This window comes from Hevea brasiliensis, chromosome 8 (genome assembly GCF_030052815.1).
Source record: "Hevea brasiliensis isolate MT/VB/25A 57/8 chromosome 8, ASM3005281v1, whole genome shotgun sequence".
NCBI lineage: Eukaryota > Viridiplantae > Streptophyta > Magnoliopsida > Malpighiales > Euphorbiaceae > Hevea > Hevea brasiliensis.
Window position 1 is genome coordinate 20,296,876 of NC_079500.1, and position 72,089 is coordinate 20,368,964.

The following is a 72,089-nucleotide window of genomic DNA, read 5'->3' on the forward strand; positions in this document are numbered from 1 at the left end:
AATTATGTGTATACATACTATGAATTTTTGGCAGCCAAGGAAAGGAAGAAAAGTGGAGTTGAAGCTTAGAAAATTCTGCCATTAAAGAGGTTAGTGCTTAATTATGCATGTATATCTCTTGTTCCATGTTAAGGACTTAAAAATGAGTATGAAATTGTGGAGTAAATGAATGAAACTTATGGGTATGTATGCTATGGATTTTGGCTGCCCTAAGGAAGGAACAAAGGTGGAGTGTTTTGATGGTTTTAATAGACTTAGAATGAATTAAAGATTATGCTTAAGGTGTATATACACATATATAGTGAATGGAAGTGCTTAATTAGGTGTATGTGTGAATCATAAGGAAAACTAGGGTTTGGAAAAGTGAAAAATTGAATTGGCTTAGGAAATTGTTAGAGCACATTTTAATGGTCAATTAGTGACCATTTTAGGTATGTTGACCATAATTAGAACTTAAAAATAGAATGGCAAAGTGAAAGTGCAATCTGCCTAGGGGCGACATAGGGGTGAAAATTCAGTCCCTTTGCACTGCCATAACTTGGGCTGTGTTAGTCCAATTGGTGTTTGGCCAATTGGACATGAAACTAGGCTTATAATGGCACATTTTTGCTGAAGAAACCATGCCCAAAAGACCAAAGCAAGAGGACCAAAACTTGGCCCCAATCCGGACACCACTGCACGACCCTCTGTAGAATTGACCAAATGAACAGTAACTGTTCATTTGGCCATAACTCGCTGTGGATTTGGTCAATTGACCTGAAAGTTTTACAGCAACAAGTTAAGACATAGACAAACAACTTTCATGAAGGAACCTACCCCAAATTATGGCCAGAACCTAACCCAAATGGCAATGGCAGCCACTGTTCAAACCTGCAACTCTGCAGATGTTGATTTGAGCAGCCATGTTTGGATGACTATAATTCTCTCTAGAAAACTCGGATTTAGGCGATTCTTGAACCGATGGAAACCTAAGACATAGTAGAACATTTCATATGAAGAAAGTTAGACCAAATTATGAACTTAACTTGGTCAAATTACTGACCAAAGTTGGACGAAATCTGCGGACCAAAAATGCAGCATGAGCGATTGCGTGAACAGTAAACTTATTTTGGCCATAACTTGAGCTACAAAACTCCAAATGGAGTGATTCAAAAAAAGAAATTCAACTAGACAAAATAAGGAACAACTTTCATGTTTTACATTTCTTCAAATTCCCACAGTAACAGGGTCAATGGAATAGTGAAGTTGACTTACCAAACTGAAAATTCTGCTTGTGTTGGTTTACACTTTGAAATGGTATTAACACTTAATGCCAACAAGTTTTAAACACAAAATGTGGTATGTGGGGAGTGCCAAAGTCAATGTACATATTTTCTATCCAAAAGTCAACATTTTTGTTGACCAATGAGTGAATAGTGACACCAAAACCAAAAATTGGCAATTTTGCCAAAATGACCTAAGCTTTGAGAAAGTGACCAAAACCAACAATTTTTAAATGCAAAATGTGGTACATTGGGAGTGTTAAAACCAATGCACCTATGTTCTATGCAAAAGTCAACTTTTTAGTTGACTAATGAAATGAATAGTGACATGAAAACTTGAAATTCAAAAATTGTGAAACTTAAAAATGCAAAATGCCCTAGTAGGCCTAATGTGATTGGTTTGGATAGTTTGGCATGCCAATAGGGTATTGTGATAGCAGTACTGCGAAAGGAAAGGCTTTATACGTATTCATGGCTTTATGCGTATTCATGGCTTTTATGCCCGTATTCATGGCTTTTATGCCAATTATGTGATATCATGGCTTTTTAGCCATCACGATTACATCGTGGTTGGCGTTCTGCGTCCCATGGTATATGGCGGCCCGAGGCACCGCGGTGTCGGTGCCAACGACCGTTATCGATCGATCGTCGATATAGGTTACTTGGGCATGGAAAAGTATAAGCGTAATTGAACGATTGTTAAAGAAAATCGAAAACTAAATAACAGGAATGATTACCATAAAATACAAAGAAAATTAAAACTCATGAATAAGTTAATATCATAAAACGTAATTAGCCCTCGACTAAACATTAAGTTGGTAATTATTCAGTTCTTATGAACACAATGTCTAAGAAATTATGCTTTTTATATTCATATTATTACTTTCTATTTTATTATTTTCACCACTAAGCTTTATGCTTAGCGCATTCGCTTTTGCAGCGCGTAGGTGAAGATTGGAATGAGCACCGAGACCACAGTTCGGTAAGGCGGTTCACGATTCTGCATAGTTTACGTGTCACCTCACTTGTCGTGATGCATTGGTAGGACGCTAGATGTCATTTTGGGTATTTTGTAATTGATTTTATTTTCTCATATGTATTTGAACTTATGTAATATATTTTGATATTCATGTAAATAATGAAAAGTGTGGTTGTAAATGAAAAAGTGAATGTTTATCTATGATATATGCATGGTATCATATGAGATGGATGAATGATTGAGAAATGAATGGTTGACAAATGTTGAGAACTGAAATTGAGAAATATTGATGAGATTTTGATATTGGAGTTTGGAAATGATTGAATGTGAATATTGGAAGTGTTTTTCACGAGTTCAAGAGCAGTTTTCTCCATTTTTAGCGGTACTCATGGATTTTCTTTAAAATTCTCGGAACCTCAAATAAATTATAATTTCGATAAATGGCTTAAATAAATTATATTTCACAAGTTATATTCAAAAGGAAGAATAAAAATGAATTAAGATAACATAGAGTGCTCGGCACACTGAGTGGCATAACTTGCTCGGCTACACTGTAGTCGGGTAAGGGGTGTCACAGTCTTAGCAGTAGACACTGTTATCAAGTTTACCAATCCTTCACAGTCACTCACTTCAAGAGTTGCTAAATTTAGGAAAGATGATGACGATGGTACTATGTTGGTCAAGCATTACAGCTATTTACACTCGAGTCTCAAGATCTTTGAAAAAGCGGTTTCAGTCTGGAGTCTTCGTCCCATATCTGCTTCAAATTATCAACAACGAATAGCTCTAAATTTCTCACCGGTGTAAATCCTTCACATGAGAACAACTCTTCTAAATTACTAGATTCTACAACAATTGTTTCCACATAATGCACTGTTTTAAGGAAACCAATGAGAAAAAGTTGTGATCTGTTTTGCAAGTTGCTCAAAGTAAGAACTTTGAGTTTAGAAAAGTGCTGAAATGAAAATTGACCATTTTGTATCGCGATCAAATCCTTGTTCTCTAAAGTCAATTCCTCCAAGTTGGGACTCATCTGAGGAGAAGAAATAGATTGTTAAACCAATGAATTTTGGTTTACTGATACATACTTGAGTTGCTTTAAAAACCATAAATCTTAAATTACAACTCTAATTGAAACTTAATAATAAAAAAAAAAAGAAATAATTAAGTAGTCAATAATTAAAATAATGATGAAATGTCTAAATACATGTGAAATGATAAAAGTATCCTCCATTAACAAAAAAAATTAAGATAATTATATTTTCCTAGAAAAAATCCTTTTACAAGAAATTTAAAAAAAAATTCAAAATTTATTTACCAAGCAAATTTTTTCCAAGACAAAATATTTCAATTTTTTTTCCTAAATAAAAAAAAAAAGCATTTATCACAGAATAAAAATTTTCCAAGAAATTTTCTTTTAAAAATTTATGCATAGTTGAAAGAAGGCAAAAAATGTCTTTTTCTTCTACTTGAACAACAAAATACCTTTCTTGTTTTTTCTATATAGAAAAGTGTCATCTACAAAATGGAGTGGGTTCTCTATTATTAAATTATCAAGGAATAACTAATTCGGTTTTAAAAAACAATGAACATATAACTAATTGTCATTTATAGCTCTCGTTAGTTCCGAAACTTTTATGATAATTTTATATTATTTAATGTTTTTTCAGTAATATCAAAATATTAAAGATATTTTGATTATTTCGTAAGTTTATCTTCATTTCTATTATAAATGATTATTTAAAGATAATAATAAAAAATGATATAAATTAAGATAAAAACTATTTTATAAACACATAATTTAAATATATATTAAAATAAAATTAGTATATAATTTAAGTCAAATTAAATTAGGATTGATTAAAACTCTTTTTATAAACATATTATTTAAATAAAAATGAAAATAGAATGGTAATAAATTAACATATTGATAAAATATTATTAATTAGATTTCATTTTGATTTTTAAATTAAATATTAATGCGGAGCAATTTCCTATTAAATATTAATAAAATATTTCTCCTAATGTGAATGTAATTAAAAAGTAGGAGCAATTTCTGAAATTTATTTTATAGAAATGGAAAAGAGAATTTGAGGGAAAAAAATTCAACTAAGGTGTTACAAAGAAAGAGGAGGAAAGGATATTACCTTGTCCAGCAATAGAAGGGGCTGTTGAATTGGAATGTTGTGTACTTCTTCCCAACCAAATTTCATTACTTTGCGACAATTACGAACATTCAAACTTTTCAATTTTTGCCACTCAGAAATCTGTGTCCCTGGGTAGAAACTCCTCAGTTCTGATAGTTCAATAAGTGTAAGGGAGGTTAATTGAGGGAACTTAAAACAGTAATAAGGGGCTGGTTCCACATCTTCTGGCTTTGCAACAATCTCCTCAACCCCACATTCTATTATTGAAAGCTTTTCAAGTTGCAAAAGACCCTCGGCTACGGAGGCTGGAAAGAGATTTTTTAGAACATCACAATTTGCAACTTCAACTGATTTCAAATTTTGAAAAGTGAAAACTCCTTGTGGATCCTTCCTCCACACATGCTTCAACGATGGCAGACTGTCTATAGATAATTTTCTCAGCTCAAATGCTTCAATAACATTGAACCCTTCAAGTTGATATATCTCTTGCAAAGAATTACAATATCGTACATTCAACTCCTCTAATCTTTGGAATCTTTCTAAGACATTTGATGGAAAAACAGTCATCAATTTCGAGCAATAAGAAATTTTCAATGATTTTAGTTTACAGAAGGAATCAGCCGCAAATTGGCTGTGCCATACACTTTTCATGTCATTCATTTCCCGGAGATTCAAATTCTCCAAGTTAGAGAAAGCAACCTGAAATGCAAAATTAAAGACACTTAACGTAATCATAAGCAAATTAAAAGTGAGACAAAAATGTAATCAATCCAGTTGATTTATTCAATCTCTTCCTCTTCATTAAAAATAACATTTAAAATTAAATTTTCGTAAATAAATGACAAAAATATTTAGATAAAAGATTATACATGACAAAAATATTTAGATAAAAGGGAAGGATTTGTAAAATCCCTATACAATTATCATTATGACAAATTAATTAATTAGGATGAAATGAAAACTTGAAAATAAAATATGAAAATGTAAGAGTTTTTGGAGCAGAGAAGGTTGATTCCATAACAGACACACACCTGTCTTAAAAATGATTTAATAATATTACTTAAAAATTTTATTATATGACAAAGCTTATTTAAATATTTTCAATTTTAATGATTAAAATCTTATTTCATAAACAAATAATAATTATCTATCTTAAGTTTACAATTTTATATATTATGAAATTTTGCTCATCATATTTTGTATCTGTAAAAATTAAATTTTTAATTAAATTTTAGGTTATATTAAAAAGGATGAATTATTATTTGAAAATTATATTAATAAATATATATATTTAAATAATTATTCAATAAAATATTATTTATAATATTTAGAAATTTAATTTTAAAATATTTCTTATATATATATATATTTAAAATTTAAGAATTTTATTAATAATTTTTCAACAAGCGTCACGTTTATTTATATTTTTTTTATATGTAATTTAATTTAAAAAAATAATAAAAAATTATTTACTAATCAATTTATTTTATTTACTAATAGTTAAAATAAAATTATAATAAATTAAAAATTTTTCCATAAAGAAAATAAAATATAAAAATATATATTAAATTATTTTATTGAAATAAAATAGTAAATTATCTGTACAATAACCAGTTAACTTTAATAATGAAGACTCACACCTTACGAATGCAATTAGCAAAATTTTGGATTGGAAAAGCTTTAAGATGTCCATGTAAGCATCAATTTATGTAGAGAGAGAGAGAGAGTGGTAAAAATAATCACCATTTCATTGAAGAGAGATTGGATTTCAGTATTGTGGTTCGTCTCTGTGTAAACTTGTTTTGCCATCATGTCTGTATGTGGAACACTGGGGACCAAACACATCAATGCACCGCATCCCAATATGTCCAAGTCTCTAAGAGATTGAAATTCAATTTGATAGCCACTGCAGAATCTAATCAAGTATGGAAGACGCCAAAGCTTCAGCGCATCCAATTTAGGGAAGATTATCTTATTCACCCTCTCATCTTCTTCTTCTATAATTTCCTCTGTCAGTATTATCTCTTCCAAGGAACTACAATCCTCAATACGAAGTGTTTTGAGCTGCAAAAGACTTTTAACAATTGAAGTTGAAAATAAATACTTCAAATTGTCGCATCTCGTCACAGTCAAGCTTTTTAAGTTTGAATAAGTTGCGGAAAGTTGGTCGTGCCATATCTTTTCACAAGTAACTGAGACTAGTAGAAGAACCTCCAAGTTGGGGAAAGAAACCTGCAGAGATAAAACCTTTGTTTCAAGCACTGCTCTAATAATTTTCTATTAAAATAAATTAAATAATAAAAAAGCATGCAGATAATGTCAAAAGATTAGTGCATGACATACCATTCTGTTGAAAAGTGATGATTCCTCTGACACAAATTCCTCAAATGCTGGCTCATCAGCAGTCAATATTTGCTTGTGTCTCGATTCAATTCCTGGAGGCGCCTTCTTCATTTTGCTGCGAAAGCTTCTAAGATGTGGTAGACCATCCAGCGTCAAGGAGCGTAACTGATTGAACTCAACCACTTCTTCATTGCTGTCTTCATCATCTACAACAATAGCTTCCATGTTGGGACAAAAGCGCACTTCCATTACTCGTAGCTGCAAAAGACATCTGGCAGTAGATAATGAGAAGAGATTCGTCAATCTGTCGCAATTCCATACTTTTAAAATTCCTAATTTATTAAAAGATCCTGCAGCGAGTTGACCATGACAAATCTTCTCCAGATTCATTAAATTTTCCAAAATTAAGGACTCTAGAATGGGAAAGGCATCACATGCAGCCCACTTTGTCGAATTGATGATATGTTGAATGACGGTATTGTTCTGGACATGGAGATGCTTCAATTGCGGAAAGCCGTCCCCATCAATATCATACAACACATTCTCAGCCCCTCTCACTTCATCTAAATATAAATCTTCAGTCTCCCTCAACAACACTTTGACCCCATACTCTGAATGAATGCTTGTCTTGAGCTTAAGTTTCAGCATTCTGGAGGTTTCATAATTCCCATTCCAGTCCCATCCATCCCCTATGAGTATTCTATAGCTTTGCAACCCATTAGAAAATAGGCGTTTTGGTAATATCTTGGCATCCAGTATCTGTATTTCCAAAGTCATCAAGTGAGACAAGTATTCCAACTCAGCAAGGCTTGCATTGCCTTGATTTCTAATCCCATCGGCCTCCCACTGATCAAAGCTGTTACTCATATACAGTGCTTCTAGCAGGGACAGCTTTGATAAGGCACTTGCAGGAATCATTTTGAGTTTGGAACAATCGCTCACATCTAACAATTTTAGTCGAGTCAGTTCCTCTATTTGTCTGGGCAACTCAACAATGTAGGAGTTTGCAAAACTAAGGACTCGTAGTTGCTTCAAGTCTCCGATGATAGCTATGTCATCCAGTTGGCATCGATGCAAGCAAAGGGTATGAATGTTGGATAGGAAAGCAAGTGAAGAAGGAAGGGACACAAAATGCATCCCAGTAAAATCCACTACTTCGAGGTTTCTAATCCCCTTGAAAAATAGGTCTGGGATTCCCAAAGAAAGAACTTCAGTGAAAAGTAATAGTAGCTCTGCTTTTGGGCACTCCCACCCTTCAGGGAGATCTTCAATATCACAATAAGGCAGAGAAATTCTGGCGGAATCCTTGTTTGGCCATTTCATCAACTCACTGCCGCTTCTTGTACCTATAAACGCATGTTGCTCTCTAGATGCAATCAATAAAGCAGTGTCTCGAACAACATCATGCATTTTCACAAATCCATACTTATCACCATCTATCAATAAGCATTTTGCTTTGAGGGTATCAATCAAAGTATAAACTTTGTTTCTTGCTTCTTTGACAGTAGAAATGTGCTTGAATAAACTTAGACCCATGACGTATTTCAGCAAGGACCGGATTGGAATATTAGATAGTCCTAACAGACCACAAAGTAAGAAAAACGACTTGACTTCATTACCAGGCAAATCATTGTAGCTTGACTCCAGAACCGAGTGTACTTTTGCATATATTTCTTCATTGTCAAACACAGATAGCTGCTTCAGCTTATCATTCCATGCGTATGACTCTCTATTTCGCAAGTCTGTCGCCACTGTGAGTAATAGAAGAGGCAATCCTGCACATTTTTTAGCAACTTCCGTGGCTATGGGAGGCAATTCTGAATCTTTAGCATCTGCCAGAGTCATTTCAAACAGACTCCACGCCTCTTCGTCCTGTAGAACGTCAAGGTGGAAAACAACTTGTGTGCCCATCTGAGACAGTACATGTTTGTCCCTTGAGGTTAGCAGTATTTTGCATCCTTTGCAGTCATCCCCGATGGGAATTCCTACTGCTTTTAAATCAAGTTGTTTCCAAATATCATCTAGAATTATAAGTACCTTCTTCTCTTTCTTCAGCCTCTCATATAGTCGATTAGCTCTTCCAGGTATTCCCTCCACATCAAATGTCAGGCCCAGGACATCAGCTACCTCCGATTGAATTCTTCGGAGTTCTGGTGTTTGATTCACTGCAACCATAACCACCTCGTCGAATAGCTTCTCTTCTAGAGCTTGCCTGTGGACCTCTTTTGCTAGGGTGGTCTTCCCCACACCTCCCATTCCATGAACTCCAATCTTGTTAAGATTAGGATCTCTCAGAGCATCCATAACTTGCTTCAAGAACAAAACTCTTGAATTCAAGGCCTCACGATGATATACTGATGAGGCAACTATCTGCAGTATACGGGGACGAAAGGAAATCGGATCATGGTCGCCTTCATTCACAAGCTTATCAATTGCCAACGCTTTCTTCTCTGCTTTCTTGCTAAGAAGGTAGCGCGTCTTCAAATCAGGACATAATCCAACGAAACACCTCTTTTTCGCTTGTTCTTCGCCTTGGATAAATTCATCAGCTTCTTCAATAGCTTTGCCCGCTTCGATCAGCCACTTGTCGACACTTTCGTATATCTCTTCCCCTTTTCTTTTAGCCTCATCAACGGATTGCTGCAACTTGAGTCTTTTGTTCATCAACTGCTCAGCCTCATGATGAAGTGTCTCAAACTTGCTCTTGTAGGTGAAAGGATGACTCATATGTCGTTTGATTGGACCAACAATATATTCATTGATGGGTTCTTTAATTAGCTGTGTGACGATGGAAACAAAGATATTTAGAACCATTTTTTTTTTTTTCTATTTTTCCTTTTTCAACCTGAAATCTCAGATCAAAAGCAAACTAGAACAAGAAATGAGAGTCAACAATAACAACAACAAAGGACCGCTGAAATCAAATGGCACGGAAAAAAAAAAAAAAAAAACAGTCGCAAAAGAGTTTGAGAGTCGAATGAAAACAGGAAACAGAGAATTAACAGAGAAATGAAGAAAACTGAGAGAGGAATGAGCGCTGGCTATGGATGAGTAAAGAGAGTGAAGCGAAGGTAAGGTAGGAGTTGACGACTGATGACTTGATTGCAAAAGACAAAGGAAAGGGAAGGGATTATAATTTTTAATCCAATTAAATCGAATTTTAATTTATTGTATAAATTACTCATTTTCCTTTAATTTAAAAATTATTTTAATTTTTTTTTTAAAAAAACTATTTTAATTTTATTCCTTAATTTAATTTTAACCAGAATTGTGTAGAGTCGATTGTTTCCAATTTCATTAGACGATTTTACTTTTTGTCCTTATAGACCGCAACCCAACTTTACGCAATTCAATTTTTCAAGATGCGCTTGACAACCGCGATACTGTCAGATTTTTTTTTTTTTTTACATTTATTATTTTAATATAATTAATAAATAAAAAATATTTATATTAAAAATATATCAAATTCTATTTTATAATAATATAAAATATTATTTATATTTTATAAATAAAATTATAATTTATAAAATAATTATGAATATTTAATGTTATCTTTTATTTTTAACATTTCCCTTGAGTAAGATATTATAGTTATTTTATTTTATTAATATTTTATTTTAATATTAATATTATTATTTTAATATTGATAATATTATTTTTATTAATATTTTGATATTAAAAATATATAATTATTTTTATTTTTTTAAAAGAAATATAATAATATTAAAATTTTAAATAATCAAACTGTAATCAAATGCACTTAAAACCAAATCAAAAATTAAAATTAAAATTTAGTTTCTTTTTTAGTTCTAAAAAATAAAAGAATTATTAATTTCATTGAAATGAACTAAAACTAAAACTACATGCCCTTATTATTTCGGAGCTATTTTAAATATTTGATAATAGTGATTGTGGTTTGATTTTAGAAAAATAATAATTTGAAATTATTTTTGAAAAAAATTTTAATATTATTAAAATAATAATTTAAAATTTGTATTATTAATTAAAATTTTATAATGAAAATATTTTAAAATAAAATAAAAAAATTATAAATATTTTTGGAATAATTTTCAAAAAAAAAGGGTGGCATTTCATATTGGGACTGCAAAAGTTTCTTTTTTTTAATATTATAATTCGTTGTAATAAATATTTATAAGGAGCTTCAATATATATACTAATTCTTTTGCACTCCTTTCTCCTATTCTCTCTCTTTTCCTCTTTTCTTTTTCCATTTTATTTTAAACTCTCTCTCTCTCTCTCTCTCTCTCTCTCTCTCTCTCTCTCTCTCTATATATATATATATATATATATAATCATTTTACTCATGGGATGATTCCTTTTTTTCAATAGACAGTTTTTAAAAAATGTTTTATTTTATAATTAAAAGAAGACTTTTTAAACTTTACATGATATATTATATTTTTTCCTTTTTAATTTGTTGATTTTCTGAATTAGAAAAAATACTTTTGTCTTATTTTATTAATTGAATTTTTAAATTTCTATTTATATATTTTAATTTTTAAATTAATTAAGTGTTCATATATGAATTCAAATTATTTGTCATTATTTTATTTTTCTGCTATAGTCATTTTAATTATTTTAATTATTTAACTATTTAATTATTAAATTTATGTTAATTGTTATTATCTTTTAAGATGGCTGTATTTTAGGATAAAATGTATTTTACTTTATACACCAATATTTTATTAATGAAATATAAAAATATTATCTCATTACAATGAAAGTATAATAACAATAAATTAGTGATATGTTTTAGCAATATTTCTTGTGCTTTTTTCATTACTACAAAAACTACTCTAAAATAATAAAATTTGGTTGAAATTATTATTATTATTATTATTATTATTATTATTATTATTATTATTATTATGTAAAAATATTAAAAATAATACCCATATACTTCTTTATGATATCTATTTAGATATAAATTTTAATTCAGTAGAACACATTTAAAAATATATAAATATATTTTTTTATCAGTGAGGTTTCTGTATACCTTGACGTAGATGAGAAATTTTCAAGTGCATGATGTAGGAATTAAAAGCATAAAATGGTTTATGATAACAACATAAGTTTTTTCGGCACATCTTCAACTAATTGTTAAATTTGGAAAGAGTACAGAATAAATTACATATTAATTTATTTTAATATAAATTTATATAAATAATTTAATTATTTTACATATTAAATGATTAATTAATTTAATGTTGTAATCTAATTATATATATTTTACCCCTTCATTTTATATATTTTTTATGTGGAATTTCCAACAATCCCCTAATTTAAAATAATTAATATATTAATGAATTTTAATGATCTAAAGTTGTTAAATATATTATGTAACATTCTGAGATATGATTTTAAAGCTTTTGAATGTGTATAAATATGCGTAATGCATGTGCCATCCAAAGTACTATTTTTATATATGGTATAATTTTATGCATACACTCATGAAAAATCAAAGTCCAGTTGGAGTCATATTTGTAAGTTTTAAGTTTTAAGTACAATTAACTTTTAAGTTTTATGAAACTGACAGAGTCATATTTGTCATTTAAATTTAATTTTTTATTCTTTATAAGAAATTAGTTTGTTAACATCAAAAATAATGGGGTTAAAATGTTAGATGATATATATATATATATATTTTAATTTTTCAAGTTGTTTTTAGATTATATATATAGTTAAAAATTATAAATTAATATAAGATATATTATATCAATATACCTATAGCCAAGGCCTATAATCATATGCAAACGAATTCATTATAACTAATTAAAATATAGTTTATGATTTTAGCTATATATCATAACTTATAGTGTTATGATTTTCGATCAAATTTAAATCTTAAAAATTTATAAATATTATAATAAATATGGAAAGATTTTAATTGTACGTTATAATATGTTATCAGGTCTTTATAATGTTTATGATATATATATATATATATATATATATATATATATATATATATATATATATATATAAAATGAAATTTAAATTGAGAGTTATTAATTATGAAAAATAGATTTTTGAAGTTAAAAAAAAAAAAAACTAAAAAATCAGTTGAAAGTAGAACGGGGCGCTGGCTTCCCAATAAAAGGAAATCCTTCCCTCCACAATTTGATTATTATGACACAGCCATCACATGAGCACATATGTGTTACTATTTTTAAGTTTATTATTATTATTATTATTAAGAACTAAGAAATACTGCATTATGAATTAGACATATCTACATGGAGAAGAGCCCTTATGGAACATGGGAGCTCTTGCCAAACAGCCAAACAAGGATAATTACAAGATACCGTAGTCAATTCATGTGCTACTGCGTTAACTTGTTTTGGAACCCAATTTAAGGGAAGTGAATTTCCTTGCAGAAGAAGCCTATGACTGTCCTCAATTAACAAACCAAATTCAGAAAAATCCAATTCAGTAGACTCAATAGTTATCGAATCCACTTCAAAATGAACTTGTTGCATATTACTATGCACACACCACATATATCAATACTTGCCGTAACTCATACATTTCAGCAAAACACACCATTGACAGCCCCTTATGCCAACCAAAAACAGCTTGAACGCAGGTCCCTCAGGCATCTCCAACAAAAAACCAAAATCAGTACAATTTTTATCAACAAAAAGAGCAGCATCTATTTCACACTTTAGAGACCTTTCGCTCGGTTTGGACCAATGAGTAGCACATCCATATTCCACTAAACCAAATAATCACCGAGTAAAAGAAGGCGACATACTGCCCCATTCTTGCCTCCCACTCATTTTTTTTTTTTTAATAAATCTCCCACTCATTTTCATAAAGCTCCCGTCACATTATCTCATCCTCATTTTACTTTAGAAATCAAGTTTAAATTTATCTCAAAATTTTTTAGGAGAGGTTAAGCAAGATAATTTTAAATTTTTTTTATCTAAATTAATATACAACTTTTTAATTATAAATAGCCTAATTTTTAATAAAAAAATAAAATATTATTTTCTCAAATTTTAATTATAAAATATTAATTTTCGTATTTTTAAATACTTCAATTATTTATCATTTCTAAAATAAATAATATTGTATGAAGATATAACAAATAATATTTCATTTTTCTAAAAAATGATAAATAATTTTAAATATTCAAAAATATGAAAATTAATATTTTATAATTAAAAATTTGAGAAAATAATATTATATATATATATATATATTTTCAATTAGACTATTTGAGCATAATAAAAAATGGTGAATTAATTTCGAAAAAAATTTAAAATTATCTTATTTTAACTTTTCTAAAATGTTAAGGGGGCAAATTTAGATTTTTTTTTCCTTTATTATATTAGGCACCACCACCATACAATAGCAAATACAGAGAGACTCTCCAAGTCTCGAAGTATGCGCTCAAGTGTAGGTAAGAATCATTCTTAATATAATTCTAAAATTTAAGACTAGTATATAGTTGTAAACAGTATACACATACACTAAACATGGAAATCTACTTTGCTTGATAAACTGAAGGAGCAAAATACCTCCTACAATGCATGGCTTAATATGTTTGAGATTTTTCTTCTTCAAATCCGATCTAGTATAGAACATGACGTAATATATAAAATCTAAATGCAAAATAAATGAATTTTACTATATATTTTTATTCTATTCTATAATATACTAAGTTTAAACAAAATAGAAAAAAGAAAAATTTTCCTTTCGGTGATTGGTTTGGAATTTAAAGGTGGTGTTCAGCCTTATTCGAGTAAATATAGAAAAATTATTATTAGCTAGACATAATCTACGCAGATTCAAAGCATATTAAGAAATGAAAAATTCTTATCTAGACTTAGTTTATCGTACATCCAAAATATAATATATATGTGAGGCCCATATGTAAAACGAATAGAACTTATATGTTTGTATATTGAATCCATAATAGACTAGATCTAGATATACAAGTTTTACCTGAAAGAGATATATATTTGATATGAGACCTATCAATTTTGTATATCAATTTTATATTCTTTGTATTGATTTACATAAATCGGGTCTAGGCGAGAAGATCTTGTAAACAGAACTTCAAAACAAATAACAACATGAAACTACATCAAATTAGCATGGACAAAAGCATCTCAAGACCCATTGAAGAATCAAACAGACAAGAATGACTCATTAGTTCCATGATGCAAATGACATATGCATTGGCTCTATATTCAATTTGAGACAAAACTTGATGTTCATTAATGTTTAGATAGCAAGGGGTTTCCACTTACACCAAGTTGGTCCCTACTCACATCAGTAGTATTGAATGAAAATATTCCATCAAACCAACTCCATTCCAACCAAAAGTATAAAATTTAGAGAAATTATGATTAATTTTTTTTGGTTATTCTAAAAAAAAGGTTAATTTTGGTTTCTTTACTTTTTGAAAACTCAATTTTCAATTAGAATGCAATTTCATCACTTTACAATACTTTCATGTCTTTCTTTTTTAATTTTTTGTTAATAAGCAATCAACTTTATTAAAAAAAAATTAGAAAAAACTTAGCATAAGTTGCTTGATTAAACCCCAATTAGCAAACTTCCCCAAGAAAACCAACTTAGAGCGAAATTATGCTAAGTGAAAAAGTGCTTGCATGTCTTGATGGAGAGCATTTCATGATTAAGCAGAGCACTTCATGTGCAAGTCTGAATTTACATGATACCACAGAAGGAATATTAAAGCATCATAATGATCTAGCCTAGTAAATATTAGATTTAGCACATGAGGTGAAATGATGGCACATTTTAATATGCCTAAAGTAGTAAGAAACTGGAAACAGGAGGTCTTCATACTATGCTTCATTATACAATTAACTTTCTCATACATTGTAGGTTGATTATGTGAGGCAAGACATACACAATAATCCCTATCAATACAAGAAATGTGCAAAAATTTTATTATTAAAAGTATAAAATTTGCTACCATAAGTTTATGGTAATAATATATGAATTATTGGATGTAATTGCTAAAAATTGTGGCCATAGGCATTCTACAACAAAATTGTGGTTATTGCAACAAAAAATATATTGGTAACAACAATTATTTTTGTAAAAAATTTTCAATGATAACAACAATTGCTACCATGTATTTTTTATGTACCATTAGAAGCAATTATTTATATTGCTGCTATATATTAATTTTATAGGCAGTAAAATTAATGTTGCTATAAGACTTTTATTGTTAATTATAACATTTGTTACATGATTAATGTGAGATTATAACTCTGTTTAGAGCATAATATTAATATATATTGAAATTTTTGTCTTTCTCAAGTTTTGGAGAGATTATTCAGGCATCTTTGGTTTGCTCATAGAATAAAATGAAGATAATAATCGAATGAGCCAAAGTCTTGTTGGATCAAATCCTTTGATATTGCATAATTTGAATAGTTTCACTTCAAAACCGCATACCAATGCTTTATTCATCTAGTATATACATATAGGTACTAGCTCGACCCTTGAACTTAAACTAGATCTTAATCTTCCTAACTACTCATGACCTTTTAAAAACATGAATCATGACTTTCACACACATTAACTTATAGTAATTTACTGCGTTAACTTAGAATTTCAAAAGCCTAATTGGGGTTAAGTAGACTAGGAAATAAAAATTCCTAGGGGGTACAAAAAATGATTTTATTGGTTTATCAAACCAACTTCTCAGAAAGTAAGACATCCTACTTTCTTTATTTTATGAAAGTAACTTACCTATGTAGGACTTGGTAAATTACACTTCCCTAGTAGTTAAGTGTAATCTAATCTACCAATTTAATTATCTTTTAATTTGTTATATTTTAAATTATTTTATGAGCATTACTATCTTTTGCATATCAGAAGAAAACTACTTTGAAAATAATTTGTACACCAAAAACATTTATTTCATACTTCCTATGAAGTAAATTCCTTAAAAGGGTATTTTTATACTTCCCAAAAAGTAAAGTATTTTGAATTAAACAAGGTCTAACTATTAACTCTTATGACTACAGTCATTAAAAAAAGTTTATTTCTTTAACACCTCCTTAAACTTAAGCTTTTGAAACTCCAAGATAGGCCCTCAAACCCATTGGAGTTGTGGAAGTGATAAATGATTTGAGATTTTAAATATAAAATGAACAATGGGGATAGAGGTTGATTTGAGTTTGGTGTGAGAAGTTGAGGTTCATCAGGTGAGGTTGAAGATAAGTGATAAGGAGATTGAGATAAAGTATGGATAGTATTGTGGGTCCCTCCTAATGAAGGCACCGTTTTGAAGAGTCAATGGTTTTTTTTTTTTTTAAAAGAAGAAATTAAAAAAAGTCAAAAAATGGGCGTTGTGTGTAGTTGTACCAGGTTGTATAAAAAGCAAATCAATTCTTAAAGGATAAGAATTGTTAACCGTCTATACTTAAAGCGGTGCAAGTTGGTTTTTGCCCATAAATAGGCATTTCTTTATTCATATCATTTATATGAGTTTGTGAGTTATTCCAAAGCAAATTTGCTTTGAAGAAAGGTGTTCCCAGGCTTACAGTTTTGAGGAAAAATTGAGAGAGAATATTATTAATTTTATAAATTATTTTCTAAAGGGGGAGTGACAAAAATAGTGAGAAAATTTTTGTGGGTTTTTTGGAGAACACTTTTTTTTTAGCGCCACTATTTTTGGTAGATCTCATTTGTACTCTCTTTGTACCTGTTATTTTATAGTGGAAGATTTATTCAGAGTTTTGCCTATGGATATAACCCAAATAAAGGGTGAAACACGTTAAATTTTTGTGTGCCATTTTATTTATTATTACTGTAGTATTTATTTTTTCGCTACTTAATTTGAGGTGTTTCCCTAACAAGTGGTATCAGAGCTGATGTGGCCCAACCGCAAGTGCACGGGTCGTACAAGTAATATAGAAAAGATATCGTTCCCACGAGGAGCTGTGTTAATGATTGAATTTTTGATATAAAAATTCTGACTAATTTGAACTATTTTTGAAATTAAAGTAATAAATTAGTAGATATTGAAGTGTGAATTCTATGTGTGTGTAAAATTAATAATCTATTCAACAATGTAATGATTTAACTAAATTTGCATCAAATTAAAATAAGCAAATTGAAATATGGCAAGATTTAAAAATGGCAAGTAATTAAATTCAATTAGAAATTAACAATGATAAAAAGGCGATTCCGGAGTTCGGGAGTTCATATTCAAGCTATTTTGGGATTTTTATATTGGTTATCCAATCTTGTGGAACTTACGGGTTTTAAGGAGATTAATTCTTAAATCCTTTGAATACCCTTTCGAGTGGGACAAAGAGTGCCCTAATCAATCTAATCCTACTTTCGTAGAGTTAAAGTTAATCAAGACCCATTAAGTTCCTTAATTAATCTGTGAATCCTCTTAATCCTTAGTCTATTTCTAAATCTAAGTTAATTAAGTCCAATTTCTTGATTATCTATCACAAGGCTTTCTCTTTTCGGTGCTTCAACCATGGATTAAGAACAACACTTAATGGGATCCTACACTAAGCATGTCATTGAGCACACAAGAAATGAATAAAACTCATTAAAACCACAAAATATGGATTACCCAATCAAAACCCACAAAATATCTCAAATATTACATCCCAACTCCAGAATCTAACAAAAACTACTCACTATCCATAATATTTACAAGAAATTCTGAGTTAATATAGAAATAAGTCTTTAATCTAAGCTAAGAACTAAGAAACCCAATACAAGAAAGGTAGGAAATATGCAAGAAAGGAAAGAAATCTCCAAATCTGTCTGGAAATAGAGGGGGTGACGTTTTTAGCTCCCTTTTTGACTCTTCAGCTGCTGCTCCTCTTCTTTTCTATTTTTTCTCCCCCCCTTCTAAAATGGGATAAGGGCCTATTTATATCTTTTTCTCTGACAAGCAGCCCTAAAATGGTGTGTTTGAGGTGTGTTTTTATGAGAGAATCTTCTACCAGCTCATTGTGAAGACTTTATGGAACTGCATAAGTGGACTGCATAAGTTATGCAGTCCCTTATGCAGTTTTCGGCTGGTTCCTGGGCTCTCTGTGCGAAGTTGTATGAGCAGGGTGCAAGACTGTATAAGTTATGCAGTTTTCCGTGAGGTTGCATAAGCAAGGCATGAATCTGCATAAGTTATGCAGTAACTTATGCAGATTTCGGCAGGCTTGGGAAATTGTTTCTTCTCCCTGTGCAGAATTGCACAACTTATGCGGCAAGTTATGCGTAATTTGGCCAATGCATACTTCAACTTTGAAACTTGTTTTTGACATCTTTGATTGTAGAAATCACTCCTCAAAGGCAAAATTTCTTTTTAGTCCCTTAAAAACACCATTTTACCTACAAAACAAAGTAAAATTATAAATTAATCCAAAAATTGGCAATAATGAAAAACTATCTAAATAACTAATGAAATTAGCTAAAAGTGACTAACAATCAAATAAAATGACCATGAAATTAAATCTAAATGACTATGCAAAATGTATGTATCAAGAGCCTAATTCCTACCTAAAGTACTGTAGAAATGGAGGCAAAGACAAATAAGATGATCATTTTAAATGGCACAAATTACCAAAAATGGAGAAACAAGATAAATGATCTCCTATTTTTGATGAAATTGCAGTTGCCAGTGTTTGTTACAAATAAACCTGAAGACAAAAGAGACAAGGATTGGGCATTTGAGCACAAGTATATGCATGGTTTTATCCAACAGTTTGTTGAAGATAATGTATATAGCCACATTTGCAACGAGACTCATGCTTGGACACTGTGGAACAAACTTGAGGAGCTATAAGCTTCAAAGACTAGCAATAACAAATTATTTTACTCGCCAAAGTTGATGCAAGTAAAATATCGAAAGACACTTCTATAGCATATCACTTGAATGAAATGCAAGGGATTGTGGACCAGCTGTCAGGAATGGGCATAAAGTTTGATAATGAAGTATTCACTCTTATGGTGCTTGCTTCTTTACCAGAGTCTTAGGAAACTTTGAAGGTATCAATTATAAATTCTGCACCCAATGGTGTAGTAAATATGGAATATGTCAAGAGTAGTATTATGAATGAAGAGACAAGATGGAGATCACAGAATTCAGCCTCTTCATCACAGTCAGATATCCTAGTTATAGATTTCAGAGGAAGGAGCAAGTCAAGGAGTTTTAATCTTAGAGATAGGAGCAGAGGATAGTCAAACAAATATGCAAATGTTGAGTGCCATTATTGCAAAAAGAAGGGACACATTCAAAAGTTTTGCCGAAAATTCAAGAAATATCAAGGAAAGAACAAAGGCAAAGAAGCGAGAAAAGATGATAGCAGTGATGATGAATGTTTTAATGTTGTTGATGAGTTCAACATGGTCTATAATGATGATATAATCAATTTGACAACCCATAAAACTAGTTGGGTGATTGATAGTGGTGCAACCATTTATGTTACATCTCGAAAAGAGTTATTCTCATTTTACACACATGGAGATTTTGGATCTATTAAAATGGGAAATGACAATCTATCCAAAGTTGTTGGCAAAGGAGATGCATGCTTGATGATAGAGAATGGCATGAGATTAATCCTGAGAGATGTCAGACATATTCCAAATATGCGCTTGAATTTAATTTTTGTAGACAGATTTGATAATGAAGGTTTTTGTAACACCTTTAAGAATGGCAAATGGAAACTCACCAAAGGTTCCTTGGTCGAGGCCAGAGGCATAAAGCAATCAAGGCTTTATATGATGCAAGCAAAGCTCTCCAGTGATGTTGTGGGTGCAGTAGAGAAAGATAGCATAATTGAATTATGGCCCAGCTGACTCGAGCATACAAGTGAGAAAGGGATGACAGAGTTAATGAAGCGGAATGTGTTATCCGAAATAAACCAAGCGCATTTAAAGAATTATGCTGATTGTCTAGAAAGAAAGCAGAATAGAGTTACCTTCAAGAGTTCCCTCCTTCCAGAATGAAGAATGTGTTGGATCTGGTACATTCAGACTTGTGTAGGCCAATGCCAAAGTCACTTAGTGGTGCTCAATACTTTGTGACCTTTATTACCATTCTAGAAAGACATGGGCTTGCACTCTGAAGTCAAAAGATCAAGTGCTAGACGTCTTCAAACAATTTCTAGCCTCAGTTAAAAGGCAGACTAGGAAAAAGCTTTAGTGCATTTGGACAAACAATGGTGGAGAGTACATTGGACTATTTGATGACTATTACAAAGAGAATGGTATTCAACATCATACAATGCCTCCAAAGACACCACAGTAAATGGCTTAGCTAGGAGGATGAACAGGACTTTGATGGAGAGAGTGAGGTGCTTACTCTCACATGCAAAGCTGCCTAAGAATTTCTGGGGATAAGCTTTGACTGTAGCAATACATGTGTTGAATTTGTCACCATGTGTTCCTCTACAGTATGAAGCTCCAGAAAAGGTATGGTCGAGAAAGAATGTTTCTTATGGTCATTTATGGGTATTTGGATTCAAGGCATTTGTGCATGTTCCTAAGGATGAGAGATCCAAACTTGATGTCAAAACACGACAATGTGCATTTATTGGCTATGGTCAAGATCAATTTGGCAATAGAATTTATGATTCGATCCAGAAAAAGCTTATAAGGAGTTGTGATGTTATATTTGTTGAAAATCAATTCATTAAGGATATTGACAAGGTTCAAAAGGCTATTTTAGAGCCTAACGGTGACTCTACAGATGTAGAGTTAATTCCTCCAACAGTGGGGTCGAGACAAGTTAGAGATTACATCTAGGATAATTAGCCTAATGCTGATGATGCTCCCATTGAGAATAAACCAGATGATGAAGGTGTTCACATTGGACAAGGTCCTGTACGCTTCAGTAGTTAGAAGTTTGATGTATGCCATAGTGTGTACACGGGCAGATATTGCTCACTCAGTTGGAGTAGAAATCAGTTCCTTTCAAATCCAGGAAAGGAACATGGATTATAGTAAAATGGATTTTAAGATATCTTCGTGGAACTTCAAAATTTTGTTTATGTTTTGGAGATTCCAATCCTGTGTTAGTTGGTTACACAGATGCAGATATGGCTGGCAAAGTTGACTCGAGAAAGTCTACATCAGGATATCTAATTTCATTTGCAGGGGGAGCAGTGTCATGGCAATCAAAGTTACAAAAATGTGTTACTCTTTCTACTACTAAGGCAAATTTTATTGCAGCAACGGAAGTATGTAAGGAGTTGTTATGGATGAAAAAGTTCTTGAATGAACTTGGTTTCTGACAAAAAAGTTATCAATTATTTTGTGCCAGTCAAAGTGCTATTCACCTTGAAAAAAATTCTTCCTTTCATTCTAGATCGAAGCATATTGATTTGAAATATCACTGGACTAGAGATGTGTTGGAGATGAAACGGTTATTGCTTAAGAAGATCCATATAGATGAAAATGGATTAGATATGTTGACAAAGATTTTACCCTTACCAAGGGAGAAGTTTGAATACTGTCAATCAACAGCAGGAATGGTGGAGCCCTCCATGTAATCGGGAAGGAGAGAATTGTTGTGGGTCCCTCCAAATGGAGGCACCGTTTTAAAGAGCCAATGGTTTGTTATTTTTAAAAAAATGAAGAAATTCAAAAAAAGTAAAAAAATGGGTGCTGTGTGTAGCTGTACTAAGCTATATAAAAAGCAAATCAATTTTTAAAGGATAAGAATTGTTAAGTGGCTATGCTTAAAGCAGTGCAAATTGGTTTTTGCCTATAAATAGACAGTTCTTCATTCATTTTATGTGTATGAGTTTGTGAGTTATTCCAAAGCAAATTTGCTTTGAAAAAGGGTGTTCCAAGACTTATAGCTTTGAGAAAAAATTGAGAGAGAGTATTATTAATTTTATAAATTATTTTTTAAAGGGAGAGTGACAAAAATAGTGAGGAAATTCTTGTGGTTTTTTTGGAAAACACTTTTTTCGAGTGCCACTATTTTTGGTAGATCTCATTTATACTTTCTTTGCACATGTTATTTTATAATGGAAGATTGGACGTAATCCAAATTAAAGGTGAACCACGTTAAATTTATTTTTGGGTGCCATTTTATTTATTATAATCGTAGTATTTATTTTTCTATTACTTAATTTAAGGTGCTTCCTCAATAGATAGGAGTTACCTGAAGGAGCTACAGAGTCCAAGTGAACAAGGTGTCCTTCGTGCAAAGTGAGCCATGGTAATTGAGGAACCTGCACAACAGAGTTAGGAACATGTAAATCTTTGAATGGAAAATTTTTTGGATGAAAACAGGCATGATGTGCTAGGTAAATGCGTCCTGTGGAAAGGACTCTGACCCAAATACACACATAGTTTGGTTCGAAAACTAAATTTATGAGTGTTTTATGGCCGAAGGAGTGGAAAAATGGCACAGCCGAAAGGCTTAACTCAAGATACTTTGGGTCTTTATTGAATAATAATTTAAATGGGGAATAATTTTTTCAGGATGGAACTTGGTAAATTATTAATCAACATGCCACTCAATTCAAAGGCAAAGTTCCAATATTTAAGAGGAACTTGGGCAAGGGTAAAGCAAAGTTAATCCAATATCAACAAGATGTTATTTTTCATTCTGCAGTGCCATTTTGCTCGTGTGTATGGGCATGCTATACGATGCTCAATACTAACTGATAAAAAATATTTGTGAAGTTTTTGATACTCTTCTCCCCAATTAAAATGAAAAGCTTTAAATTTTAGTGTTAAATTGACGTTCAACCAGTAAACATCACTCTTATTTTTAAGAAAATAAACCCATGTGAATCTCGTATAATCATCAATGAAATTAACATGCGACTTCGGCCTAGGCCAGATAACACGGGAGTTGGTTCCAAACATTGGAATGTGTAATTTCAAATGGACCATTGCTTTTATGTTCGATGGAGGCAAAAGAAATGCGACTTAATTTTCCTAAGGAACAAGATGAACATGGCTATAAAACAAGAGGTGAACAAGGTCAATTAAAATTTTTGACAATATTGGAAACAATTCAAAAATGCAGATGTCCAAGACAAGCATGCCATTCGTCCATTGATAGACGCTCTCCAACTAAGGTTTGTTTGAATGACGGACGAAGCAAATAAATTCTATTTTCACTTGGATATTGCAGAAAGACCCTAATCCTTAACAACAAAATGGGTTGGCCAAAATTCAAAGAAGCAAGAACCGTCAGTAGTAAATTTTTGGACAAAAAGAAGGTTCTTGACTATGTTAGGGGCACAAGGTACATTATTTAATTGCAAGAAACCAGCGTTTGAAGGAAGAGATACTTAACCTATATGAGAAATTTGCAATCCTTGTCTATTACCAGCATGGAGCTGGTTAGAACCTTGTACTCATCAGCTATATTGAGAGTGGATAAGTCCGGTGTGATGTGATAATTTGCTGCAGTATCTGGGTACCAGGGATGTGGAGACTCATGCGATGAATAATTGGCAGTAGGCATAAAATTGGAAGTGGCAAGTTGTGCAAAAGTATGATTGCCATAAGCAAGATAATTAGCTTGCACATAGGATGGCATGGGTGTTGTATAGGGACCTCTACAGCGATCAGCAGTATGGTTGCGCCAACCACAGACCTGGCAAGGAGGAGCAGAAGGTCTCGTGGGCGTGGGCAATCAGGGACAAATAGATGAAGGCTTAACAATCATGTTAGCCAGAGGCAACTCATAAGAGCTTTTAAGGACTTCATGTGCTACAAGTTGTCTATGTAATTCATGAAAAGAGAGAATCTGGGCGCAAATTAAAAGAGCAGTGATTAAAAGTGATAATCATTATCAATATTAAAATAGATTATGGCGTTGAACTCGGCTGGGGAAAGAGGACGTCCAGCGGCACCCAATTCATCAAGCAAAGCTTTTGCACGTTGCAAGTAATCCAAAACTGACATATCATTTTTCTTTAGCTCTTGAAGTTCTATATGGCGTTAGAATTATCAATTTTGAGAAATGGAGTCAAAGGCATCAGCCGAAGCATGCCATACATCATAAGAAGAGGTCAGGCAAATTATATAAAGAAACACTTCTTTAGAGAGGGAATACAGAAGCCAAGTGAGAATCATCTGATCCTTCTTGCACCAAGTTTCATAGGCAGGATTTGGAATTTGTTTAGTGGTAGCAAAGGGATTTGCAATCGTCTTAGATGGGGGAGGAGAAGAGCCATCAATAAATTCATTCCGATTTTGTTAATTGAGAAGGGGTAAAATCTGAGTTTTCTAGGCCAGATAGTTCTTTGTTGTCAGTTTGATAGAGAAAGTATGATGAGTGGAAGTAGTGGTTGACAATGGAGAAGAAAGAAGAGAGGCATTGGAAGATGAACTCATGATTTTGAAGATGGCTCTAATACCAAGTAAAATATGTGATATTGTATTGCTTGTATTGTTGTACAAGAGATGGTAAAACATATATATGAGCAGATTGTAAAATATAAAGATAGTACAATATAAAGATACACAAGGAAACAAATATGTGTTATCTACGTGAAAAAGAATAACTAAAATAAGAGATCAATGAATATGAAGGTGATCTTCATCCTAATATTCCTCCATTTTGCTATGCTGCTACGTGTCCCTTCTTCAGAGCCTTCCATCATGTTTCCTATAATCTTCTTTCATCCTTCCAGCTCTTCTAATTCTTATAGTATAACCCACATTGTACTCAGGCCATCCATTTCCTGCTAGCCCATAGATTGATCTCGATCCACAGCAAACACCTTGAGGAATTACAAAAACAAAATATTACGATGAAGACATAGGATAGTTGTTCTATTGACTAATGAATTAAGAAGTTTTATACCTTGCAAAAATCAATGGAGATTTGCTTGAATATTCCATGTAAGGACATTGAATATTCATGGACCAAGCATTGATCGAGCATTTTAAATCTACTCTCTTATCTGGAACAATCAATAGCAATAGTTCAGGTCTAATAATGGAGACTGGTGAGGTTGATTCAAACAGTAATCTATCACCAATATATGCTGAAGTTGTTGCATCATACAAGGATAAACTTGTTCACTTTTGGTGTACTTGGCATCCATCACTCGTGTCCTAAATAAGCATCCTCCAATTTTGACCTAGGTGAAAATCCAATCAGAGAAACACACATGAATATCCAAAGTTAATATGACAAAGATCCAAATCAAGATTCAGATTGGCACGGAATTGAATCTCAGAATTCCTTTTTCCTTGGCTATTCCAATGACCAATAAAAGCAAAAACAAACCCATCTAACAAAATTTAAAGACCCATAATCTGAAATGAAATTTTGCATTACCTTGAACTCTAGTGCTAAAACATTTTCTATTTGCTTTCAAACTTTTGGTTAGCCAAAGTTTTAAATCATTTTTTGTCAAAATTTCTACAATTTTGCAGCAGCAGGGAGGCGTAGTACCAGCTGAAAATGAGTTTGACTTGTATGGGTATCCTCTACATAATATTCCTGCGTAGTAGTTCTCTCAGCCATTTGACTTTCTGATTGTACTTCCTGCACAACAATCATTATACATGCTATAATCACATAATTCATTAGAGACAATAAAATTTTGAGAATCTAATTTTGCATGCCCTTGTTATCTACTTATTGAGTAACATTCTAAGAAGTTCTCAAATTTCTTGCAATGTCAACAAATTACTATTTGAAAGTGTATCATTCTCAAAGAAAAGGATTCATAAGAAGCTCCAGGAAACTATGAAATTTCTCAAAATAGTCATGGATAAAAAAGGAAAAGGATTTAGGATTAGTTCACTTTTCCCCCTTCCTCCTAACTTGAATTAATTTTGCCACTTAGCATAGGTTATTTCTCCCTCTACCTGAGCTAATTGAGAACATAGGTCATGTTCCAGGCTTATACAAACAAAAAAGAACAAAGAAAAATTCCTCATATATATCTCAATTGTGGTATTAAATCTGGTATAAACCATTTGTTAGTGTGTGTGTTTAAAGCAGCAGCAATACAACTGATACATAGCAATTATTCCATGAATGGCTTTCACATTCAAACTCCACCTATAAAAACTGAAACTTAAGTTCTTGTAGGGCGCCAGCCACTGCATAAAAACTCTATCTATAAATATTTAACTACATAAAATGTTTTGATGCTGACAGAACTCTGGTAAAGACAAAATACAGCAAATAAATATTACATTATGAATGCCTCAACTTAATCACTATTTTTTGCCCTTTTCTCCTTGGATAATGCAGACTTCCAAATTCTTGGAAACAATAGTTCAGAGCAACTTATCCAAACAAATACCCATCAAAATGAATTCCTAATAAACATGACTAAAAATCGTGAAATCATTTTTTTTTTGGAAGTTCCTCATCAACCAAATATGGGTTAATTTTCGATGGTCAAGAAACAGAAAAAAAAAATCTAAGAAACTCAAATTATCTGCCTCTGCCCAAAGCAATCAAACAACAAAATTAACCCAAAAGATGTAAAAGTTCACCTGTGAAAGCCATCCAAGCAAGCCTTTTCGAAAGATATTTCACTCACTGGGGCAACCATCCATGTAGATTGAGAGCATAATCTAATCTCCAAACAGAGAAAGAAAGAAATAGCGAAAAATACAATACATCATCAAATAATTAGCCAAGAGGAAAGGAAAATAATAATAAAGGAAAATGAAAGCATCAAGAGAACGCAATCAAAACTTAAGTTTTTTTTTTTTTTCTTTTTTCATTTTCCTACATTCATTTTTCAAAAAGGAACCACTGTGTCTCAAAGCTAGAAGAAAATGACAGAGAAATCACGATCGAGCTGTACTAAAACCAGCACAATCCAACCACCACCATCCTCAAAGCATCGTTCGTTGTCAAATCAAATAGAACAAAACTGATTTGAAGAAGAAAATATATGGAGTAAGCTGAAATTCGATCCTTGTTTGAAAAGGAACAAACCGAAAATTATCAAAGGCATGCAAAGTAATCCCTACCAAAGTTTTCAATAAATAAGAGGAAAAAAAAAGCAACAAAAAAAAAAAGGATTTTGAGAAAGGAACTACAGGGGAACCATACGTCTGCGCACCAAAGGCAAGACCTGTTGTCTCTCCAAACAAAAAACAAAAGGATATCCCTGTGAACATGAAAAATAACAGAGACGTACAAAAACGACGCCGTACGCCGTTTAACGTGTTGTGCATGTTAAAACGGACAAAAGGAAGAATGGCATCGTTGAAGAGGAAAAAAAAACGTATACATTTTATTAATTATTATACATGAACGAAAGACAAGTTCAGCCAGAAGAGAATCAAATGGGAGCAAATGGCCCTCTCACCATCCATCTTCAAAACTAGAAAAATATGAGTTAATCACTGTCACAAATGACACGGAACATCAGCCTTATTCAAGCTTTTGCATATGAACACTGGCATATCCCTGTCTCTTCAGCTTTCTGGGAAAGAAATTGGACAATGAAAGAATGAGCAATATGATAATCATTAGGTACAAAAAAAAAAAAGTGTGTTAAATATGCATAAAATTGTTGAATGATTTGAACACTATATAAAGTGAGATGATTATATTTTTTAAATTAATGCTTACCATTTCCTTAAATAATGATTGAATGGTCTTATTAAGGCTGCCTTCCCATTCCCATTCACATATATATTTTTTCTTCCGTTCCCGTTCCCATTCCCATTCCCCTTCCCTTGTATATTTAGGTTCTCCGGTTTGAACTCTCCATAGCTTTGGCGTGCTCAAGACTTCTTGCGCAAAGATCTTCATATTGGGGCATTCTATAATGATCACTTCTTCCAAAGATGGGAAACTGAAGGTAGAATTACCAGAGCAGAAGCTAGAGAGGCTTGGTAGATGTTGAAGTTCCAAACATTTTAGTTGACCGAAGCAAATCTCCTCTTCTTCATCTTTATCTTCTTCAGTCACTATAATTTCTTGGATCAGTTCACATTTCTCTATCTTCATTTTTCTAAGTCGTTCAAGACTTCTCGCTGTTGAGGAAGATATTAGGTTTACTAGACGTTGGCAATTTGATACCTCCAGTGTTTTGAGATTTTGGAAAGAAACTGAGGATGGCACTAAAATTTCCAGTCTGCCACATTCCAGTACTTCTAAAGTCTCCAGATATTGAAAAACTGTGAGTAGTTTAGCGTCCATCAGATGCTTGAGCCTTGGCAGCTTCGACAGCTTTAGTTCTTTCAATTTTACAAGTCCAGCACGTGTTTCCTTGCTAATAATCTCTTCATGAAAAATGATTTCTTCGAAAGAAGCATCACTCAGAACAAGCTTCTCCAGATCGGGTAAACTTTGAAAGAAATAAGATGGCAAAAGTGTAGAGTCATTGGAAAAACAGGTTAGCTCAATGCCTTTCAGTCCAGACAAGAAATCAGCTTGAGACCACATATCCTTCATGGTGTTATATTCCACTCTCAATTCTTCTAAACTTGGGATCGCAACCTAATAAATAAAAAAAATAATAATCAATAAAAAAGGATATAGGATGATCAATAAACAAGGATATTAAAAAAGACTGACCTTCCCGCCAGAAGAGGCTGCAATGGAAAAAACAAAGTCCCTATTGTGAATTCCTGCTTCATTTCCCTCAGCAATCATGCTTAGATCTTGTTCCTCACAAAATTTTGAAGCTAATAATTCCATGTTTGGACAGCCAACCATATCAATTCTTTTCAGGGATGGGCATTTCAGAAAATCCCTTGCAGAATAAAAACTTGACAAGTTAGGCAAACACTCGAGACTTAGGGACTTCATTGATGGAAACATGATCTTATCTTTCGCTATTTCCTCTTCTGCTTCTTTTGTGATGATATGTTCCACCAAACAACATCTTTTTAATTCCATATGTTGGAGATTTACAAGACCCGAAGCCATGGACAGAGTAAATATATTAGTCAAGCTGCTACAATTCTGAACTTGCAACAACTTTAGGTTTTTAAAGCTCAAAATTCCTTGAGGATCATCGTTCCACACATGCCTCGATCTAGGCAAATCAATTAACCTCAATTCATTTAAATACCTCAATAACCCAACATCACCTTCGTCAGCATTTAGCCCTTCCAAATCAAACAGCTCTTCTACAGAATCGCATCTTTCTACAACCAGCTCATTTAGCAAGAATAAGTACTTTAGTAGATTTGAGGATACGGCATTTGAGAAAAAAGCACAATCGTCCACCACTAACTTTCGTAAGCGCCTCAAGTTCTCGAATGGAAATTGGCCATGCCATTTTTCTTTCAGCATAGGAAAGTTGGAGAGCTGCACATCATCTATCCCTTCAAATCCAACCTACAAAATCAAAATATTGCATTATTGTAGAACACTAAACAAGCATATTTAAAAAAGTACATTTAACCAAACACATTAGCACTGAGTTCATTAAGAAGAGAAGCAAGATTTGGTAAATACGTACATATTTCATGTAAAGCTGTTCAATGGTGGCATTGAGATTGCCTTCCCAATGCCATTTTCTATCGTAGCGCAAGCCTGCCAATACACCGCGTAACTTTGGCGTGCTTGACACTCCAGCAGTGAAAATCCTCAACTTGGGGCAATTACGAACAGTTAATTGTTCTAATGATGGGAATTTGAAAGTGTAACTGCCCAAACAGAAGCTTGTGAGGCTCTGTAAATGTTCAAGTTGTAATGTTTTCATTTTGCTGAAAACAATCTCATCTGTTGATCCAATTCGGACCCCTAGATCGCCTCCTACTATTTCGGTCAACATATTGCAGGATTTTACAGTCAATGTCTCAAGTTGTACCATACTTTTGGCTGTGGAAGATGTAACAATATTTATCAATGCGTTGCATTCACTTACTTCCAGAGCTTTTAGATTTCGGAAAGACGCAGAGGATGGTGCTAAAAAAATAAAATTTCCACAAGACTCTATCTCAAGAGTCTCAAGAGACTGAAATACTGGGTTATGCGGTTGGCAATCTGGTTCCCACATATGCTTCAAATCATCAACATTTTCAAGCTTTAAAGCCCTTATCGGTGGGAATGCAGTGGTATCTTCTTGGTCACCGACGAATCCTTCAAATGGAAATAGCTGCTTGAGAGAAGAATCAAGGACTACAAGATTTTGCAGATTGGGAAATCCTGGAAGTAAACTAAACAAAGGAACAAGAGATTTGTTTGGAAAGCAACGCAATTGAAGAACTTTCACTTGGGAAAAGAAGTCAGTTGGAAATTGAGATTGCAGTATGGTTATGGCAGACTTCTTGTCTAATGTCAACTCTTCCAAAATGGGAAACATCTGCACATCAATAAATAAAAATTCGAAACCAAGTTGGATTAGGCTTTTTTAAAAAAATTATTACTTGGTAAATCAATAATATTATATCATGTTAATACAATTTATGGATAAACATGTTATTTTTCTACAATTATTTTTGGAATATGAATGATGGGAATAATTTTTTTTTATTATTTTTAAATTTTATTACATTATTTTTTATTATAATGTTGTATCGCTGTTATTAAATTAAATTTTTTTAAGAAAAAAAAGGGAATTGCAGTTCCCAACTCCAACCAGTTTTCCTTTTCTTTTTTTTTTTTTAAAGAATTCAAGGGAAATATAGTAAATAAGTTAAATCGAAATAATTAGGGACAAAATTAGATTTCAAAAATCAATTGAAATCCTTTTTTATTTTATATTTGTTTTTTTTTTCAATTATTATGGTGAGAAATTTAATAAATAATAAATTTTAATTTTTTGACTTAAAAAAATTATTTTAAAAGATATAGAAATCATGCTAAAAATAATAAAATTGTGTGTAGATTAAATTAATTTTTTTTTTTTTAAAACGAAGCCTTTACAGTTTAGTAAATTCAATTAGCGGGCGTGTTCCCAAAAAATTACAAATTGGTGTAAAAGTTAAAATAAAAATGGAAAAAGTGAAAAAAGAGTGACATGCTTAATTAAAATGTTTCTTATATATTTGCAACAATACTAATTTAATAAAATGCAATTAAATTTATACGTGTATACTAAATTTGAATGGGATAAAATTTATCTAAAATTTATTATCGCAGAATAATTAAAAATTAAATAAATATAATTTTTATTTTCCTTTTTATGGGAAAGATATAAATTTATTTTAATTATGGGAGTTTTTATTTTTTAATAATAAATCTAGTAAATAATTAAATTTTTAATATATGAATTTTTCTATATTTTATAATAATCAGTTTTAATTATTTTTTTTTTCAAAATAACCTACTTTAAATCGAAATGAAAAATTAGCGTTATATACTTTTTAAATGTAAAAGAAAATTAAATAAAAATAAGTTGAATTGAATTATTATATTTTTAACTTTTCAAACATGCTAGATAATTATTTAATAAATAAATATTTAATTTCATTTATATACTTATGAAAATGTTAAATTTAGTCTATTTTTATCTTTTTATCCAAATTAATCTAGATGTTTTAATTTAAACTCAATTCGGCCTAACAATTTTAAGTTTTAAAAGCTAGATTTTTTTATTTAGACCAAAAACCAAAAGTTTAATTTCTTTTTTTTTAGACTAAATTTCTTGATTAAGCTAAAAAAATCAAGAAGCTTGCTCTTGATTTTCTAAATTTTTAGATTAAATTGAATTTAAATTGAAAATTTTAGATAATTTTAAAAAAAAATTAAAAATGGGCTACATTAAAAATCCCACTAAATACCTGGATAGAATTGAAAAATAAACCATTTTTGCAACCTTGTAATGTTTGAGAAATGAATAAGTAAAACTAACCTTATGACAAAAAGGTGTTGTAAGGGGAGTATCAAACCCTTCATTGTCTAGCCTTTGCTCGCTCCCTTCATCGTTGGTGTTGGGTCTATGTAACCTCACGAGTGTGCCAAAGACATTCTTCATGCTTGGACATTCATATATCCTCAACTTTTTCAATGATGGACATTCCAAATTACTCGATCCTGAATAGAAACTTGAAAATTTAGGCAAACATTCAAGGTCTACGAATTTCAACGAAGGAAGTATCATCTTATCAGCAAAAGAAGTTGCTTCCTCAGGTCCCTCTTTTTCTATAATTTCTTCAATCATGTTACAATTGTTTAACTTAATCTCTTGAAGTTGCATGAGGCACAACGCTGTCGACCAAGTAAATATATTCTTCAAGCTGTTACAATTTTCAACATGGAGCAACCTTAGGTTATTGAATTCTAAAATTCCCAAAGGATCCTTGTTCCATAAATGTCTCAACATTGGCAGATTTGTTAAGTGCAATTTACTTAGTTGGGGAAGTAGCCCAATGTGCCCATCATCAGCAGATAGCCCTTCCAAATCAAATACTATTTCTGCTGAATCACAATATTTTACTTGAAGCTGTTTCAACTTGTTTAAGCAAGGCAGTAGATTGGCTGGTACAGGTATATCGGAAATTGCACATTTATCCACCGTAAGTGATTCTACATTGTAGAAGAGTCTCCCTTGGATTCCACCATGCCAGAGCGCAGGGAATTTAGATGCTTGAAAATATGGGCGAACCTTCTAATTCCACAAGATAATATTATTCACAAACATGAAAAGTAAATAGGGCAAAGGGGAAAACAAATGAACTAACTTCTAATAAACATACAAGCATGTTATGCGAGGAATATAATTTATCTACAGGAAAAAAAAAAAAGGTAGAAGAATAAATATGCATATTCGTACCAATTGGTTGGCTGCTATGGTTGCATTAAGGTTTCCCTCCCAGTGCTGCTGATCTGCCAATTCTATTCCTCGTAACTTTGGTGTGTTTAGAACTCCGAAAGAGAAAATCTTCATCTGTAAGCATCCCTTAACTTTAACATTTTCTAAAGATGGGAAATTGAAGGCGTGATTCCCTGAGCAAAAGCTGAAAAGACTAGACAGATGAGTAAGTTTCAAAATTTGCAATTTGCTGAAAATAATCTCATCCTCTGTATGATCATCTCCATCGCTTGTCACTATTTCTGTCATCTTATCGCAACTACGTACTGTTATTTTGGTTAGTTGCACCATAGTCTTGGCAGTAGACACTGTTATCAAGTTTACCAATCCTTTACAGTAACTCACTTCAAGAGCTGCCAGATTTAAGAAAGATGATGACAATGGTACAGTGTTGATCAAACTGTTACAATGTTTTACACTCAGAGTCTCAAGATGCTGAAGAATTGGTTTCAGTCTAGAGTCTTGGTCCCATATCTGCTTCAAATTATCAACAGTCAATAGCTTTAAATTTTTCACCAATGTAAATCCTTCACATGAGAACAGCTCTTCTAAATTACTAGATTCTACAACAATTGTTTCCACATAATGTAATGTTTTAAGGAAACCAATAAGAAAAAGTTGTGATCTGTTTTGCAAGTTCCTCAAAGTAAGAACTTTGAATTTAGAAAAGTGCTGAAATGACAATTGACCATGTTGTATCGCGATCAAGTCCTTGTGCTCTAAAGTTAATTCCTCCAAGTTGGGACTCATCTGAGGAGAAGAAATAGATTGTTAAACCAAATACATACTTGAGTTGCTTTAAAAACCATAAATCTTAAATTCCAACTCTAATTGAAACTTAATAAAAAAAAAAGAAATAATTAAGTAGTCAATAATTAAAATAATGATGAAATGTCTAAATGCATGTGAAATGATAAAAGTATCCTTCATTAACAAAAAAAATTAAGATAATTATATTTTCCTAGAAAAAATCCTTTTACAAGAAATTTCAAAAAAAAAAATTCAAAATTTATTTACCAAGCAAATTTTTTCCAAGACAAAATATTTCAATTTTTTTTTCCTAAACCAAAAAAAAGCAGTTATCACAGAATAAAAATTTTCCAAGAAATTTTCTTTTAAAAATTTTTGCATACTTGAAAGAAGGCAAAAAATGTCTTTTTCTTCTACTTGAACAACAAAATATCTTTCTTGTTTTTTCTATATAGAAAAGTGTCATCTACAAAATACTATCCTCATAAAAATGAAAATAGAATGGTAATAAATTAACATATTGATAAAATATTATTAATTAGATTTCACTTTGATTTTTAAATTAAATATTAATGCAGAGCAATTTCCTATTAAATATTAATAAAATATTTCTCCTAATGTGAATGTAATTAAAAAGTAGGAGCAATTTCTGAAATTTATATTATAGAAATGAAAAAGAGAATTTTGAGGGGAAAAAAAAAATTCAACTAATGAGTTACAAAGAAAGAGGAGGAAAGGATCTTACCTTTTCCAACAATAGAAGGGGCCGTTGAATTGGAATGCTGTGTTGGCCCTCTTCATGTACTTCTTCCAGACCAAATTTCCTTACTTTGCGACAATTACGAACTTCCAAACATTTCAATTTTTGCCACTCAGAAATATGTGTCCCTGGGTAGAAACTCCTCAGTTCTGATAGTTCAATAAGTTTAAGGGAGGTTAATTGAGGGAACTTAAAACAGTAATAAGGGGCTGGTTCCACATCTTCTGGCTTTGCAACAATCTCCTCAACCCCACATTTAATTATTGTAAGCTTTTCAAGTTGCAAAAGACTCTCGGCTATGGAGGCTGGAAAGAGATTTTTTAGAACATCACAATTTGAAACTTCAACTGATTTCAAATTTTGAAAAGTGAAAACTCCTTGTGGATCCTTCCTCCACACATGCTTCAACGATGGCAGACTCTGTATAGATAATTTTCTCAGCTCAAATGCTTCAATAACATTGGACCCTTCAAGTTGATATATCTCTTGCAAAGAATTACAATTTCGTACATTCAACTCCTCTAATCTTTGGAATCTTTCTAAGACATTTGATGGAAAAACAGTCATCAATTTCCAGCAATCAGAAATTTTCAATGATTTTAGTTTACAGAAGGAATCAGCCGCAAATTGGCTGTGCCATATACTTTTCATGTCATTCATTTCCCGGAGATTCAAATTCTCCAAGTTAGAGAAAGCAACCTGAAATGCAAAATTAAAGACACTTAACGTAATCATAAGCAAATTAAAAGTGAGACAAAAATGTAATCAATCCAGGTGATGTGGAGTGGAGGCCTATTGAAAGTTGATTTATTCAACCTCTTCCTCTTCATTAAAAATAACATTTAAAATTAAATTTTCGTAAATAAATGACAAAAATATTTAGATAAAAGATTATACATGAATTGTGTAACAGAGATGGAGAAAAGGAAAGGATTTGTAAAATCCCTATACAATTATCATTATGACAAATTAATTAATTAGGATGAAATGAAAACTTGAAAATAAAATATGACAAACACACACCTTTCTTAAAAATGATTTAATAATATTACTTAAAAAAATTATTATATGACAAAGCTTATTTAAATATTTTCAATTTTAATGATTAAAATCTTATTTCATAAACAAATAATAATTATCTATCTTAAGTTTACAATTTTATATATTATGAAATTTTGCTCATCATATTTTGTATCTGTAAAAATTAAATTTTAGGTTATATTAAAAAGGATGAATTATTATTTGAAAATTATATTAATAAATATATATATATATATTTAAATAATTATTCAATAAAATATTATTTATAATATTTAGAAATTTAATTTTAAAATATTTCTTTTATATATATATATATATATATATATATTTAAAATTTAAGAATTTTATTAATAATTTTTCAACGAGCGTCACGTTTATTTATATTTTTTTATATGCTATTTAATTTAAAAAAATAATAAAAAATTATTTACTAATCAATTTATTTTATTTTCTAATAGTTAAAATAAAATTATAATAAATTAAAAATTAGGTTATATTAAAAAGGATGAATTATTATTTCAAATTATATTAATATATATATTTAAATAATTATTCAATAAAATATTATTTATAATATTTAGAAATTTAATTTTAAAATATTTCTTATATATATATATATATATATATATATATATTTAAAATTTAAGAATTTTATTAATAATTTTTCAACAAGCCTCACGTTATTTATATTTTTTTATATGTTATTTAATTTAAAAAAATAATAAAAAATTATTTACTAATCAATTTATTTTATTTACTAATAGTTAAAATAAAATTATAATAAATTAAAAATTTTTCCATAAAGAAAATTTTATAATATGATTACAAAAATATAAAATATAAAAATATATATTAAATTATTTTATTAAAATAAAATAATAAATTATCTGTACAATCACCAATTAACTTTAATAATGAAGACTCACACCTTACGAATGCAATTAGCAAAATTTTGGATTGGAAAAGCTTTAAGATGTCCATGTAAGCATGTATTTATGTAGAGAGAGAGAGAGAGAGAGGTAAAAATAATCACCATTTCATTGAAGAGATATTGAATTTCAGTATTGTGGTTCGTCTCTGTGTAAACTTGTTTTGCCATCATGTCTGCATGTGGAACACTGGGGACCAAACACATCAATGCACCGCATTCCACTATGTACAAGTCTCTAAGAGATTGAAATTCAATTTGATACCCACTGCAGAATCTAATCAAGTTTGGAAGATTCCAAAGCGTCAGCGCATCCAATTTAGGGAAGATTATCTTATTCACCCTCTCATCTTCTTCTTCTATAGATTCCTCCGTCAATATTATCTCTTTCATGGAACGACATTTACCAATATAAAGTTTTTTGAGATGCAAAAGACTTTTAACCATTGAAGTTGTAAATAAATACTTCAAATTGTCGCATGTCGTCACAGTCAAGCCTTTTAAGTTTGAATAAGTTGCGGAAAGTTGGTCGTGCCATATCTTTTCACAAGTAACTGAGTTTACCTGAAGATCCTCCAAGTTGGGGAAAGAAACCTGCAGAGATAAAACCTTTGTTTCAAGCACTGCTCTAATAATTTTCTATTAAAATAAATTAAATAATAAAAAAGCATGCAGATAATGTCAAAAGATTAGTGCATGACATACCATTCTGTTGAAAAGTGATAATTCCTCTGACAGAAATTCCTCAAATGCTGGCTCATCAGCAGTCAATATTTGCTTGTGTCTCGATTCAATTCCTGGAGGCGCCTTCTTCATTTTGCTGCGAAAGCTTCTAAGATGTGGTAGACCATCCAGCTTCAAGGAGCGTAACTGATTGAACTCAACCACTTCTTCATTGCTGTCTTGATCTTCATCTATAACAATAGCTTCCATGTTGGGACAAGACCGCACTTCCATTACTCGTAGCTGCAAAAGACATCTGGCAGTAGATAATGATAAGAGATTCGTCAATCTGTTGCAATTCCATACTTTTAAAATTCCTAATTTATTAAAAGATCCTGCAGCGAGTTGACCATGACAAATCTTCTCCAGATTCATTAAATTTTCCAAAATTAAGGACTCTAGAATGGGAAAGGCATCACATGCAGCGCACTTTGTCGAATTGATGATATGTTGAATGACAGTATTGTTCTGGACATGGAGATGCTTCAATTGCGGAAAGCCGTCCCCATCAATATCATACAACACATTCTCAGCCCCTCTCACTTCATCTAAATATAAATCTTCAGTCTCCCTCAACAACACTTTGACCCCATACTCTGAATGAATGCTTGTCTTGAGCTTAAGTTTCAGCATTCTGGAGGTTTCATAATTTCCATTCCAGTCCCATCCATCCCCTATGAGTATTCTATAGCTTTGCAACCCATTAGAAAATAGGTGTTTTGGTAATATCTTGGCATCCAGTATCTGTATTTCCAAAGTCATCAAGTGAGACAAGTATTCCAACTCAGCAAGGCTTGCATTGCCTTGATTTCTAATCCCATCGGCCTCCCACTGATCAAAGCTGTTACTCATATACAGTGCTTCTAGCTGGGACAGCTTTGAAAAGGCACTTGCAGGAATCATTTTGAGTTTGGAACAATCGCTCACATCTAACAATTTTAGTCGAGTCAGTTCCTCTATTTGTCTGGGCAACTCAACAATGTAGGAGTTTGCAAAACTAAGGACTCGTAGTTGCTTCAAGTCTCCGATGATAGCTATGTCATCCAGTTGGCATCGATGCAAGCAAAGGCTATGAAGGTTGGATAGGAAAGCAAGTGAAGAAGGAAGGGACACAAAACGCATCCCAGTAAAATCCACTACTTCGAGGTTTCTAATCCCCTTGAAAAATAGGTCTGGGATTCCCAAAGAAAGAACTTCAGTGAAAAGTAATAGTAGCTCTGCTTTTGGGCACTCCCACCCTTCAGGGAGATCTTCAATATCACAATAAGGCAGAGAAATTCTGGTGGAATCCTTGTTTGGCCATTTCATCAACTCACTGCCGCTTCTTGTACCTATAAACGCATGTTGCTCTCTAGATGCAATCAATAAAGCAGTGTCTCGAACAACATCATGCATTTTCACAAATCCATACTTATCAGCGTCTATCAATAAGCATTTTGCTTTGAGGGTATCAATCAAAGTATAAACTTTGTTTCTTGCTTCTTTAACAGTAGAAATGTGCTTGAATAAACTTAGACCCATGACGTATTTCAGCAAGGACCGGATTGGAATATTAGATAGTCCTAACAGACCACAAAGTAAGAAAAACGACTTGACTTCATTACCAGGCAAATCATTGTAGCTTGACTCCAGAACCGAGTGTACTTTTGCATATATTTCTTCATTGTCAAACACAGATAGCTGCTTCAGCTTATCATTCCATGCGTATGACTCTCTATTTCGCAAGTCTGTCGCCACTGTGAGTAATAGAAGAGGCAATCCTGCACATTTTTTAGCAACTTCCGTGGCTATGGGAGGCAATTCTGAATCTTTAGCATCTGCCAGAGTCATTTCAAACAGACTCCACGCCTCTTTGTCCTGTAGAACGTCAAGGTGGAAAACAACTTGTGTGCCCATCTGAGACAGTACATGTTTGTCCCTTGAGGTTAGCAGTATTTTGCATCCTTTGCAGTCATCCCCGATGGGAATTCCTACTGCTTTTAAATCAAGTTGTTTCCAAATATCATCTAGAATTATAAGTACCTTCTTCTCTTTCTTCAGCCTCTCATATAGTCGATTAGCTCTTCCAGGTATTCCCTCCACATCAAATGTCAGGCCCAGGACATCAGCTACCTCCGATTGAATTCTTCGGAGTTCTGGTGTTTGATTCACTGCAACCATAACCACCTCGTCGAATAGCTTCTCTTCTATAGCTTGCCTGTGGACCTCTTTTGCTAGGGTGGTCTTCCCCACACCTCCCATTCCATGAAGGGGCTGTTGTTGGCCCTCTTCATGTACTTCTTCCAGATCAAATTTCCTTACTTTGCGACAATTACGAACTTCCAAACATTTCAATTTTTGCCACTCAGAAATATGTCTCCCTGGATAGAAACTCCTCAGTTCTGATAGTTCAATAAGTTTAAGGGAGGTTAATTGAGGGAACTTAAAACAGTAATAAGGGGCTGGTTCCACATCTTCTGGCTTTGCAACAATCTCCTCAACCCCACATTCAATTATTGTAAGATTTTCAAGTTGCAAAAGACTCTCGGCTATGGAGGCTGGAAAGAGATTTTTTAGAACATCACAATTTGAAACTTCAACTGATTTCAAATTTTGAAAAGTGAAAACTCCTTGTGGATCCTTCCTCCACACATGCTTCAACGATGGCAGACTCTCTATAGATAATTTTCTCAGCTCAAATGCTTCAATAACATTGGACCCTTCAAGTTGATATATCTCTTGCAAAGAATTACAATTTCGTACATTCAACTCCTCTAATCTTTGGAATCTTTCTAAGACATTTGATGGAAAAACAGTCATCAATTTCGAGCAATTATAAATTTTCAATGATTTTAGTTTACAGAAGGAATCAGCCGCAAGTTGGCTGTGCCATAGACTTTTCATTTCATACATTTGCCGAAGATGCAAATTCTCCAAGTTAGAGAAAGCAACCTGAAATGCAAAATTAAAGACACAAATGTAATCAATCCAGGTGATGTGGAGTGGAGGCCTATTGAAAGTTGATTTATTCAATCTCTTCCTCTTCATTAAAAATAACATTTAAAATTAAATTTTCGTAAATAAATGACAAAAATATTTAGATAAAAGATTATACATGACAAAAATATTTAGATAAAAGGGAAGGATTTGTAAAATCCCTATACAATTATCATTATGACAAATTAATTAATTAGGATGAAATGAAAACTTGAAAATAAAATATGAAAATGTTAAGAGTTTTTGGAGCACAGAAGGTTGATTCCATAACAAACACACACCTGTCTTAAAAATGATTTAATGATATTACTTAAAAAATTTATTATATGACAAAGCTTATTTAAATATTTTCAATTTTAATGATTAAAATCTTATTTCATAAACAAATAATAATTATCTATCTTAAGTTTGAAATTTTATATATTATGAAATTTTGCTCATCATATTTTGTATCTCTAAAAATTAAATTTTTAATTAAATTTTAGGTTATATTAAAAAGGATGAATTATTATTTGAAAATTATATTAATAAATATATATATTTAAATAATTATTCAATAAAATATTATTTATAATATTTACAAATTTAATTTTTAAATATTCCTTATATATATATATTTAAAATTTAAGAATTTTATTAATAATTTTTCAACAAGCGTCACGTTTATTTATATTTTTTATATGTTATTTAATTTTAAAAAATAATAAAAAAATTATTTACTAATCAATTTATTTTATTTACTAACAGTTAAAATAAAATTATAATAAATTAAAAATTTTTCCATAAAGAAAATTTTATATTATGATTACAAAAATATAAAATATAAAAATATATATTAAATTATTTTATTGAAATAAAATAGTAAATTATCTGTACAATAACAAGTTAACTTTAATAATGAACTCACACCTTACGATTGCAATTAGCAAAATTTTGGATTGAAAAAGCTTTAAGATGTCCATGTAAGCATGTATTTATGTAGAGAGAGAGAGAGAGAGAGAGTGGTAAAAATAATCACCATTTCATTGAAGAGAGATTGAATTTCAGTATTGTGGTTCGTCTCTGTGTAAACTTGTTTTGCCATCATGTCTGTATGTGGAACACTGGGGACCAAACACATCAATGCACCGCATCCCCCTATGTCCAAGTCTGTAAGAGATTGAAATTCAATTTGATAGCCACTGCAGAATCTAATCAAGTTTGGAAGATGCCAAAGCTCCAGCACATCCAATTTAGGGAAGATTATCTTATTCACCCTCTCATCTTCTTCTTCTATAATTTCCTCTGTCAGTATTATCTCTTCCAAGGAACTACAATCGTCAATATGAAGTGTTTTGAGCTGCAAAAGACTTTTAACAATTGAAGTTGTAAATAAATACTTCAATTTATTGCAACCGTAAACACTCAAGCTTTTTAAGTTTGAATAAGTTGCGGAAAGTTGGTCGTGCCATATCTTTTCACAAGTAACTGAGCCTAGTCGAAGATCCTCCAAGTTGGGGAAAGAAACCTGCAGAGATAAAACCTTTGTTTCAAGCACTGCTCTAATAATTTTCTATTAAAATAAATTAAATAATAAAAAAGCATGCAGATAATGTCCAAAGATTAGTGCATGACATACCATTCTGTTGAAAAGTGATAACTGAGCACCATGCTCGCCCTCTGACAGAAATTCCTCAAATGCTGGCTCATCTGCAATCAATATTTGCTTGTGTCTCGATTCAATTCCTGGAGGCACCTTCTTCATTTTGCTGCGAAAGCTTCTAAGATGTGGTAGATCATTCAGCTTCAAGGAGCGTAACTGATTGAACTCAACCACTTCTTCATTGCTGTCTTGATCTTCATCTATAACAATAGCTTCCATGTTGGGACAATACCACACTTCCATTACTCGTAGCTGCAAAAGACATCTGGTAGTAGATAATGAGAAGAGATTCGTCAATCTGTTGCAATTTCTTACTTCTAAAATTCCTAATTTATTAAAAGATCCTGCAGCGAGTTGACCATGACAAATCTTCTCCAGATTCATTAAATTTTTCAAAATTAAGGACTCTAGAGTGGGAAAGGCATCACATGCAGCCCAATTTGTCGAATTGATGATATTTTGAATTACAGTATTATTCTGGACATGGAGATGCTTCAATTGTGGAAAGCCGTCCCCATCAATATCATACAACACATTCTCAGCCCCTCTCACTTCATCTAAATATAAATCTTCAGTCTCCCTCAACAACACTTTGACCCCATACTCTGAATGAATGCTTGTCTTGAGCTTAAGTTTCAGCATTCTGGAGGTTTCATAATTCCCATTCCAGTCCCATCCATCCCCTATGAGTATTCTATAGCTTTGCAACCCATTAGAAAATAGGTGTTTTGGTAGTATCTTGGCATCCAGTATCTGTATTTCCAAAGTCATCAAGTGAGACAAGTATTCCAACTCAGCAAGGCTTGCATTGCCTTGATTTCTAATCCCATCGGCCTCCCACCGATCAAAGCTGTTACTCATATACAGTGCTTCTAGCTGGTACAGCTTTGATAAGGCATTTGCAGGAATCATTTTGAGTTTGGAACAATCGCTCACATCTAACAATTTTAGTCGAGTCAGGTGCTCTATTTGTACGGGCAACTCAACAATGTAGGAGTTTGCAAAACTAAGGACTCGTAGTTGCTTCAAGACTCCGATGATATCTATGTCATCCAGTTGGCATCGATGCAAGCAAAGGGTATGAAGGTTGGATAGGAAAGCAAGTGAAGAAGGAAGGGACTCAAAACGAATCCCAGTAAAATCCACTACTTCGAGGTTTCTAATCCCCTTGAAAAATAGGCCTGGGATTTGCACAGAAAGAACTTCAGTGAAAAGTAATAGTAGCTCTGCTTTTGGGCACTCCCACCCTTCAGGGAGACCTTCAATATCACAGTAAGGCAGAGAAATTCTGGCGGAATCTTTGTTTGGCCATTCCGTCAACTCACTGCTGCTTGTACCTATAAACGCATGTTGCTCTCTAGATGCAATCGATAAAGCAGTGTCTCGAACCACATCATGTATTTTCACAAATCCATACTTATCACCGTCTATCAATAAGCACTTTGCTTTGAGGGTATCAATCAAAGTATAAACTTTGTTTCTTGCTTCTTTGACAGTAGAAATGTGCTTGAATAAACTTAGACCCATGACGTACTTCAGCAAGGACCGGATTGGAATATTAGATAGTCCTAACAGACCACAAAGTAAGAAAAACGACTTGACTTCATTACCAGGCAAATCATTGTAGCTTGACTCCAGAACCGAGTGTACTTTTGCATATATTTCTTCATTGTCAAACACAGATAGCTGCTTCAGCTTATCATTCCATGCGTATGACTCTCTATTTCGCAAGTCTGTCGCCACTGTGAGTAATAGAAGAGGCAATCCTGCACATTTTTTAGCAACTTCTGCGGCTATGGGAGGCAATTCTGAATCTTTAGCATCTGCCAGTGTCATTTCAAACAGACTCCACGCCTCTTCGTCCTGCAGAACGTCAAGCCTGAATTCTTTTTGTGTGCGCATCTCACGAGACAATACATCTTGGCTCCTTGAGGTTAAAAGTATTTTGCATCCTCTGCAGACATCCCCTAATGGAATTCCTACTGCCTTTAAATCAAGTTGTTTCCAAATATCATCTAGAATTATAAGTACCTTCTTCTCTTTCTTCAACCTCTCATATAGTCGATTAGCTCTTCCAGGTATTTCCTCCACATCAAATGTCAGGCCCAGGACATCAGCTATCTCCGATTGAATTCTTCGGAGTTCTGGCGTTTGATTCACTGCAACCATAACAACCACGTCGAATAGCTTCTCTTCTATAGCTTGCCTGTGGACCTCTTTTGCTAGGGTGGTCTTCCCCACACCTCCCATTCCATACACTCCGATCATGTTAAGATTAGGATCTCTCAGAGCATCCATAACTTGCCTCAAGAACAACACTCTTGAATTCAAGGCCTCACGATTATATACTGATGAGGCAACTATCTGCAGTAGACGGGGACGAAATGAAATTGAATCCAGGTCGCCTTCATTCCTAAGCTTATCAATTGCCAAAGCTTTCTTCTCTGCTTCCTTGCTAAGAAGGTAGCGCGTCTTCAAATCAGGACATAATCCAACGAAACACCTCTTTTCCGCTTGTTCTTCGGCTTGGATAAATTCCTCAGCTTTTTCAATGGCTTTGCCTGCATCGATCATCCACTTGTTGACACTTTCGTAGATCTCTTCCCCTTTTCTTGTCGCCTCATCAACGGATTGCTGCAACTTGAGTCTTTTGTTCTTCAACTGCTCAGCCTCACGATGGAGTGTCTCAACCTTGCTCTTGTAGATGAAAGGATAACTGATGTGTCGTTTGATCGGGACAACAATAAATTCCATGATGGGGTCTTTAATTACCTCTGTGAAGATGGAGATGAAGATATCTAGAACCATTTTTTTTTTTCCTTTTTCAACCTGAAACCTCTGCTAAAAAGCAAAATAGAACAAAAAAATGAGAGTCAAACAAAAACAACAAGAAAGGACTGCTGAAATCAAATGGCAAACAAAACAGTCGCAAAAGAGTTTGAGAGTCGAACGAAGGTAGGAAACAGAGAATTAACAGAGAAATGAAGAACACGGAGAGAGAGAGAGAGAGAGAGAGAGAGGAGCGCTGGTTATGGATGAGTAAAGGAGTGAAGTGAATGATAGGAAGGAATTGACGAGTGATGACTTGATTGCAAAAGACAAAGGAAAGGGAAAGAGTTATAATTATTGATCCTATTAAATCGAATTTTAATTTCTTGCATAAATGATTATTACTCATTTTCTTTTAATTTTAAAAATTATTTTAATTTTATTCCTAATTATTATTCAATTTTAATTTGAGTTATAATTAATAATATATTTTTTTCATTTTTAAAGAATAAAACTAGTTTTTATTCGCATATGCATCATTATCATTTTCAATCATTGATTATTTTTTAAAATTGTAATTTTTATTTAAAATATTGTTATTTGAATTTATTGAGATTTATTATTCAATTAACTAAGAGTATTAATGAATTTAATAATATTTAAATTAATAAAAATTTACTTTAATAATAATTATTGAATGAATTATTAAATTAAATTTAATTATGAAATATAAATAATAAATTAAAAAGAAAATAACAAGATACCAAAATTTGAATTATAAATCAAATCAATATAATGTTAGTTATAAAATATATTCAAATTGTTATTATTGTTATGAAAAAATATAATTAGGATAAATATAATAATAATAATAATAATTAAAGTCCCATTTGTTGGAAGAAGGCAGAAGCCAAGGTTTAAAAAAAAAAAAAAAAAAAAAAAAAGGCCAAAGTTCATCTAAATAATTAAAGAGTGGAGTGTTTGGTTGGTAGGAAGAAAAAATGACGCAAGCCATGACATGATCCTGTTGTCTTCTTGTTATTATTTTACATCTTTAACAAATATTCTCACTTTTTTTTTAATTGCATTAATATTTCCTTCGCTTGATGATAATTTATGGACCCTTTTGTACCAATAATAGAGGTGATTTGAGTGCATGCCACGCCTCTTTGTCCATATTTTTCCACTTTACCAATTTATTATTATTACCTAGTGGAGATCAACCTTTCACTTTCTTAAATACTTTCTTAAATACTTTCTTAAAGCCCTCTTTAGTCTTTATATTTTTTTTCTCTTTTTTTTTTTACTTTTCTTTATATATATATATATATATATAAAAGGTGAAATAATAATATAATTAAAAAAATAATTTTATTTTAAAAAATTTATTAATCTAAATAATAAGGATAATTTAAATATAATTATATGTAATCATAAAATTTTATTATTTATAAATAAAATAATTATTCATTTATATTTATACTCATACTTATATCATCTGCAAGAGAAATATAATTAATCATATACCCATATAAAATTCTCTGCAACCAACTTCTTATCATTCACAAATGCGCACCAACCTATGTTTTAAAGATGCCTCATTGGTATCTTTCCATAAATATCCCTAAACTTTCATAAATCTCCTCCATGAACATCTTTAACAAAAATGGTCTATGTTTGGTGGATTCATTAAATAATTTAACGGTAAAAAAAAAAAAAATATTTTGACGCAGTATTTTGAGATGAAAAAACCTACATTACTGTTTATCTTTTGCCATTGTTCTTTTTATTTCCATCTTTAACAAAAATTTTTTACATAATGAAGCACTAAAATCATTAACAAAGATGACAAAAATGTTTGAGGAAAGGAGTCATTAATAATTTAAATTTTATAGATAAACTAGCAATACCGATACTTGCCAATTCTTGCTGTTCATCATATGAGAAGCTTCATTTTCTCAGTACTATTATCCGTTTTTGAGATTTCAGTTTGGCTGTTTATTTTTATATATATATATTTAGATATATTCTTTGTCCATATTTTTCCACTGACCGAATTATTATTATTATTATTACTTTTCTTGAAGTCCTCTTTATTTAGTCTTTACTTTTTCTTTTCTTTTCTTTTATTATGGTTCTTTCAATATTTTTATTATTAATTTTTAAAAATATATTAATTAAAAATATTAAAAATTAATTTAAAATTAAATTTAATATATTTTTATCATAAAAATTTTAAAATAATATAATTTTATATTGGAATTAAGTGAATTGATCTATGAATTTAAATTTGGATTAAATATATTATTTAAATATTATAAATAAAATAATTTTAATTTATTCAAATCTAATATATTCATAATAAATTTAAAAATTAAAGATTTAGAATAATTACTTTTCATTTTATTATTTTAAATCCATCTTAATATAATTAAATGTGTTAATTCTATACAATGTTACAATTTTTAATTACTTTCATAAAAATTATTTTTATTAATTACATAAAAAATTTTTAAATATATAAATTTTAAATTAAATATTTAAAATTTAATTTTAAATTTAAATCCTTGAATCTAATGCAATTTAATAATTTTTTAAAGTTATTTTTTAAATAAAATTTAAAATTATAATTTTTTTTATCATAAAATCATTGATATTATACAACATCAATAATTGTATTTATTGAGATAAATTATATATATTACAAATTAATTTTATTTTTGGCAAAAATTATCATTCAATGCTATTTTAATTGAAGATAGTTATATTTTTTAAATTTTATTTTAACAACAAAATGGTCTTCCCATTTAAATTTAGTTCAAATTACTGTTAAATATAAATTAATTAATCAAAATAATCTTAATTTTATTTTTAGTTTAAACAATTACTTTACTTAAATTTTATCTTATCAATAAAGTGGTCTCTCAATTCAATTTTTATTTTATCAATAAATTTTATTTTTATTTGCATTTGCATCTTTATCATTTTTAATTGATTATTTTATAAGTTACAAATTTTATTAAAAATATAATTATTTTTAATTCATTGAATTTTATTATTCAATTAAAAAAAAGTATTAATGAATTTAATAATATTTAATTATATTATTATTTTTATTTGTTCAGAATAAATCTTATTTTAATAATAACTATTATTTGATGAACTATTAAAATTTAATTTTATTGTTAAATAATAATAATAATAATAATAATAATAATAATAATAATAATAATAATAATAATAATAATGTATCAAATTTAGATTAATATATACACAATTAGAGAATCTCACTCAATCGGTCGCTACTCAAAGAAACATTCTATATTGTGGTGTAAATAAGCCAATCGCTCGTGAATTACATGAGGCTCGACTCGACTTATTTTCTTGACAAGTCGAGTTTAATTCTAATTTTAAACTTGTTTAATAAACAAGTTAAAGCCATGTTCAATAACACTCATCTCATCTCATGAGCTGACTTATTTAAAAACTCATTATCTTACTTGGTTAGGTTAAAACTTAGCTCTTTTATATTAATTATTGTATTTTATAATATTATAAATATATTAATTTTTCTTATCATCATTTTATAAAATAACATATTGATAATTGTTATAATTTATTGAAAATATAAATAAGTTTTATGAAGCCAATGGACTCATATTTGTAATTTAAATTTTATTTTTTATAAAAATTAGTTTGTTTACTCAAAAGTAAAAGGTTTTATTAGCTGTTCTAAGTAATCCTTCCTTCACAATGAGATTGGTTCACATTTGGAATAATGGTGCATTTAGTAGGATTTAAAGCGATAACAGAGACATTTTATCTTGACAATGAGAAGAATGCATACCTGGAGCAATCATGGGCGACAAAGCCAAGCAAATTATTGCAGATGCTAAAACTATCCACTTCGCCACCACTTATTCTACATGAATATTTAGCATCATACTTCAGCAGGTTGGGCTTACCAATCACTTGAGCATTCTTCTCAATCTCAAAAAGTCAGATGAAAATTAGTTTCAAGGTGGCATTCTGGAAATATTTCTGTTATAAGTAATGGGTCTATGCAAGTCCTTTAACTGTGATGGGTTGACACACAAATTTACATGGCATGACAAGTGTTAAAGAAAAAAAATTGCAAGCTTACTTTGTCATGGTAGGAGAAAATAAAGCAAAACAGAGGCAGGAAGAAAAAAGAAAGGAAAAGCTAAAAACAGGAGTATAAATAAAAAAATTTTTTCAACAAAATAAATAATTTAATTATCTTCAATAATTTGTCCCTAATTAGATCAAGACAGTTAAATATTAGAGTTGTGGAGTCAGCAGAAAATGGTCCACAAACATATTCTTCCATGTCAATGCACATTTACGTGCAAATTGCTGGTTAAGATGATTTGTCCATCGATAACAAATAAAATATCGACGCAGTGAATCCAAATAAAGGATTGGTGGCATGAGTCTTCCCCAAATAGTTCATCAAAACACTGTACTAAAATAACATGAAATGCAAATCTGAGAAACTTTAGAGCTTCAAATTTGTATACTTCAAGCTAATGGTTTTTAACATCCTGCAGAACTACATGTGCAGCATTAAGTCCAAGGTGGTTTTCTATAGCATGTTACCATTTGGTTTTATAACTAATATGCATACGATATCAAATGTTAACCTTTGACCAAATCTTGCATGTCCAGCATTAGTCCTCGTTCAGCTGCATGTCAAGGAGTAGCTCTTTCTCCACCATGTCTCTACTAGTCTTCACCAAGAGCTGGATAATACAGCGATGGTTAAACAATGCTTGAGCAAGTTTTCTCTGACTCCTCCTCCATTCTGAATCATAATTGAAAATCCCACGTTTCAGAATGTCAAAAATCTTGGAATGTTTGAGAAGTTTGAGCTCATTATTATTATTATTATTATTATTATTATTATTATTATTATTATTATTATTATTATTATTATTATTATTATTATTATTATTATATGTTAAAAAAATAAAAATATTAAAATAAAAAAATAACTACCAAATTAACTCAATTAATTTTTATTTTAAAGACTTTTTATGAGATTTTGAATTCAATTCTCTATACCAATATTAAAAAAAAAAGATTTTTATTGAAAATTGAACAGGCCTCACGATGGGTTTCTTCCTTGTCTGATTCAATTATAAATCTGGACCAATTTGAGGGCCGGTTCACCAGTTCATCGGTTCAACAGGTCGATTCATTCTGGATTTAATAACTATGCTCTACACCGTTATTTTATTATTAAAAAACTCACTTTAACTCTCTTTTATTAAGCATGTAATTCACATGCTTGAATTCTGATAGAAGTTAGATTAATTTAGCCTTAAATGGAGGAGTTTTAGGTTTATTTGGGTTTATTTGATCCCATAAATAGTTCAAGGCTTATTTAAATTTTTTTCTTTTTTCTTTTTTTCCATTTGGTGAGATAAAAAGAGGAGCATATTGTGTTCAAAGTAAGTATGGTGGCTTGGAACCTTTGGTGCAATTGTAGCCTTCATCTCTTGCGAGTTAAAATGCTTTCTTCCCATGAAATTTCTTTGGTGCTCTGACAATGCTACGTGAGTGGAAATGTTATTTTTATATAGCTTGAATTTTGAATATATTTTCATAAACTCAAATTGTAACCTGACCTAAAAGTTTCATGCTGCGACCTAATTGAGACAAAAAGTGAGATCTGTGGTGGTTACAAAAGGCACTGGTCGATAAGCCCGAGCTTGAAGCCCACCACTGATCTCTTTGGGGATGTGAGGGCAATGCCTCTGTGGTATGGATCAATATAAATATTATAAAATTCTATCATTTAAGGTAGAGTTATGAGATATTCAAGAAATGCATTGAGGTTAGGGTTTAAGAGTTCTAAGTGATTATATCTTGCTCTTTTCATCATAGTGAAATTTTTTCTTTTGTCTTGTCTGTGAATGTAGACCTTAAGGTCGAACTACTTTAAATTCTGTGTTATTCTTCTTCTATATTCTATACTGTGTGATTATACAATTTGTGTGTATGCCTTAAAATTGTGTGCTTATCATAACAAACTGGTATTATAGCTTTGTGCGCAAAATCTAAGGTTTATAAATGGCATCGCCTTAAACAAAGTATGACATGGAGAAGTTTCATGGTGGATCTAGTTTAAGTGCATGAAATATTAAAATCAAATATTCCTTGATTCTGTAAGGTATATGGAAGGCAATTGAGGATAACTTTCCATAACGTATGAAAGAGGTGGAGAAGGCTGATCTGAAGGAAAGAGCCTTAAGTGCGATTTTCATAAGTGTAATTGATAATGTCCTACACGAGATTGATGGTGAAGGCTCAGTGTCTATGACATAGAAGAAATTGGAAGAGTTGTACTTTGCTAAATCGCTAACCAACCACTTGCATTTGAAGAAAAGGTTTATAATCTGAGAATGATCAAAGGTGCACCAATTAAAGAACATCTAGAAGAATTTAATTCAATCATTATGGACCTGAAGAATATCGATATTAATATTGATAGTGAGAATTAGGCCCTTATTGTTGCCACCCTGCTATGAGACTTTTGTTGATACTCTATTATATGGGAAAGACAGTATTTCACTAGACGATGTTAGTAATTCTCTAAAATCAAAGGAGTTAAAAAAGAATTTTTTAGATAATAAAGAAATATTTAAGGGGAAAGGTTTGGCAAGCAGGGGAAGAACACATTTAAGGGAGGGTTCTTCCAGCAGGAAGAAATTTAAGACCATATCTAAGTTAAGAATGAAAAAGGCTAATTGTTTTGAGTGTGGGGAGCAAGGACACTATAGGAAAGACTATCCCAAGTTGAAAAATAAAAAAGGAAAGCAACCAGAAAGTTCTACGAATGTGGTTGACAGGTTTATTGATTCTGATGGCAATGACAGTGTTGGGAAATTCTATCCGTGAGTTCAGATCATGGACAGAATTCTTGGATTCTTGATACTGATGCTACTTATAACATGTGTCCATACAGAAACTGATTTGTCACTTACAAACAGATGAGTGGTAAGGTATTTATAGGCAATTATCATGCATTACCAGTGGAAGGAATTAGTAACATCAGATTGAGGATGTTTGATGTCATTGTTAGAACTATAGAGTGTTGGCGTGTTTTAGGACTAAAGAGGAACTTGATTTCTCTTAGGACACTTGACTCTCATGGATTCAGATACCATGCAGAGAATGGAATTCTCTATAACACCCTCACATTTGACAGTTCCATACATTCTACTGTTTCGGTGACCAATGTTTATCCGGACAGTCAAGATGTCTAGAACTATATCTGTATCATTTAGAAAAGCCATAAATAAAAATTAATATAAATTATATGAAGGTGAAATGGAAATAAGAAAAATAAAGCATAATGGGTTAAATGAGCCGAGGTCTCGGCGATGGATGACCATACTGGAAAGTGACTGCAAGCTCAGTTGCTACCCTAATTTCGTGCGAGACCCTACAACATCCCAGGCCTAGGGATAATTGCGAAGCTAATGGTATTGTGAAAACCACAGAAAAGAATAGAGAACAAGCTCAAATAATTGAATCAGAGTTTAGGAAGTAACTTAGTGTTACTAGAAAAACTAATCAGACCGGTAAGGGGCAATTTGGTCAATTCACCCTTAGAGGTGACTCGTGGCCTAAATGTCTATTAAAATGTAGGAAATTAAAATTATGAATAAGAATTAAAAATATAAATAGTTGTATGAAAGAAAAGAAAAAGAAAATGAAAAATTCAAATTTAAAAAGCTTTATGACATCATGCATAAGTAAGCATGACACAATAAAAAATTATAATTTTATTAAATTAATTTTGGATAAGTATAAATGGAAATAAAATGAAAAAAAAAAAAAGAAAAATTTTAGTCTTCTTCTCTACCCCTTTATCGCCCCACTCTCTCTCTATTCCTCCATTAACAAGCATTTTCAAGCTTTCAAAGCTTGATTTCATCCCCTAAACCCTAACAAAAACCCATAGAAAACATTTAATTGACCCTAGAAGAGAAGAATTGAAGGGAGAAATTTGAAGAAATTGGAGAAGGAATTGAGGATTCAAGAGCACTATAGAGGTAAGTCTCTTTCTCCTAAGTTAAATTGATTATTACTTATGGAAATGATGTGAGCAAGTAGAAATTAACTTAAAAATTGAAAAATTATGCATGTTAGGAAGATTATAAATTTCGGCCACTATGTAGGAGTTTAGGGTTTGATGGGTTTGAATTAAATTAAATGTGTATATAAGCTTAAATGAGTAAGTAGATGTGATTGGTATGCTTTAAATTGCAAAAATTGAGAAATTAGGGTTCTTGGTGATTAGGGTTTTGGGGGAAATTGGGAATTTTTAGAATTTTTGACTAATTGATGTTTTAATGCTCAATTTTGATCAATTGGTGTGCATATGATTGTGAATTGATGATTGGAATTGAGATAGGTTATGAATGTGAAATGGTTAGATTCTTGATAGCCTAACCTCTGTCCATTGAAGAGGTTATAAGTTGAATTGTATAACTCCAATTAGTGTGAGGCCAATTAGAGATGAAACTAGAGTCACAATGCTACAACTTTGATGAAGAAACCTTGCCCAAAAAGTGACCACAAGTTAGTCTAAAATTAAGTTGAATCCGGATTTGGTGTCCTGATTCTGGGCAGAAGTGACCAAATGAATAATACATATTCAAATGATCATAACATTATGTAGAGAGGTCTAAATGACCTGAATTTTAAACCATTGAAAAGCTTAGACATAATACAACTTTCATGAGGAACACAAACCCAAATTCTGACTACAACCCGTTCAAATTGCTAACCAAAATTAGGTCACCAAATTTGCCAGAACCAAAATTTATCCAGAAAATCTAAAAATGACCAATCCGGCCAGTTATGGTAAAAATACTATAACTTGAGCTACAAAACTCCAAATAGAGTGATTCAAAAGGTACATTAAACTAGACACATTAAGGAACAACTTTGATGAAGAAAGTTTAGCCAAATTTCCACTGTAGATTAGTCCAATGGAACAGTAAACATTAGAGACAAAAACTGAAATTTTGGAAATTAATATTTATGGGCGTTGAATTTCAATTGGCAACCAATACCAACAAAATTATGACCCAAAATGTGGTATGACCATGTGTTTAGAAATGGTATACCTATAATTATGAAAAATTCAACACATTTTAAATGAATAGTAAAGTAAATAGTAACCACAAATACACCAAATGCAGAGGACTCAAACCTTATAAGTCATTATGGGTAAATTAAGTATATAAGAATTTAATTGTTGGATTACTTATTTAGAAATAAGTTGAATAGATATTGAAATACTCTAATTATGTGTTTCAGTGATAAAGGAGCCTCCCAGGGAAGGGAAGGATTAAGTCAAGAATAAGGAAGTCAAATAAGGTTTATGCACAACTAACTTTTTTAATTGTTTTCCACTTTGGAATGGATTTGAATAAGTTTATATAGGTATTTTATGATTCTTATTGCATTGAAAGCTTTAAATTGTTGAATGAAATTTGTAAGAACCAAATATGATTTTTCCTATGCATCTAAAGAATTATTTACATTACTTTGAAAATTGTGAATTATGAAATGACTTTATATTATGGAAAGGCAGATGTTGGCCCTTGGTTTCATTGTAGTAAGGGGGTGGGCCAGTATTTGAATATCTTTAGAAGTATTTTTCAAACTTAATGTGTTACCAACCTTGTGCATGAATTTGCTATAATTGAATGCGTTTATTTATTTTATAAATGTATTTTGTGAATGAGATTTCTTTAAATATGTTTTGAAATCATAGTTGATATGGCAATATGTTTTGTGTTCTCATTAGCTTGTCTAGTGAGATATCTCCTTCACTTGTTGTGGTTGAGTTCCTTCCTCTCTGGATTGGCAGTTTAGGAAGAGTTTGGATGAGTACTTATATATACTAACTAGTCTTTGTTCCTCCCTGTAGCCTTGGTTATTGGGAGGGTTTGCTTTATCGTGGTGTGCAACACGGCATTGATCGTGAAATTTTATATCATGGGTCTAACTGTGCGAATTGTTGGCAGCACCCTTAAATTATGCATACTTTGATAAAATGTGATCAAAATAAATATTTGTTAGTAATTGAAAAATATCATATTGTTTTAATGGTTCAAGAGAAATGCGGATAAATTGTTATTATTTGATCAAAATATAATTCAAACGAATGATTTGCATTGTTGAAAATATTGATTTTGGATGTAATGAATTTTGAATAATTTAGAGATTTCAAGCTTTTCTTTTTGTTATAATTTGTATTAAATTTTAAATTAATATTGATTTTGGATGTAATGAATTTTGAATAATTTAGAGATTTCAAGCTTTTCTTTTTGTTATAATTTGTATTAAATTTTAAATTTTTAGTTTGTGCACCACTGAGTTCACCGCTCAGCGATAGCTTTGTATATTGTCGCAGGTGAAAGAAAATATAGAGCAGCTGAGTGAGATTACTTGAAGAAGTATTGGGACTATCTTCGAGTATATCATAGGTATATCCTTGTACATTAGATTTTGATGTAATCATGTAGCTATCTGTATGTAATTACATTCGAATAGTAGTACAGAAAAGTTTGTAATAAAAATTTTGGATTGAAATTATTGTAATGGTATTTTGAGATTTTATTTACATGTAAATTTTTGTAATATTAATTTTTTTATTTTAATGAATGCAAATGTTTAAATTTCCTCCTGAGTATTGTAAATAATGAATTATTTTTTTTATGATGAGATTTACTGAGAATGAGTTAATTGAGTTTCAATTGGACATGATATATTTTTGTAAATTATTTTTTTTAACAGGTTATGAAAAACTGTTTTTATATAATTTTAGCCGTAACCACGCAGATTTTCCGCAAAATTTTGAAAATGCTTAATTATTCCTAAATAAGATTTATGACATATATTTGATTTGAAAACACTTAGTTTAAATTTTTATCACCACGTCAGATTGTTAAATGGAATTGTTCTGCCAAAATCCCTTGTAGTATATTTAATAGATTATTGATAGGCGAAGTACGATAATTTATTAGATATACTATGAGATCATGCCACATCTTACGGAGGGGTAGGGTGTGACATTCTCAAAGTGTGTAAGGGCTTTATGGTACTCATGAAGAGTAGTTTGGTTTCAGGATTGTATTTTCTTCAGGGCAGTACAGTTGCAGGAGAAACTACAGTAGCATCCGGAAGCAATAATCAAAATTAGACTTAATTGTGGCATCTGTGTCTTGGTCATATGAGTGAAAGAGGATTATATGTGTTGAGCACGCAGGATTTATTAGACGGGCAGAAAATAAAATCTATGAACTTTTGTGAACACTGTGTGTTTGGCAAACAAACTAGGGTGAAGTTCGACTAAAAGGCAATGCACAAAACTAGAGGAATAATAGATTATATCCACTCAGATCTATGGGGTCCTAATAGAATCCCTTCCAAGAGTGGTGCCAGGTACTTCATGACTTTGATTGATGATTACTCTTGGATGGTCTGGGTGTATTTTCTGAAAATAAAAGATGAGGCATTTTTAACCTTTGTAAAGTAGAAAATAATGATTGAGAAGTAAACAAACAAGAAGGTCAAGTGTCTTAGAACTGATAACGAGTTAGAATTTTGCAATCGTGAGTTCGACACATTTTATAGCAACGAAGGTATAGTGAGCCACCGCACTTGTGTAAGGACACCACAACAGAATGGTATTTCAAAACACATAAATAAAATGCTTTGTGACAAAGCACGAAGCATGCTCTCACATTCAAGATTAAGAAAGGATTTCTAGGCTGAAGTAATTAATACAGCCTATTTCTTGGTTAACAGATCTTCATTAACAGCTATTAAGTGCAAAACTCCGTTTAAGATCTGGTCCAGTTCACCTGCTGATTACTCTCAGCTGAGAGTGTTTGGTTGCTCTGCTTATGCTTATATAAGGGATGGTAAGCTTGAGTCGAGGGTAAGAAAATATTAATAGTATGCCCCAAAGCATATCATATATTGTATCTTGCAAACATTTATTTTCTAATTAATGGCATGAATATTTTCTCTCAATATAAATTGTTTACGTTTGATTGAAAATGTCCTTTAACATTATGTTAAATGTTCTATTCTGAAGATGTTAAGAATATGAGTGACAGAATATTCTAGTACATATATTATAAATTTTGGTTCACAATCTAGGATACCTCATTGGACATGATTTATCCGAATAGATTGTCATCTATGTTTGTTTTCATGGATTAATATGATATACTAATGAGATAGAATGGTGAGTCTCATGTTATACAACAAATATGGATAGGAATAAATAGATAAGTAGGCTGAACCAGTAACACGATTATGACATGTACATGGAGGTTACTCTTGTCAATGCAATATCATAAATATCATAATAGTGCATATAATCTCTTAACCTTGGATAACACAATTATCTTGTATATAGTGATTTGAGTTTGATACTGTTTTTATACTTGTGTTAGGTTTGAGTATATGGGCATGTATTTGCTCCGACTAGTTATATGTAGAGATAAGTGTTAGTCAACATGGGATCCATTACCCTAAGTAAATAGGGATAAAATCCTATTTCTATTTAAATTGTTCTTAATAAGTCAAATTCCTAGCCAAGACAGATAGATATAGTCAGAAAAGAGTTTCTGACTAGCAAGTCTTATTAAATAAGAATTAAAATTAAAAGGGGAAATATAATTCTAAGCGTTAAGAATTTGACATAAACCATGACTCCAGCTAAAATCGGAATTTTATAATGGGGAGATTTTAGTTCATGGTACGCATGATCAAGGTTCATGAATAAGGGAATAATTCAAAGCTAATTGGATAGTCATAATACATTATGCTAGATGTCAACCATGATTTATGAGAACTTAAATGAAAAGGTAATTTCATTTTAAGTTTGGAATGGTTCCAATAATATTAAAGAGCTAATATTATTCTCATTATCAATTAATGATGAACTAGTAAGTCACACACATAAGAGCAATATGATCAAAGCATAATTAATTTAATTAATTAATTAAATAATTTAATTAATTAATCAATTATTTGAGTTAATAAATTTAGTTTACAATAAGATTGCATAGTATCTAGCATGACTTGAAACTAAACTTATCAATGGAAGTGTCGCAAGGATTTTGTGGTCGTCGAACGATTCTCACCGAAGTGAACAAAGTGAGGAGTTGTCACTTTAATTTTGAGGGAAATTAAAGGAAACCATTTGTGAGATTAAAAATTTACAAAACCACTTCTAAAATAGAGATTCTAGGTTCGGGGTCCGTATACGGGTGGCGAAGGTGTTAGGCACCCCACCTCGTCCCTTAATGAGGGTAAGTAGATTTAACAAAGTGCTCTTTATAATTTAAAATTGATAATTTTAGGGAGAATATTATGATGTTGGTCCCTATTATTGATAAAGGGACATTTGATATTTTACCATTTTGGGTTACCTAAAACACACGAGTATATGGGATGACCCTACAGTGATTTGATATTGTGTTTGTTTAACTAGTTATGTATTTGTTAGGTTCTTCCTCGTCGAATTAAGACTCTGCTTCCGAAGAGGTGTTATTTGGTCCCTAAAGATTCATAACGAGTGAGGAAGACTCTCGGCTCACACATTATGTATCTCATCATTGGCATTCAAATAATTGAAGATGTGGTGTGTGTAATGGATATTTCAAGGACCAATATGAGTATAGATTTATTTTTTTTTTTAGCTATGATATTTTCAGGAAGAATTTTACCTTAATAATACAAATATGAGCGCCTTGAGGAGGACTCTCCATCGGGCCTCAGTATAAAATTTAAGATTCTTTGGAAGGACTTTCTCGCAGACCCATTGTATAGAACATATGATGATTTTTATATTAAAAGTATCAGGGTTAGAAGGGAAAGGACTCTCTCCCGATCTCCCCTAATTTATACATGACGTTTTTATTAGATCTTTGAACAAGAGAATTTAGGGAAGGACTTTCTCCCGATCTCTTAAAATATCTTTATTAGAACTTTAGCTAAGAGAATTCAGGAAAGGGCTCTCTCCCGATCTCTTAAAATATTTTTATTAGGATTTTAGTTAAGAGAATTCAGGAAAGGACTCTTTCCCGATCTCTTAAAATATTTTGTTAGGATTTTAGTTAAGAGAATCAGGAAAGAACTCTCTCCCGATCTCTTAAAATATTTTGTTAGGATTTTAGTTAAGAGAATTCAGGAAAGGACTCTCTCCTGATCTCTTAAAATATTTTTATTAGGATTTTAGTTAAGAGAATTCAAGAAAGGACTTTCTCCCGATCTCTTAAAATATTTTTATTAGGATTTTAGCTAAGAGAATTCAGGAAATGACTCTCTCTCGATCTCTTAAAATATTTTTATTAGGATTTTAGTTAAGAGAATTCAGGAAAAGACTTTCTCCCAATCTCTTAAAATATTTTATTAGAACTTTAGCTGAGAGAATTCAGGAAAAAAAAATTCTCTCTTGGTCTTTCTGATATAGTATTGGACATTTTATAAAAAGGTTGAATTTCAAGAGCTCCTGGAAAGAACTCTCTCCCGGTCCCCTTGATTTGTCAAAGGTGAATTCTAAAAGTTTCAGACGTGAGACCGAACTCTTTTTGACCCTAATTCAAGACTAAAACAAGGGCGTAGCATATATCGCTTCTCGCTTTTCATATTGCCTAAATTTTAACTTTCGGTCTCATGATTTGCCATCCAAACTCTCCTAGGCTTATTTTGACTCCTCTTTTGAGGTCTTTTAGATTTCCTATTTCGTGTGTTGCTTGTCCGAGCTAATCTCAATTCCTGACCTCATCCTTACTTTTCTAGGCTAGTCTAAGTAGCTAACCCCTCAATTTGCTTGAACTTTACTAATCATTTCCTTTTACTCAGATCGGGAATCTCCACATCGCCACTTCCATCCGTACCCCTTATAGTACTTATAGAATATCAGTGACCCGAACTGTCATTTCCCACACGAAATGATATAAGGAAATTAAGAATAACGTAAAGATAAAAGTAAGACTCACGAACGTCACAATGACAAAAAGAACAAAGGTTATGTTTACAAGATAAGTCAAATTTGACGTAAACTTATTTTGAAGATTCGGTGTGACGAAGAATCTTAAAAATACTCATATCATGAACATAGGCTAGTGATACTTTGAGGATGATAAGTTAAACACTTACTTGTAAAGAGCTAAAATAATGAGTGACACGGTACCGATGTCCTTGTGAATCTAGAGCTACTAAAACTGAGAAGGTAAGGTGACTCTGAGGAGCCGAAGGTGATGAAAATGTGATCTTCTTGACAAGCTTTGATTAGGTTTCCAAGATGGCGCATGGTTGTTCCGGGTATGGATTGCCAGGCCTGTAGCTTCAGCAATAAGATCCTTTAGAAAACTTGTTTCTAAAGTCTCTACAAACCTTAGGAGTTTCTGGTTGAAAGATAATAAAGCTACAATAAAAATTCAGGGTTTTTCCTTAATAATCACCACCCTCCCTCCATAGTATTGCTTGTAGGTATTTATAGGAGATGTGTGCTCAAAAATAGAGCATCCAGATTTCAACAAGAGGAGAAGAAGGGTTTGGATCTAAAAGGACACCATCCCACGTCTCAGAATTAAAGAGAATCAAAATTGAAGGTTAGGATTTCGTTCAGGATCTCTGTCCTTTCATCTTTTCATCTAATGGTTAGGAATCCTAACTTACAGAATGGATCCAAGGGCTGGGAACAAAAGTTGCTGAATTAGTTATTCACTTTTGATCTAAGGGCTTCAAACCTGTCCTTACAATTATGATCAATGGTGTAAGTTGGGACGTACATGAGCTGTTTTAACCGCTTGTGATCCAACGGCTAAGAGCTAGACTTATAAATTAAAGGTCATGATTGGAAACGATTCAACTCCTCCTGCACCTTCGATCTCTATAGGTTATTCCTCGGTCTACCTGATCTCACATTATGGTTGACTAATCTGAAACCTCTTATTCCGATCTTCATTCACTCTTTCAGCGTCCGATCTTTTCTTGCTTCTCGATCCCTCCTATTTCCCGATTCCTTTCTTATCTCTTCTTCGTATCCGACTTGTATCAGTCAAAGCAATAAATCTTCCAATTACCGATGAATCGCTTCGAGTTCTGCACGCAATAAATGCCAAGGCACTATATATACGAGGCAGGACTTCATCATTCTCATACTTACTCTCCTTTCTCCAGTGAATTTCTAATGTTTTACTTTTCTGCTCTTGACTTTTTTGGTAAGAATCGTCCTCATGACAGCCACCTTAATCTTTTTTCGAATGTTTTTCTTGCCCATCGCCTGAAAATGAACACTTTGGTGATCAGAGACTTATGAGGGCATCGTCTGATGACGGTGAGGGAACTAGACTAATTGACTGATTAGGGTCAAAACTGAGTACCGTGCCAATCTCGGATCAATTTAATGGTATGATCTATAGACCGATCTCTGACAAGGGGACTGCTAATTTCAATCTTGATATCGATAACTGCCTCTTGAAGTTCATTTGGCTTTTAACCATGTCGAGGGTCTCAATTGCCGCTTGATTCTGGTCGATGACACCGGCAATGACACTGAGCTTCCCGTAGTCTTTGCCATAGCTGATGAGAGCTACCCTCCCTATCTCCACGTATCTCTTGAACGGCATCTTAGAATCGGTAGTGGTCAAATCTATGAGAGTAAGGTAGAATGTAGGGATATTTGTAATTGCTGATCTTAAGAGATTTCCCAAATGATGTAACCTGATCTTTTGGAAATGAAATGAAATTTTATTTATTCAAAATTGTTTATTTATTTTGTTTTATTATTGCATTATTTTTTGATCTTTTATAACTGTGTTCGATCTGATCTTCACAAAACCCGACTCGCCCACTGATCTCTTTAGTTCCGAACTTTTGTTATATGATCAAGGGCTGACTCCCCGTTAGCGGATCTTTCTTGTTCGATCTCTTCACCATGCTTTTGGAATTTTCTCTGATGAGTCACTGAAACTGTTAGATCCCTCTAATCGATGCGTCACTTGGGGCTTTGTGAGTATTTAATACTCAAGCGGATATAAATAGAGAGGAGTTAGCCATTTGTCCACTTATGCCATTTTCAGATTTCTCTCAATGACTTCGACATTCTCTCTCATTTTCTAAAGTTGTTCGGTACTAAGTTATACTCTAGTAAAAGCTTTAATCTTTTTCCGATCAGTTTCATTTTTATTTTTTGAAAATGAGTGGTACAGAAGGTCAGGGAGTTGTGAGCCCCTCTTCCATTCACTTTTCATGGACCTTGGAAGAAGGCAATACGGTCAAGCCAAGTGGGCGGCCTAAGTCTGCCACAACCATTATTTTGATCTCCGGTCAAGTGGCTAGACCAAAACAAGCACAAGCATCGACCACAAGGAAAGGAAATTTACTGGTGGATGAACTACCATTAATCTTAGAAGCGGCCAAGCTCCAATTTATTAGTCAAGAGTTGAATCTTTGGATCGTCTCCTTTGAGCTAATAAGATGTCATGCGGGTCTTCGAGCCGATCACTTCTTCGATGAGACTGACCAGATCATGGTGTATGAAGAACAACTAAAAGCCGGGCTTCGATTCCCGCTTGACGAATTTTATAAGGCCATTCTGAAGTTTCATTATGTCTGCATAGCACAGGTGTATCCGAACTCTTGGCGAACCTTGGTAGCCTTCAAAGGTCTTTGCCGAGCTAAGAAACTAGAGCCCACGGTGAAGGTTTTTGCTGAACTACATAGGCTTGCCCGACGAAAAGATGACGAATATTGGTTCTTCCAAGCCAAGCCAAACTGTGGGCTCTTCACTGATCTCCCCTCCTCACTAAAGAACTGGAGAGATCGGTTTTTCATACTTAGGAGCAAGGATCCAAACGGTTTTAAGGGTATCCCACTTAATTGGAATTACTTGGTCCCCAAGGTGTCCAAGAAGATCACTCTGAACAAAGATGAGGACGCCATGGTGAAAGAGTTGAAAGATCAGGTGAACACTGTTGACCCCACAAGCTCAAAGGAGCATAGATTTTGATGATACCAAAACTCAACTAGAATCAAACTAACATTGTTTTAAGTGTTGTGCTTCTCAAAGAACAAAGAAAAAGACTCAAGGATTTCATGATGGATTCGTACTTTTGAAGAAAGGATGACATTTTAAGATAACACAGGACGAATCAAAAGAGATAAAGGAAGAAAAGGTTACCTTCCAAAGCTGCATTGAAGATCAAATTTGAAGATACATGTAGTATAGAAGTTAGTTTTAACTTTTAAGATTACTTGTGAAAAGAATTGAGGAGTAGAAGTCAATAATACTTATTTTCAATCCCTCAAAAGATTTTCTTTTAAATATCATCAAATGGCCTAAAAGCATTTGATTATGATTTGGTGTAAAGTTTTAAAGTTTTCAAAGTTATGTAGAAAAGTTTTCCTGGTATGCTAACTGGTTTGCTACTTGTTTTGGTATGCTAACTGGTTTGCTACTTTTTCCGATATGCTAACTGTCTCAACTCTGCACAACATCGCAGAAAAAGACAAAATAACAGCTATTTTCTTGAAATTTTGAAATTGTAACGTTCAAATGAGTTCTCAAATGGTCAAAAACATTCCAAAGCTATAAATACACCTATCCTTGGCCATTTTGCACTTAATGAAAGTCTCTCTACTGTTCCTAACCTTTTAAGATCATTAAAGCTTTCATTCAAAGTGCTCTAAATTGGTTTTATTGCTCATCATTGGCTTACCTACTCATCTCTTCTTTATAGATTCTGTTGTATTGAGTGAGATTGAGTTTTAAACACTTTATTATCATTTATGAGAGGTCATTCAAGCACCTATTGAAGCTTGATTGTGAAAAGTGTTTGGGATAACACTTGGTAGAAGTGTGAAGCTACTTGTAAAAGCTTTGGTGAGAAGATTTGTAAAGGGCTTTTGTCTCTTGCCTTTAAAAGAGAAGATTAGTGGAGTGAAGACTCAAAGTGGGATCTTTGAGAGAGTGAATGCAGGCTAGTTGAGCCGAACCACCATAAAAATTCAGTGTTCAATTTTCTCAACCCTTACTCTTTACATTTATGCATTTTAACTTTCTGATTGAGGTGCTTTTGCTAATATGAAAATTGATACTGTTTATTGTTAACCTTGCTACAAACTGAGATAATTGGTTTACTGCTGAATCTGCTGATATCTGATTTAATTTGCTTATTATTTTATTTGCTTATTATTTTATTTGCTGTCAACTAATATATTTGGTGTACTGCTCTATTTGCTATGTTGTGAACTTATTCAGATTACTGAAATTTCTACTGAATGCCAATATATTCTGTTAGATCAGTATACTGATTGCTTATGACTCAACTTTGAATCAACTTATCAATAGAGCTGTATTGTTCATATTTCACATTAGAAAATTAGGTTGAACCAAGTTGCAATTTTTTAAAGATTTTGAGCAAGAACCGAAAACTTATTTTTAGAGTCCAATTCACCTCCCTCTTAGACATATTTTGGGACATCAATTTGGTATCAAAGCTCATCTCTCTTGCTTGAGGATTAAACACCTTAGAGTGATCCATACACATGGCTGGTTCATCTAGAAACTCAGCTGGTATACCTGCTCCCTTAGCTGAAGGTTATTCAATCACTAGACCACCACTTTTTAATGGCACAAATTACTCTTTTTGGAAAACTAGAATGAGAAACTTTATACAATCTGTTGATATTGATGCTTGGAGAATAATTAAAGATGGTCCTTATATTCCTTATAAAACCAGTGAAGGAACTGTGCAAATTCCTAAAGCTGAAGTTGAATTTGATGATAATGATTGGAAGAAAATTTCTACTAATGCCAAGGTTATTAACATTCTTCATTGTGCTCTTGATATTAATGAGCATAATTGTATTTCAGGATGTCAAACTGCAAAAGAAATATGGGACAAACTAGAAGTCACATATGAAGGAATTGATGTGGTGAAAGAGTCAAAGGCAAACCTCCTCATCCGTGATTATGAGTTATTTGAGATGAAACCTGGTGAAACTATTGCTGAAATGAGTACCAGATTTACAGATCTTGTCAATCTTCTTAAAGCTCTTGGAAAGAGATTTGAGGAACAAGAACTCGTAAAGAAAATTTTGAGATCTCTTCCAAAGTCATGGGAAGCAAAGACCACTGTTATTCAAGACACCAAGGATTTCAGAAAATACACCTATGATGAGCTAATTGGTTCTCTCATTGCACATGAGATGATCTATAAGAAAGATGAGAAAGAAGGTGATCAAAAGAAAAAGAAAGGTATAGCCTTCATATCCAAAAAAGTAGATGAGAAAAATAAAAGTGTTGCTTTCAAAGCTAGTTCAAGTGATGATTCAAGTGCTTCAAGTGATGATGATGAAGATATGGCTATGATAGTCAAAAGATTCAAAAGAGCATTTAAAAAGGTGGAAGCAAATACAAGAAGTTCACAAAGAAATATGCTCCAAAGACTCCAAATCATTCAAGTGAAATAGTTTGTTATGAGTGTAACAAACCAGGCCACATTAAGCCAAAATGTCCTACATTGAAGAAGAAAAACAAGTTTAGAAAGGATAAAAGTAAAAAGGCAATGGCGGCAACATGGAGTGATAGTGACTCTTCATCAAATGATGAAACAAGTGACAAAGAAATTGCAAATGCTTGTATGATGGCAATTGAAGAAAAAGGTGAAAGCTCGCACATTGAAGATAGTGAAAATGAGGTAAATCTTGAACTTTCTAATGTTGATGAATTAAAACTTGCATTTGTAAAGACATATGATAAATATAGATCTTTTAAAAAGAAATGCAAAAATTTTGGTTTATGAAAATTGTGCTTTAAGATAAGAAAATATTTCATTGAGTATGGCTTCAAAGGAAAATGAATTTTACAAATCTCAAATGAAATTATTTAAGGAAGTTAATGATGAGCTTCAAAGATCAAAAGAAGTGTGTGAACAACTTCTTGAGAAAAACAGAATTCTTGAAGCAAGAGTTGAATCTTTAACAAGAGATTTAACTAAATTTACAAAAGGAAAAGAAACACTTGATATACTTCTTGGAAATCAAAGATCCACAAATGAAAAATTTGGAATTGGTTATGATGGATTTATGAAATATGGAAAATACAAACATTATTTTGTTAAAGCTTCATCTTCTTCTCAACCAAATATTATATGCATTTATTGTAATCATAAAGGTCATATGATTAATGCTTGTCCTATTATGAAAGGAACCTTTAAGGCAAAGAAAGTATGGGTGCCTAAAGGAACCCTACCTAATATTACTAACATACAAGGACCCAAAGTTGCTTGGGTACCTAAGGACAATTAACTGATTTCAGGTCTGCCTAAGGAGTATGCTAGAAACAGAACACTGGTACATAGATAGTGGCTGCTCTAGGCATATGACAGGAAATAAAGGCAAATTCTCCTCTCTTACTTTGAAAGAAGAAGGTTATGTCAAATTTGGTGATAAAAGTAAAGCTAAAATTATTAGATGTGGAACTATTGGTAAAAATCCTTGCATTGAGAATGTTGCATTAGTACAAGGATTAAAATATAATCTTTTAAGTGTTAGTCAACTGTGTGATAATTGTTTTAAAGTTATTTTTACTTCTACACATTATGAGATTCATGGAAACAATGTTATATTTACTGGTGCTAGAATAAATAATATTTACCTACTTGATTTAACAAGTCTTGAAGAAAATTGTGAAACATGCTTTATGACTTTAGATGATAGTGCATGGTTATGGCATAAAAAATTAGGACATGCTAGCATGAGTACACCTGCTAAACTTTCTAGAAGGAATCTTGTTAGAGGGCTTCCAAAGTTAAGATTTAAAAAAGAATTTCAATGCAAAGCATGTGCACTTGGTAAGCATACAAAATCATCTTTTAAATAAAAAAATTTTGTAACAACATCTAGACCATTGGAGTTATTACATATTGATCTCTTTGGTCTAATCACACCTAGAAGTCTAGGAGGCAAGGCATATACTTTTGTAATTATTGATGATTTTTCAAGATTCACATGGACTTTCTTTCTTGCTCATAAAGATGAAACCTTTGATATATTTGAAGCTTTTTGCAAAAGAACTCAGAATGAAAAAGGTTATTGCATTAAATTTTTAAGGAGTGATCATGGAAAAGAATTTAAAAATAGTTTGTTTGAAAATTTCTACTCTCAAAATGGTATTTATCATACATTTTCAGCTCCTAGAACTCCACAACAAAATGGAGTTGTTGAAAGGAAAAATAGATCTTTGCAAGAAATGGCAAGAACAATGCTAAATGAAAACAGTTTACCAAAATATTTACAGTGTCAAAATACAAAGATGTTACATTTTGAACAGAGTTTCCATTAGAGCTATTTTAAAGAAAACTCCTTATGAACTTTGGAAAGGAAGAAAACCTAATATTGCATATTTTCATGTCTTTGGTTGCAAATGTTACATTTTGAATAACAAAGACAACAATCTCAAGAAATTTGATGCTAAATCTTGTGAAGGAATATTTCTAGGTTATTCAACAAATAGCAAAGCATATAGGATTTTCAATAGAAAAACCTTGACCATGGAAGAATCAATGCATATACTTTTTGATGATGCTAACACTTTCTTGCAAAGGAAAGATTCTTGTGATGATGAAATTGAGCAGATTCTAAATTCAAAGAATTCAAATAAAGATGAGCTTGATTCAAAACAACTAGTGGAGGATGATCAAAATGACAAAGAAGAAGAACTTCCTTGCTCCACAAATGTTGAAATTCAAGAAGACTCCTAGCCAAATGTGGAAGAATTACAAATTGAGGAACCTCAACATCAAGACATTCCACAAGAATGGAGGTACCATAGAAATCATTCCAAAGATGACATTCTTGATAGTCCATCACAAAGAATGATGACAAGAGCTCAACTTAGAAGATATTTTGGTAATGTTGCTTTTGTTTCTCAATTTGAACCCAAAACATATGATGATGCTCAAAATGATGAAAATTGGCTTTTTGCTATGCAAGAGGAATTAAATCAATTTGAAAGAAATAAAGTGTGGACACTTGTTCCTAAACCTAAAAAGCATTCTGTTATTGGAACTAAATGGGTATTTAGGAATAAGATGGATGAAAAAGGACATGTAATTAGAAATAAAGCTAGACTAGTAGCTCAAGGATACAACTAAGAGGAAGGTATTGATTTTGATGAAACCTTTGCTCCGGTTGCTAGAATTGAAGCTATTAGAATGTTGTGTGCATTTGCATGTTTTAAGAATTTCATGCTTTATCAAATGGATGTTAAAAGTGCATTCTTAAATGGATATATTGATGAAGAAGTTTATGTGGCTCAACCTCCTGGTTTTGAAGACCCTCATTTTCCAAATCATGTTTACAAGCTTACTAAAGCTCTCTATAGTTTAAAGCAAGCTCCTAGAGCATGGTATGAGAGACTTAGTAAATTTTTGCTTCAAAATGATTTTAAAAGAGGAAAAGTGGATATTACTCTTTTCATTAAGAAACTAGGAAAAGACATGCTTATTGTGCAAATATATGTAGATGATATTATTTTTGGTGCTACTAACCATTCCTTTTGTAAAAAATTTTCCAATATGATGAAAAGTGAATTTGAAATGAGTATGATGGGTGAACTTACTTTCTTCCTTGGATTGCAAATCAAACAAATAAAAGATGAAATTTTTATAAATCAGTCCAAGTACATAAAGGATATGCTAAAGAAATTCAAAATGGAAGATATGAAAAGCATCGGAACTCCCATGAGCTCAACAGTTAAATTAGAAAAAGATGAAAAAGGTAAGGAACTCTACAGAGGTATGATTGGTTCTTTACTCTACTTGACAGCATCTAGACCAGACATTTATTTCAATGTATGTTTATGTGCAAGATTTCAATCATGTCCAAAAGAATCTCATCTTGTAACTTTTAAAAGAATTTTTAAGTACCTCATTGGCACACACAACATTGGCTTGTGGTATCCAAAATGTGAATCATTTGATCTTATTGGTTATAGTGATTCAGATTTTGCTGGTAGTAGATTGGACAGAAAAAGCACTTCTGGAACTTGTCAATTTCTAGGTCATGCATTAGTTTCATGGCACAGTAAAAAGCAAACTTCTGTTGCACTTTCTATAGCAGAAGCTGAATATATTGCAGCTGGAAGTTGTGTTGCACAAATTTTGTGGATGAAACAACAGCTTGAAGATTTTGAAATTAAATTTGATCACATTCCCATAAGATGTGACAATACTAGTGCTATAAACTTGTCAAAAAATCCTGTCCAACACTCTAGAAGCAAGCATATTGAAATTAGACATCATTTTATTAGGGATCATGTTCAAAATGGTGATATTCAAATTGAATTTGTCCCTTCTGAAAAACAGCTTGCTGACATTTTTACAAAGCCACTTAATGAGGAAACTTTTTGCAAAATAAGAAGAGAACTTGGTATGACTGATGCTCTTGCTTAATTTTTTATGCATTCTCATGTTTCTATATGAAAATGAAGTGATGTATGTTGGTTTGTGGTGTTAAAAATGTGTTCTGATATTTCTGGTGCAATTTGAAAAATTCTGGGTCTGATCTGATATGAACAGTATTCTGCAGAATTTGATTGCAGTGGCATACTAATCTGTTTGCTAATTTTCTTGTTTGCTAAGTGCTTTACCACTGCTCCTAATTCTTCGTTGGCAAACTAGTAGTCAGGTCTGATTGTACTAAAAATCTAAGATTATTCTTCTTTTCTGAGTGCCTATTCTGTATTTTTAAAAGGCACATTACTTAAATACCCCTTTATTTAAAGCATTGCATCATTATGTGTTTTGAGGGCAAAATAGACCTTTTACATATTAACCAGCGCGGGACTCAAAATTTTTGCAGAACTATCAATCTTCTCTGCTTCTCCACTGGTACACGGTATCCATCACTCTGCAAAAATCTCCATTTATGTCTTTTCAAGTTTAAAATTCAAAATTTCTTCTCTTTTCCGATGCATCGCCTCCCGAAACTCGATCAAATGCATTCTCTCTCCATTGTCAACCCATTTCATTCACAACCCTCTCAACCATCATCTCCCTTCATCTTCTTTAAAATTTCTAAACCCATTGGCTCTAAATCAAATCGATCGTTCCGCATTCTTCAAGTTAGAAAAACCCTAAAATCTTCTTATTCATTCCTCGTTATCTCTCTCAATCTGCCGAAAGAAACCATTCAAAGTGATTCTCATTGGATTAAAATTTTCTGACGCATTCTCTCCTGTCATCATCGATTCGTATTCTCTCTCTACAAGTCTCAGGTATTGAATTCGAAACGTTAATGGAAACGTGTTTTACATTTTTTTGTGCGGTTGTTCTGTCTGTTTCGCTTTCGTCTCTCATTCTTGAAATTAGCTGATAAATTTTCTTATTTTGAGTATTCACATTACCCAAAAATGTGCTATATGACAAAATTATGAATTTGTTATTGTTGAAAACCCGAATATTTCTTACTGTCAGTTCTAATTTTTTTTAATCCATGATATTGTGTTAAAAGTGTGTTGATATGCTTTTAATGGCTATACGTTGATCGCTCACATTGTTCATTTTGTGAACTTAGCTTTCTCTATCCCTACTGCCAATTTTCTTCTGGTTTGGTTATGGCACGGTCAAAAGGAAAAGGCACGGTCAAAAGGAAAAGGCAAAGAAAAGGTCACCACACCCTCATCATCTTCAGATTCTACTGATGCGAGTGTCCCTGCATCTCCTCCTCCATAGAGAGAAGTTCCTCTGGTAATTGGAAAATCAAAAGAAAAGTCTAAGAAAAGGACCAGTGAGCCTGTCCAAGAAAAAAGTTCCAAGAAGAAGAAGACTTCAAAAGCTCCAATTGCGCGTATGGAAAGGGCCATTCATGAACCAAGGTACATTCACTGGCCTACTTTTAATGAAGTCTCTGTTCCTTTACAGTCTCTGTTTGAATATCAAAAATGGAACAGATTATGCTCTAACACTGAAGGAGTATATATGGACTTAGTTCAAGAATTTTATAGAAATTTAAAAGTTGATGATGCTGAAAGAGATGAATCTTTAAAGGTTAAAATAAAAAAGAAAAGTCTATGAGGTGACAGTAGAAAGGTTAGCAAAAGCCCTAGGCATCCCAAATAGCGGGAATAGAATTTGTTCTCACAAAGAAGTATTTGCTATTGGCGGGTTCAATAAAAGAGATTTTGAGGCTGAAGTGTTTAAAGGAGAAGTGAAAGATAAGACTAGCATTACCCATGCTCACCAACACATCAAAATCCTTCATAGCTTTATCATCTATGTGCTAAATCCTAGAACTGGTAGTCCAAACTATTTAAGCACACTTGATCTCTGCATAATTTGGCATATTGTGAATGAAATTGAGTTTAATCTTGCCTACTTTATGCTGAAGCAAATTATGAAATGGAAACCACCTTACAAACTACCCTATGCCCATCTTCTTAATGGCCTGTTTAGAGACTTTGGGATACCTCTGGAAACTGAGAAACTTAGAACAAATATGATCCCAATTACAAGTCTGCAGAAAGATGATGATGGCAGAAAACTAAGGTTTGAACAAGGTGTTAGTTCTAAGGATAGTGCAAGTGGTACTTTTAATGTTGAAGAAATTCTGGAAGAAGTGAATAATTTAAGGCAATTTGTTGAGATTGAATTTGGAGAAATACAGAAATTTAGAGCTTTTCAAACTGTTCTTATGAATGCTCTTGATTCTAAGATTGATGGAACTTTGATGTTGATGTATAAAATTGTGGAAGAACTATTCAAAATCAAAGTTCATTTGGGTATTTCAAGCACTGAAGCTGGAGAAACCAGTAAGGCTGCTGCTACTGGTTCTGTTCCACAAACAGAAAAAGAAGAGGAAGAAAAGGAAGAAGAAGAAGAAGAAGAAGAAGAAGAAGAAGAAGAAGAAGAAGAGGAAGAAGAAGAAGAAACTGAAAAAGAAGAGGAAGAAAAGGAAACAGAACAAGAAGAAGAGGAAGAGGAAGAAAAGG

At 32.0% G+C, this 72,089-nt stretch overlaps 2 protein-coding genes across 17 annotated transcripts; both read right to left on the reverse strand.

Moving 5' to 3' along the window:
• Window positions 1–4,500: 4,500 nt before the first annotated feature.
• LOC110653606 (disease resistance protein At4g27190-like) lies at window positions 4,501–9,458 on the reverse strand. The gene is made up of 4 exons (XM_058150730.1): window positions 6,732–9,458; window positions 6,132–6,620; window positions 4,579–5,087; window positions 4,501–4,537 (listed from the first exon to the last, which is right to left on the reverse strand). Exons 1-4 carry the CDS (start codon window positions 9,456–9,458, stop codon window positions 4,501–4,503), a joined length of 3,762 nt encoding a protein of 1,253 aa, XP_058006713.1.
• Window positions 9,459–25,099: 15,641 nt separating this feature from the next.
• LOC110653611 (uncharacterized) lies at window positions 25,100–45,353 on the reverse strand. Of its 16 annotated transcripts, XR_009150637.1 has the most exons (15): window positions 42,230–45,353; window positions 41,630–42,118; window positions 34,929–35,642; window positions 33,395–34,183; window positions 32,474–33,229; window positions 30,137–30,982; window positions 29,245–30,012; window positions 28,294–29,166; window positions 28,028–28,144; window positions 27,505–27,586; window positions 27,201–27,281; window positions 26,143–26,235; window positions 25,750–25,825; window positions 25,546–25,645; window positions 25,100–25,462 (listed from the first exon to the last, which is right to left on the reverse strand). XR_009150637.1 is itself a non-coding variant. In XM_058151421.1 (9 exons), the coding sequence occupies exons 1-9, from the start codon at window positions 45,059–45,061 to the stop codon at window positions 27,240–27,242; spliced, it is 8,109 nt and encodes a 2,702-aa protein (XP_058007404.1). In that variant the 5' UTR covers window positions 45,062–45,353; the 3' UTR covers window positions 27,200–27,239. The 16 variants fall into 16 exon arrangements, 2 of the variants coding, with proteins under 2 accessions (XP_058007404.1, XP_058007403.1); XR_009150643.1 differs by lacking the exon at window positions 28,028–28,144; XR_009150635.1 differs by lacking the exon at window positions 27,505–27,586.
• Window positions 45,354–72,089: the final 26,736 nt, after the last annotated feature.

Excerpts from the sequence above, each read along its gene's own strand:
- LOC110653611 (XM_058151420.1), bottom strand. The coding sequence starts at position 45,061 with ATGGTTCTAGATATCTTCATCTCCATCTTCACAGAGGTAATTAAAGAC. Across the intron at positions 35,643-41,629 it reads AATCTCTCTTCAATGAAATG|GTTGCTTTCTCTAACTTGGA; the intron begins GTGATTATTTTT and ends TTTGCATTTCAG. Across the intron at positions 30,983-32,473 it reads CAACACCTTTTTGTCATAAG|ATGTTTCCCATTTTGGAAGA; the intron begins GTTAGTTTTACT and ends ATTGATGTGCAG.
- LOC110653606 (XM_058150730.1), bottom strand. The coding sequence starts at position 9,458 with ATGAGTCATCCTTTCACCTACAAGAGCAAGTTTGAGACACTTCATCAT. Across the intron at positions 6,621-6,731 it reads CATCACTTTTCAACAGAATG|GTTTCTTTCCCCAACTTGGA; the intron begins GTATGTCATGCA and ends TTATCTCTGCAG. Across the intron at positions 4,538-4,578 it reads GCCCCTTATTACTGTTTTAA|AACTGAGGAGTTTCTACCCA; the intron begins GTTCCCTCAATT and ends TTGAACTATCAG.